Source organism: Dendrobium catenatum, unplaced genomic scaffold, assembly GCF_001605985.2.
Source record: "Dendrobium catenatum unplaced genomic scaffold, ASM160598v2 fragScaff_scaffold_671, whole genome shotgun sequence".
NCBI classification, from domain to species: Eukaryota; Viridiplantae; Streptophyta; class Magnoliopsida; order Asparagales; family Orchidaceae; genus Dendrobium; species Dendrobium catenatum.
Window position 1 is genome coordinate 249,224 of NW_021319133.1, and position 72,089 is coordinate 321,312.

General features: G+C 31.4%; 2 protein-coding genes across 2 annotated transcripts; both read left to right on the forward strand.

The window, feature by feature from the left end:
* The first annotated feature begins 8,191 nt into the window (after positions 1-8,191).
* On the forward strand, positions 8,192-10,822 carry LOC110092983. Its single transcript, XM_020817706.2, has 4 exons — positions 8,192-8,311; positions 9,113-9,290; positions 9,385-10,237; positions 10,321-10,822. The coding sequence occupies exons 1-3, from the start codon at positions 8,192-8,194 to the stop codon at positions 10,008-10,010; spliced, it is 924 nt and encodes a 307-aa protein (XP_020673365.1). The 3' UTR covers positions 10,011-10,237; positions 10,321-10,822.
* An 11,715-nt stretch (positions 10,823-22,537) lies between these two features.
* On the forward strand, positions 22,538-26,823 carry LOC110092984. Its single transcript, XM_020817707.2, has 3 exons — positions 22,538-23,132; positions 23,226-23,283; positions 26,708-26,823. Exons 1-3 carry the CDS (start codon positions 22,698-22,700, stop codon positions 26,821-26,823), a joined length of 609 nt encoding a protein of 202 aa, XP_020673366.2. The 5' UTR covers positions 22,538-22,697.
* The last annotated feature ends 45,266 nt before the right edge of the window (positions 26,824-72,089 follow it).

Sequence of the window (72,089 nt, forward strand, 5' to 3'; positions counted from 1 at the left end):
ATTCCTTGGCCCGACGTATGTCGAGACACGTAGTTGAACAAAACCATGGGCACGGATTCCACTTATCCACATTAGTATGGATTCCGTGTCGTTTGATGGAACTGTACGATCATGTAAGACCCAGATCATGCCATGTGGGCTCCCTCAAAACTTAATGATGCATGTTCAAAATACATGGCCCATAGACAATTTCGTCCTAGGTGATTTAGCCACTTTTGGGCTATCTGATCGCACATTAGTTTATTTTAAAATGAGCAAAAAATTCAAATGCTCATAACTTTTAAAAAACTCAGACAAATTTTTTAAAATTTAAAACATAGGCTCATGACAGTTTAATCCTCCAATGCCTGGAGTTTGGAAGTGCCATGCATTATGGATTTTAAATAGTTTAAAATTCAGGTTTTATTTAAAAGTAAGTATATATTACAAACCAATGGATGGATTTTTTATTTCTTACTCTCGTTTGGCTCCTAAGAAGATCCTCTCCAACTTTGTTGCAGGCTCCAAGACTTAGTTCTAGCTAGATCAGAAGTTACCTTCAAATATCTTCTTCTTTCTCTCTCTCTCTCTCTCTCTCTCTCTCTCTCTCTCTCTCTCTTCACCAATGATGGGTTTAGAAGCTATGGAATGGTGGGTAAATGATAAGGGAAGTTCAAGGAACTCCTGGAGAAGTATATATAACATGTTTGGGGGCTAGAGGGAGTTGAGAGAGTATAGATTGATGGAATTAGGGTTTTTGGGAGGGTTTAGGTGATTTAAACTACTATGATTTAAATGGATGGCTTTGATTAATTTGAGCCCTTATTTAGATTATGTCCACATATACAAGGTGGTTGGGAACCAAAGAAAAGGCTGCAAGCTTGAGAGAGACGGGTTTTGGCTCCTGTGATGGGAGGGGACCAATTTTTGCCCCATTTGGCTAAGCAAATGCATGGGCTTGGTCCAATAACTGATTTAAGATGTCTTTAGGGCTTATTTAGGTGTATTCGAATAGGTTTGTGTAGGAAAACCTTGAGGGAGAGCATTGGTTGGCTATAACTTGACTAATTGACCACATTTATTGCTTTGGAGGGGATTTGTTGACTTGTTGACCACTAAATACTAACTTGTATGAAAGTTAAGAAGGCCATATATGTTATGGATTTTGGATTGAAACACAACTACATACTTGAGTTCGACTTCTCATGATGAATTGACCAAGTCAAATTAATGGTGATTTGACTTATAATAATATTGGCATGCTTAGGACGTGCAATTTAATAATTTTGAGGATTTGATTTAGCTTGAAAATGCCTTAAACAATGAATTTGAATTTTGTTAAGTGTATGGTTAATTTTTGTCAACCATCATTGACTTAGTCAACCAGGTCAAACTAAGGGTTAGGATTAGGTCCAATATGTTTAAAATGATATTTTGGACCTAATGGTGATGGTCACATGTCCCCTTGTATGAAATGCGTGTTTGGGCCCTTAAGGGGTATTTTGGTTAACCATGGTTGACTTGACCAGGTCAAACAAAAAAAGTATTTGTTCGATACACTCCAAATGATATTTAGAATTTTTTGGAAGAGGTTTCAAATACTAGTTTGAACGAGCCATGTTGAGGTGCAAGGGAAAGATTGATATTCCCTAAAGGATTTTGGGGTTTAGTTTGTCCATGGTCAACTATGGTCAACCAGAGTTCACCAAAATAAATTTTTGTTTTTAACATATCATAAAAAGAAGTTATTGACATGTTCAAAGGTTTTTTGGAAGGTCCCAAGGTTAAATTCTACAAGGTGTATGGTCTAGTGGCATGGGTTATAAATATGTGAAGGTTTTGCAATCTTTGGAAATCAATGTAGTTTTGGGGGATAGCGGGCTCATATTGGCCTCAAATTTGGATGGTTAACTAGAGACATTCTTAATCAATATAAAACTAACAAATCATGAATCGGAGGTCATTTGGTTTGGTTTTGAGTCAATTGAAAAATCACACAAAAAAGGTTATGGGATATGGGCGTTTGGCCTTGTATTTTTATTTAAAGTTTTAGATTTGGTTTAGAATTTGGATTTGATTTTTGAATTTGATTCACCCACATTAATGAAAATCATTTAGGTGATGTTTAATAATTGGGTGGAGGAGACCAAGTGGTGGTCAATAGGTGACCATTACTTGAGGGAATTTGAATTTAGTTTGAATTTGGATTTGATTGATTTTTTTAGTTAACCTCACATGAAAATGAGGTCAACATAGAGTCAAAGATATAATTCCTACCTCATTGATTTTGCATCTCATTATATTAGGCTCGAATTCACTATGATGTAGTGACTCAAGTTATTTGAGGTAGACTTTAAATCATAAGTTATAACCTTCCAGAAATATAATCTCAATTATCTAATAAAATATCAACTCAAACATAAAATTTCTTCCTAAACTATTAAATACCAACATAGGATAAATAGGAGTACTTCTGAGTATCTCAAATTTTTGGTGCTCCCTACTTTTGATCTTTTGGCCTCTAGAAAGAACTGTCAACATAAAATTTCTTCCTAAAATATTAAATACCAACATAGTTTATTACTTTAGCTAGATATGCTCCGTAGTTGGTTAGAACTCTTGAGGAGAAGTGCTACAAGATTCTGAGGGGACTCCAAGACAATTTAAGACAACCACTTATTCCATTTCATATTTCTAATTTCTCTGAGTTGTTAGAGCATGCACAATTGATTAAAAAGATGATCTAATAGCTACTTAGTAGTGGTGGACTACTAATATAAAGAATTTTTTTTACTGAGTCTTCTAGTAGTGAATTTTTTGGGAAAAAGGATAGATTTGGACCGAGAGAGTCCATGAGAAGTAAATAGTATGTGTTTATGGAAGCTCTTAGTAAGGGAAATATTGCTAGTTCCTAGAGTTTTGTTAGTGGACCACCTAATGTCAAAGTTATCGCAGAAGTCACTTTGGTAGTATTACAAGACGATTGGGCAGTAATTTAGGTGTTGGTAGATTTGGCATAAGATGGTTAATTGTCCGAAGGCTAGATTTAACTGACGATCTAAGACTAGATGTAAGAGTTATGTTAGACCAATAGGGGGACCAAGGACAGTTACATTTCATACTATTATTGAGAGTTTATCTAATAAGATAGCATTTTTATTTTTGTAGTAGGGAGGTTATCTAGCATTAGTTAGTGAGAGTATAGAAGTTTTATTGCTCTAACTCAAGTCTAGCCATGTGTGGATAGTTTGACTCAACATAAGGCTCGTGATGCTCCAAATGTGATTATAAATATGATTTATATTTCTGAGCATCAATGACATATTTATTTGATTATGAAGTCATTCTTTCATTTATTTTCAAGCGTTTGTTCGATTTACTGCACTTACCTTCAATTTTATCACTTTTTTTTTTTACTTTTTATTACTTTACTAATTAGAGAAAGTATGATAGCTAGTAGGGTATTTATGATATGAAGTAAATGACTAGTTTAATTTTACTGTCTATTTTTTAATTTGATGTTATTTTAAGTATAAACTAGTTGAGTCTATATGAGGCTATGATTAATTGCTTAAAGAAATGAGTCACATTATTTCTAGGTAGTGAGAGTTGTTTATTCTATGATGTTATAAGTGTTTTTCATGTCTAATTTCTACTATGAAAGTAGATAAATTATGGAAGAAGGATTGTTTAGTTTTTCTGGCATCAGCTCGGGACAATAGGGTGTATTCTGGTTCAATTTTTGATGTTTTAGCAATTTGGGATTTTTTAATAATTTCCATAAGGAGTTGTCAAGTTTCCATTGAATAGAGATATTAAGTTTTGTATTGATATATTTTTGGGTACAACTCCTATATAAAAGGTTCTATATATAATGGACCTAAGGAACTTTAAGAGTTGAAGGTGCAACTTCAGGAATTAGTTTGTCGAGGTTTTGTCCACCCTAGTGTGTCTCTAAGGGAACATTTATCTTATTTTTGAAGTAGGGAGGTATAATCACTATTAAGAATAAATATCATTTGCTCTGAATTATTGATTTGTTTGATCAGCTTGTTGGATCTTTTATATTTTTCAAGATTGTTTTATGATCTAGATATTATTAGATGAAGATGAGAGAATTTGATGAGATGAAGACTATTTCCAGTACTAAATATGGATATTATGAGTTCTTAATCATGCTTTTTAGGATGACTAATTCACTTGTAGTTTTTATAGATTTAATGAACAAGATATTTAGAGATTATCTGGATCTGTTTATGATTGTATACATAGATGACATTCTAATGTATTATACTTCTATAGAAGATTATGCTAAACATTTGAGGATTATTTTTGAGACTCTAAGATAGCATTAGTTATATGTAAAATTCTCTAAATGTGAGTTCTAGTTAAAGATCATTTCATTTATGGGGCATATAGTGAGCAGAGCAAGTTTTTTCATATATCCCTAAAAATTTCATGCAATTACTAATTGACCAATGCTTATTATAGTACTTCAAGTACGTAGCTTTCTAGGCATGGCTAGTTATTAGAAGAATTTTATGAAGAAAATTTTTTAAATTTCTACACCTCTGACATGACTAACTCAGAAATTAGTAGTTTTCTGTTTGGACTTTTAATTATGAGGATAGCTTTTAAAAGCAAAAAAAATTATTTTACTTCTGAGAGTTTGTGAGGGTTGTTAAACTCTAAAGAATTTGTCCTCATGCTAATAAAAAGGGGGTGAATTGGTATTTAAAAACTCTTTTTTAATAATGAAGGAAAATCTTTTTATAACATGATTTAGAAATGAATTAAATTCACAATAAAAAAATAAATCAAAGTTTTCATCCACATAGTTAATCTTAAGAAAAATAAATGTGAAAAAAAATTAAAAGAAAGAGCACACCAGATTTATAGTGGTTCAGATCAACCTGACCTGCATCCACTCCCCAGAGATACCCACCGAGTATTACACCAAACCTTTACTGACTCTCTTTTAGCCCCCACAGCTAGGAGGAGAATTTCTTACAAAATCACTTCCACCTTGCCCGGTGCGGGGGAGTAGCCGAGTCCTTTGACACAAAAGCGATCTTCTTCTTCCCAAAACTTCCCTCAAAATGAATTAAATCTAATGGTACTAAAGTGCAAGCTTGCTAGAGCAACCGTGTGAAATACCCTCCACACTTCCTTAAAACGACCTCCAAGTATCTTCTCCCTCTCAAACTCCACCCTTTCCTCTCTCCCTTTTAAATTTTCTCCAGAAGAATGAAGATAAAATGGTTATCAAAGTCACTTATATTGTCTTTAGAGAAAGCTTAAATAAAGGGCTTCAAAAACCCTAAAAATTCAATTCTGGTGCCAAAATATCATCATGTGCAATTGTATGATCATTCAGTATGATGTGTAGAATTTGACCTAATAGTCTTGGATTATCTCCGGATAGTTCAATATGATTAGTTCAAATCAATATAGATCGTCTAGTATGATATTCAGATTATCTGGGATGATTAGTTCAATCAAAATGTAGTTCATCTAGGATGAAACATGGGATGACCATAATTCATCTCTATTGATTATTTAGTGTAATCCAGATTACACAATACAATCATAATATCAAAATTAAGCATATTCAATTGACTAATCACATGATTAATTTTAGCATGATTTTTATAGATCATCTAGTACAATGTAGATTGTCCTAGACGATTAGAACAAAATATAAAATTCAAAATCTTGCCTAAATTATGATTGGCGACTATTTTCATGATCATAACTGATCATCCTGGATATTCCAAATCATCCAGTATGATTCGTTAGATTAATTAATAGTACAATACGATTAATTCAAAAATTAAACTTATGATTTTGACTTAATCTCACTCCCCTGAGTGTTTATGTGCATGGTCACCAAGCAAGCATATGCCCTTATAGGATTTGACTCAAGAAATAAAAAATATATCAATGAATATTATAAAAATCCTTACATCATAATATATTTTATCCAATCTTGAGTCTTCAATCATTGTTGAATGGTGCAAGGTATTCTTGAAATGTTAGAACACACATAAATAAATAATACATTATAAATACAAGTAGACATAAGGATGTGAGCCATAATGTTTATTGTCATAAAAAACATAAACTTGTGAGCTCGAGTTACAATAATCTCCCCCTTTTTTATAATGGAAAATATTACTGGCTGAATTTGCAAATTTAAAAAAAAATATTTTCTTCTAATCCCCCCTCAATAAGATAATTATATTAAAAATAGGGAGAATAATTTTTTTTTGTTTTTTTATTTAAAAACATTATAAAAAATATAAAACTTTTAGAACCTAAAATAACATATAAACTAATAAAAATACAAGATGAACATATATAGCTTAAACATAAATATAACTAGTCAAACACATTTTCTTCCATTGATATTATCAAAAAAATAATGGAAACACACAAAGAATAAAATGGAACACGCATAATAGACTCTAATTTGGTGGAGGTGGTGCTGATGTTTAAGAAAAATCAATTAATTTCAACAAATTCTCTCAAAATGAGAAAGTTGCCTCTTAATTTTGTTCAAAAATATACTAAGAAATGAATTGATTGCACTAAGATTCAAAAATATTGGAAATTTGAATTTTATCAACCCTATCTCAGGCTCCTTACAGGTTAAAGCCATTTTTTAAATAAAAACTAATTCAAAAAAAGAATTAGAGAAGAAAAAAATATCTTTTTCAATCTTCTTATATGAAATAAATATATAATAGAGTATCAATACAAAAAGGGGGAGTCAGGAATCATGATTTTCAAACTCAAGTATCGAAAGTATCAATTAGTCACATGGGTTTTCTAAGATTTAAAAATACAGTAAAGGTAAATTACCTTATTGTGGGTTCCTTTTTGCCTTTTTATCAGTTTTTGGCTCACCTTATGCATCTTTTAATTTTGATATACATTTGTGCATCATTCAATTTTGGCGTACATTGCAAATATTTTTATTTTGGGCTCATTTTGTTCCTCTTTTTTTTTTTAATTAAAATTAGTGTCTTATCTCTAACTAATTTGTCTTCTAATTTATTATTAATTTTATCAGAGAATTTTATTAATTTATTATTAATTTGTCTTCTAAAAATTTATCTTGAAACTTAATCCGTTAAAATGCTCCTCGAATAACCTGAAGAGGCTGAAGCGCCAAAACTTCTGGAGCAGGCAAATTTTCTCATTTTCTAGTACCTTTACAAATTTAGACAGCAGATGATTGATAAAGTGATGGCTGTAGGTTCTAGAGTAGAATATCAAAAGAACACATGCCGAGTAGAATAGCAAAGAACATATGCCTCATCTCCGTACTTATGAGGAGCTTCTCATTGAAAATTGCTGAAATTTTTTAAGAACAGCGAAGTCTAGTGTTGTCAATTCATGCTTTGATTTGCCATTTCCGAGAGCTAAACTAGAAACTTAGCTGACAATGCTTTTGGAATATATAGATTTTTAGAAAATTGAGTAGAGAGGTCCATCTTCAGATTCTTTTACCCGGGAATCAAAATGTTAATTTCAAGGGGAAATAAATGATGAAGTCAATGAGACTGTTTGCTTGGAGGGTCACTATGACATGACACTCTCATTGGTAACTCTTCTTGTCTGAACTATCCAAAGGACTATCTGTCAAAACAGTATAGAGCGTCCGTACTGTTCTCTTTGTAAGTAGTTATTGAAGAGCAAAACTACTCCCTGATTGATTTTGTCGAGGATGATTTGAGCCTGAAGATGACCAGGTTTGAATTTTCTGTTGTGCTTAAATCTGCAAATGGCTGTCAGTTTTTTCATTGGTATGTAGTTGCCATCATCATTTAAATAATATTTCAATTAGATTGAAATACCTAAGATCACTGACCTCTTGTATGCCACCACATGTGTAGTTAAAAAAAATAGTAGTCAAGTTTTTACCTTGCCTATGAAACTTTCTTCTAATAGACTCAAAAGGATTTATAACCTGGTTGACATTGTATTGGGCAGAATGGAAATAAATAAGAATTAAGAACTGCGTTGACAGCATTCTTTATAGTTTGAGCTCGCAATCACAATTAGGATGTATTGGGGGTGTAAAACATCTGATCAGTATGTTCAATAAATTGTGCCATGGCAACACAATTAATTGAGCTGATATCAAGTAATGATTAAGATAGCCGTGAGTTATTGGGAGAAGTGGCATCTCTCAAGTTAAATGTTTATGGGTGATGCACTTGTGCATGCATACCTTCGTAACAGCCAACGCTGCCCATTCTTAAAGCTGTCCTTTAAAATTTCCGTTCTAAATGTGCTTGAGAGTATCAACTGTTTCAATACCCCGGTAATACTAACATTTGATAATGCATATATGCTTAATTTGCTTGATCTAGGCTAGATAATTCGTCCTTTTCTTTTACCCGAAGTATCCAACAATCTGTTTTGATCATTTGGCAGTGAGAGATCAAATATTGAGATTTAATGTTCATGTTCAAGCTCCGATCAATTCTGGAGCATTCTATTTTGCCTGCCCGCTTTATTGTTTATTTGCATTCTGCCTGTTAATCAAAAGAGAATAATTACTTGCTAGAATGAATGCTGCATTTTTTGCACTAAGCTAGTTGATAAGGTTCATATGACATATTATCATGTTATAATGTGATCTAATTATAAGTGTCTATCCTGTAGAATTGATGCCTAGAATCCAAACTTTGAAAGGTCATGAACGACCTAAGCAATTCTTTTGTCAGCCTGAGACTTTTTGGATTCAATTTGATTTGGAAATGTGTTATGTAGAAATGTTAAGTTGGTTGTTTAGAAATCTTTCATGATATGTGATGCTTTCTGCTCCTGATGCCTGGTAAATGACACCTGGGAAGAGCCTTAAAGATTCTCTCTTATTTTAAAAGTCAATATCAATATTTTTTTTAGTAAAGATATTTGATGTTATTTTTTTTTTTCGTTTGCATGAAGATTGATTGCTTGTCAGAATTGTTTAGTTCTGGAGCTTTTGTTAATATATGTGGCTCATTTATAAGGTTGAAGAATATCTAGAGAGGAAGTGTTGATGATGGATGTTTAACCGGCTATTCTTAACCATCCAAAATGGTTTTCTTACCCTAAAATTTATGCATTTCTGGTACAGGTAGCATCAGTTGACTTTCTCCTAGTGGAATCTCCCTTGGATGTTATCAGAGTATCGGGGCCTCACATATTACCCAAAGTTGCAGAGCGGCTAAGTCCTGTTTCTGTTCTGGAGACTCCATCAGAAGATGGGAAATCAACTCCACAATGCTTGGAAAGATTCTCTGCAGATCTTCAGGGTACATTCTAACCCTCCGATGCATGCTTTTGACTAGAGAAAAATCAGCGAACTTCAATCTAATATTACTTAAAAGCATCTATTAACTTTTGTAGATATTCAAAGAAAACTTAACTTTCTGGAGTTGGAAACTGTTCATTCTGGTGATGAGCATTCGAAACCTCTTATTTTTGATGATGAGGTTAACAAGAAAATTTTGAATTCATTAAAGAATGAGAGTGAAAGGGATTTCTTGTACTTGCTAGACATACTTACTGTCTCGGGTATATATGCTGCCAGCCAAAATAAGTTTTTTGATGCATGCTACTCACCGGATTATCCAGTATTCCCAGATGTATTTGACAAACTTGAGAGTGAGTACCATATGGCTAATTCATGGCCTAGATCAGATAGGAAACTTCTGTTTGATCATATAAACTCCATTCTAGCGGAGGTCCTTGCCCCATGCATGGATTTTCATCCGTGGGTGAAGTTGAAGAGAAGAAATTCTTGTGGTCATGGAAGATTGGTTGATGAGTCGTGGCGCCTTTTAGTTCGACAACAGAAGGAACTCAGTAGGGGTAAACCAGACGAGAAGGTTCTAGATACCAGGTGGTTTTATATAGATGATCACATGGACATGATTGGAAGAGAAATTGAGAGAATGCTGAAGGATGACCTCTTGAATGAACTTGTTTCTGAATTTGTCTTGGGATATCCAAACTCTATCCATGGCTTCTGAAAATTATAACTTAAAATGGAATTACTTGTTCCAAGATTGACTTGGGTTATTCCCATGCTAATGTGCTCTCCCGTCAAGTTGCAAGGAATTTCATGGCCTGCAGGCTCACTTCATAATTGCCAGATGATAGAGAACTAACAAAGCTGCCAATATTTTTAAGCGTCTTGTTGCTTGATACCAGAGGTTTTACTTTGAGGTCCACTGAGGATAACTCCAGCGGTGTTGTGGTGAGTATAATGAAGTGCTTGTGCCTTTGTCTGAACGTTTAAGAGGTTATTCCCGATTCTTATATCTTTTTATTTGTATTCAGAGTTTCTAATGATGAAATGCCAGATTCGGCAAAGACAGTTGAAAGCTCTAGTTATGTAGAGGTGGCAGCGCGGTGTCTAAGCTTGCCGAGGATCAGTATGATTCATCTTTGAGCAGAGTGAGCAGAGTCCATTTTGTTTAAAGATCGGCTATTGCACTAATGATCGGTTACCGTCGAACCCTAACGAAGGTGCATTTCTTTTTTGTGCTTCACTTGTATGTACATAATCTATTTTGGGCTTCGTTTGGGACGGCTTATTTACTGCTTCTTAAAATGACTTTTTAGTACAAAATTTTTAATTTTTATACTAAAAAAACTGCTTTAAGAAGCGGCAAGAAAGCTGTTCCAAACGAAGCCTTAATTTACACAGTTCCACCATGCAACTCGCAATGATTTGTTTTTTGAACCTTAAATTTTAAAAAATTGGGTAAGTTTTGCTTGGAACTTATTTTGTTTCCTTTTATACTAGTAGTATTTAATATTGGCTTGAATTTTATTTATATATTCTGGAGAAGTGAAATATAATAATCTTAAGATATTATCATCATGCTTATTTAGTGCTTCAGCCTTAGAGGTGACAAATATGTATCCAAGAAGGCGAGCCACCACCCTCTTTCAAGGCCACGTGAAGTTATGACTCCACCAAAGTGGATTACTACAGCACTTTAGGTTATTAAAACTTGGAATCTCTTGCTTTGTCAAAAAGTGGAGATTCAGTTGCATTTGCTGCAACATAAAAATCCAAAAGCTCTCTTTCTCTTCCTACCAGCCAATGGATGGGACCGCACCATGAACAATTATTACGTCCTCCGACTGGACGCAGAGGAATGTCCGATCGGAGGCCAAATCCCGCCAAAAAACAAGTTGTACCGAGCAAATACCAAGCAATACCAAACAATAACGAGGAATACCATCATTTGAAGACCCAATACCGAGTTATACCGAGCTAAATCTAGAAATACCGAGTTATACAGAAGTTGTACCGAGTTTTTCCTAGAAAAACTCGGTACAACTCAGTATTTCTCGATACAGCTCGGTATAACTCTGTATTGGTCTTCAAAAAGCGGTATTTCTCGTTAATATCAAATAATACCTAGTTGTACCAAGCAAATACCGAGTTTTTTGACGGGATTTTGACTCCAACCGGATGTTCCTCTACGTCCTTACACTGGACGTAATAAAAGTTCCCGCACCATCACTTTCCCATTGTATTCATTCGCTTTTCCGTACCACCATTTTCTCCATCATTAGTAATATAATTAGCCTCTGAGTGTCTCACTTTTCTAAAACTTTTATTGAAATGTTCATAAATTGATGATACAGATATGTGGACAAATGTCGAGTGTATAAAGTCATGATAGTCCATATAGCACAACGCCTTTCTTCACATTGTATCTGTTATACTCATATTCTAACATCTTGTAGCCTTCCAAAAATGTCATGGTATAAACTCACCATCCCAGCAGTCAGTCCTAGATGTTAATTATATTGAAGGCTTTAAAGCAAGCTAACTTGCCTTGCAAGTGCATTAGTCATGATTTCAGGGTTGCTGTGGGAGCTAAGTGCGCAATAACTATAATATAAAACTCCAACCTTGACACTATCTGCTTCCACCTATTGTACTAAACCACAAGCCTACCGAAAAGAATGTAGTAAATCACTAAATGGTGATAGCTATTTGATATTAATTAATCAAGCATATTCAACGCAATAGACTTACTGAGGGGATAGTGACTTTGGGCGATCAAATCATTAATAAGAGTACACGTTTTACATATCTTTGATCTATTGTTCAGAGTGATGATGAAATCGATGGTGATGTTATCAGCAGAATTCAAATTGAATGGTTGAAGTGGAGGAATGTACCGGGTTTGTTGTGTGATAGAAAAGTCCCCCTCAAACTTGAGGGAAAATTCTATAAGATGGTGGTGAGATCTGTAATGTTTTATGGTGCCGAATGTTGGTCATTAAAAAAGAAGCATAATACTAAGTTAAGTGTTGCAGAGATGAGGATGCTTTGGTGGATGAGTGGATTTACCCTTAGAGATAGGATACGAAATGAGCATATATGTGAAAAGGTTGGAGTAGCTCCAGTGGAAGATAAGATTAGAGAGAGTCGCCTTAGATGGGTTTGGTCACATTAAACGGAGGCCTTCCGATGACCCGGTTGAGGTATTAGATTTGACTTATGTTAAGAAAGATAGAGGTAGACCTAAAAAGATTTGGTTAGAAAATGTTAGAAATTATCTTTCTTTATTAGATTTAAATGAGAATTTGACTTTAAAAAGACAAAATGACGAAAAAGGGATTCATATAGCCGACCCCACATAGTGGGACAAAGGCTTGTTGTTGTTGTTGTTATTGTTATTATAAGTGCCCTGCATGTTCCTTTCAGGTTTAGTTACTGAGGGAAGAAGTTTTACACCATATTTTAATACAAAATTTTGTTCTGTTAATGTAGTTCATTTATTATAGGGATTTATTATGAATATTCAATCAGTATTTATTAGCTGAAGATTTAGAAGGGATTTGAATTGATTAACAACGCCATAGTGCTTGTGCTTTTTTAATGTTTTTTAGATTAATTTTATTAGTACAATCAGTCAAATGCGGTCAGCACTATTTTGGTTCCATCAAATCATGATCCTTAAAATTCGAGTCAGTTTATGTTAACCCGTTAAAATAACAAAAACGTCTTGATTGGTTGTAGATAAGTGGATTAAAGTTGATCCATAATCACCCATGAACAACAATGATTACAATATTAGAAATGGTCTTTCTTTATTAGATTTAAATGAGAATTTGACTTTAACAAGACACAATGGCGAAAAGGATTCATGTATCCGACCGCACGTTGTGGGACAAAAGATTGTTGTTGTTATAAGCATATTCAATGCCCTGCATGTTCCTTCCAAGTTTAGTTACTGAGGGAAGAAGTTTTTAGAGAATTTCTTATTTGAGAAATGGTGATTTGTTATTGATAGGTTCTTGTAATTAGTACAATTGAAGATAAACACCATACTTTGTTCGGTAAATGTAGTTCATTTATTATAGGGATTTATTATGAAATATTCGATCAATATTTATTAGCTGAAGATTTAGAAGGGATTTGAATTGATTAACAACGCCATAGTGCTTGTGCTTTTTTAATGTTTTTTAGAATAATTTTATTAGTACAATCAGTCAAATGCGGTCAGCACTATTTTGGTTCCATCAAATCATGATCCTTAAAATTCGAGTCAGTTTAAGTTAACCCGTTAAAATGACAAAAACGTCTTGATTGGTTGTAGATAAGTGGACTAAAGTTGATCCATAATCACCCATCAACAACAATGATTACACCCATAAAAGTATGGCCAACAGTTTAATAAGGGAGGTGGTTACTCAGTGGTACTTGTAATGATCACGCCAATAACATAAAGGCTGCCTATCTTATAAAGTTTTTTTTTTTTTTTTAAACAATCAATTTTTATCCATTAATGGAAGAAACTAACAAAGTACTTTGATTTTTTTGTGCGGGGGGCATTTAGACTAAGGTTTTATTTGGGACGATTTTTTTATTGCTTCTTAAAACTGCTTTTTAGTACAAAAATTTTTATCTTTATTTTAAAAAGTTGTTTCAATAAGCAATAAAAAAGCCGTCCCAAACGAAGGTTTCATTTGGGACGGCTTTCTTGTTGCTTCTTAAAGCAACTTTTTAGTATAAAAATTAAAATTTTATACTAAAAGCTGCTTTAAGAAGCAACACAAAAGCCGTCCCAAACGAAGCCTACATAAGATAAACTCACACGCACAATAAATGTATAGGATTTGAATTTAAAATTTTCTAGTTGATATTTATCAACCAATAGGTTAAAATAACTAGATAAGTTGTGCAAGTACTTTATTATAATTTATAAGAAATTTTACAAATCTTAATAAACCTTACTTTTTAAAATTTTATGTGCTTAAAATTTAACATTAATTAAACATTTAGATGTGCTTAGAAGTAATTTTTATTATGTGTTCCAATTTAAAGTTTTATAGAAAAATATCAGCATAGTTCTTTGTTGTTTTATGATAAAAAAATATTATCTTTACAATTGAGGAATTCGTGGTTTTCTGAATTAGGTTAGTTTCTTATTATACAAAATAGCAGATTTTTTCATTTTTTAAGCAAAAATTTATTTGGGATTGTGTATTTTCTTTTTTTTTTTCCTTTTGCAAATCACTGTACCATTCTATTGAGGAAGCATGCCTCCTTGACTAAATTCAATTATAATTGATACAGATAATTGAAATCAAACAAAAAGTTAAGTTAATTAATATTACATAAAAAATTTAACCTAAATCTAACATTTAAAATATAAAATCTATTAAATAATGGTAGATCAAACATAGAAAAATATAAATTTTAAGAAAAATAATGGATCTACAAAATAAATTATTAACCTAATTTTTTAACATGAAAAATCATATAGTAATAATCATATAAAACCAATCGATTTGACTTCGATGGATGTGGGTAAAATTTATAAATATATAAAATAAAACTTATATTTTTTAGCTATAACTTATCAAATATTTTTTATTAATTATTGACTTATTGGTTATTGCTTACATGAATGAATCAGGTTAAATCAAGAAGTAATTTACACATCTCAAATCATAACTCCTATCTTTGCCTTGGCCGCCCTGAAACTACTTCTCACTTGATGTTTGAATGTGACTACTCATTTTAGGTCTTGACAAAATTAATCCCACAATTCCATAACTTCTTCTTAAGACCCACTATCTCTCAAGCTTTACCTCATATCGATGGTCTTTCGATTGACCATAACCTCAAAAATGGCATTCTCCTCATCATTCATGCTACGATCTACTTCCTCTGGAATGAACGCAATAAGAGGAGATTCAATGAGAGGGTTGTTTGTGCTATCACTCTCTCTAAGAAGATTACTATAGTCATATACCTTAAACTTGATAGATGAAAATGTGGGAATTTTATAAAGGAGCTGGATTTGAACTACAGATGATCAAATTTTTGTTGGTTTGTTTTGGCATCGATGTATGAGATTACTCTGGAATTAGTTTTTGGATTTTTGTTGCCCGTCTATAATATATCATGGTTGTTTTGTTGGTTTTGAGAGCCTGGGCTCGTTGGTGACAGTTATGTGTTCCCCGACCTTTTCGTGTTATTTTGAAATCCGAGTTGCCTTTTTGTTGTCTTATAGCTGCTTTCGATACAGTTTCGATTTTGGATGGGCAGGTTTTTGGGTAGTGGATAATGATGACGCCTGTCATCTCCTTTTCGATGGTCTTCGAGCAACCAAATGAGAATTTGAGTTTCTACTTATGATTATTTCAGCTTTCACTGAGTCCTACCCAGACAGGGTTTCTATATGTTTTTATTCTTCTTATACTGGATGTACATGTTTTCTTTTATAATTTGTCATGCCTTAATTTTTGTTGATGGCTGATTTTTTATTCTTTTCTATACACCCATGTTGTCTTTATAGAATCAGCTAAGTCCTCAAATTGTCCAAAAAAAAAAAATTCGGGTTTAAACAGGTTAAAGATACGGGATCTGTTTCTGTTGTTCAGAGTCACGTGAGAGCTCAATAATAACGCCATTTTTGCGCAGGAGGCAGTAGCCGTTAATTGGGCCCACATCGTTGTTAAATCAAATAAATTATAATTAAGCACCACTATTACCAATTTAAGACGTATCCAACGGTCCATATTTCTTGATATTCCTTAATTATAGATTAAAAATTGACAACCATCTCGGGAATAACTCAAGATGGGAGTTTGGGCATTGGCCATATCCGACAGGAAAAGGACAGATTTGTCCTTAAATAAAAAGGACAAAACTCGTAAAAAATTTACTGACGCTCCGTATTTGTATATGAGATTATAAATTATATAAATTTCAATGTAAATTTAAAAATAGTTAAGTTCTTATGACCATAATTTTCTGAAGACCCTTTAAATAATTATTTATTTTTTTATCTTTTAAGAAAATTTATCTTGATGTAAGATTTTTTTTACCAATTTTAACAAATCAAAAATTTAAATTACTAGAAGAAGGATAGAAGGTTCATGTTTCAACGTTTATAAATGGATAAAATTGTCACATTAATTACAAAGGAATCATAAATTTTATGAAATATTGAACTTTATGTAATTTACTTATTAAATTGAGGCATTATGAATAATCAGTTGGGTAGCAACATTTATCTAATTTATTTGTTTTTTTTTAATTTTACACATTTGATAAATATATTTCATTTTCATTTCTTAATAATTTTTAATCAGCTTGATTGCATTGAAATCATAAAAAAAAAATTAAAGATTTCAAATTTATCTCTATCATTTGATACTGTGATCAGAAAATTGGTTCCTTTATTCACATGAATAATATACTTTTTTTTTAAATTATAAGAGGTGCAGTTAATATAATAAAACGAATAATTTAAGTGATATATTTTTTTTTCAAAACTATAAAATAATATATTTTTTTCACATTAACTTAGTTATGATAGAATGATAATAATGTACATCAATGATTCTATACTCAATAATATAATTAAAATTTAAAATAAAATGAGTTAGAAATTACTTATATTAAATTTAGACGATAAAACTGTTATAATATATATAGTCATAAAAAATAAATAAAATAAAAAAACTCACATTTGATGGAGATGGAGGAGACTTTGTGCAAAGCGTAATGATTGCTGCGACTTGGCCGAAAGCAGCTGAAGGCTGAATTAAGTTAATCCTTTTAATTAGAGATAAACACAAGAGCCTAATGATGATCTTTATAGATCTAATTGAGGTGGAGATCTGCTTTCTTGAGACAGGGCCAGGCCCTCTCCTCTTTTTAAGCACCACACGCCTAACTTCGCCATTTTTGGTGCAAGCTGATCCAAAGGAATCAATTGGCAATGAACACAACTTTAAAAAATTAAAAAAAGTACTGGCTGATTAAGTTACATGACTTAAATAGTTAATTGATGATCCAATGTTAATGAAGATGCTAATTATTCTACTAAGCGGCTTATAAAAATGGTTAGAGTAGCATTACTGACAGATAAGATTGGAGAGAGCCATTTTAGAGAACTTTTATTTGGTCCGGTCACCTGACGTAGCTCTACGTTCGAACACCAGTAAAATAGTGCCACGTGATCTCACTATTTACCGCGCGGCCCGACAACCCCGGAACGGAGACGGGATTGCTATGTTCGCGAGTTGCTAGGTATTGCTCGGTATTTGCTCGGTATTGGCCGATTTTGCTCGGCAATAACGAGAAATACCATTGTGTGAAGGCCAATACCGAACAATACCGAGTTTTTCTCGGTATTGGTCTTCACAGAGCGATATTTTTCATTATTGACAAGCAATACCAAATAATACCTAGCAATACCGAGTAATATCTAGAGCAATACCGAGCAATACGCGAACATAGCAATCTCAGGTCAAGTCGTCGGGCCGCGTGGTATTAAGTAAGACCACGTGGCGACATATTATTGGCTTCTGAACGTAGAGCTACGTTAGGTCACCTGACCTAATAATTGTTCCTAAGATGGTTTGAATTTGCCTATATTAAAAAAGATGGTTATAGACTTAAAAATATGAGTAAATTTTTAAAATAATTACCTTTAATAATTTAATTAGCTATTAAATAAGCAAAAAATAAATGGGCCAAGTCGACTAGATCAACTTATAAAAACTTAAAAAAAGATTTTAGGAGAGAGAAATAATTTAAAAAAGATAAATTAAATGTGTAGATAGAGAAAAAATAGGAGAGAAATAAAAAAATTTAAAGCTATTTTTTTTTTCAAGTTGTGTTGGAGAGGAAGTACATCAGAATGCTTTTTTATTTTTTTATTAAAATCTTAAATGCCAATATTTTTTTTTCTTATTTTTTAATAAATAATTTAGAATAAAAAATTTTAATGTGTTTTTATTGATAGTGTATTATTATTATTATTTAAATTTATATTGTTTAAAGAAAATAATATTTTAAATAACTATTTATCTTATTTAAAAAATTACAAAAAATTACGTTATACCATTAAAGCCTATATTTAGTATTTCATTATAGTATTAATTCTGAAATCATTTTACTTAGTAATGAAAAAATAAAGTAAATTTTAAAATAATAATAATAATACATTATGAATAAAAACACATAAAAATATGTATATTAATTTAAATTGATTATGAATAAATTAAATTGTGAAATTTATTGACACATAATAACTAATAAAAAAATTTCAATGTAAGTTATTTATTAAAAAATTAGAAAAAATATTTGCATTTAACATTTTAATAAAAAAATAAAAGAATTCTGATGTACTCTAACATACATGAAAAGAAACAAAAATGGTTTTGATTTTTATTTATATCTTCTCTATTTATTTCTTATCTAACTTCTTTAGTTAATTTCATCGCCTGTTGAAATCTTTTTTTTTAATGCTTTTAGAAAACTGTGCCTAGTTCTAAATTTTTTTGTTGGTTTGTAGCTAATTAAATTTTAATGTAATTATTTAATTTTATCCTAAAAATATTGATTACAAATAATTAGAAATGATTTTTTTTATTGAATTTATTAAAGGATTTGACTCTAATAGAAATACAAAGACAATAACAATATTTTTTGTAGCCGACGCCACTCAGGGGATAAAGAACTTTACCGTCCTTGGTGCTTTTATTTAAAATATATTATAATTTACGGAGTTCAAAGCCATAAATTTTTTAAAAATATTTAAAAATTACACATCACTTTCTTATAAAAGTTTATTTCTTCATTAATTATCTTCTAATTTTTCATTCTCTTTTATAGTTTTATTATTATTTATTATTTTTTAAACTTATAATCATTTTCTCTTTTTTATATAGTAAACAAGCTTGGCTTGTGTTTTTGAATTTTAAGTTCACACTCAAATTATGATTACTCAAGCTCGACTCAACTCGCTCACAATCCTATATAAAATTATTGATTAAAATTTAAAAATGATCTAAATAAAAAATAAACTGAATTTGAACCTAACTTCAAAGCTCTAACCCTAATGATGAATGAGCGTTAAATTTTTAAATGAATCAGCAGAAGGAACATAATAAAAAAAAAGCATTTATTGTTCCAATCATGCAATGAAATTTAAGTCCTAACTATTATGAGAACATCATCGATGTTATGAGAACATCAATGCACAATTAATGCTTTTCTGGTTCTCCAAAGTTCAAAAACACCTAAAGCCTGACACCTTATTATTATTATTTATTTTAATTATTACAACTATTTTTAATAAAGCAATAAGAAATAATTTGTATAAATTTAATGCGATCAAATGTATGTTAAATTTATAAAAATACTGATAATAGCTACTTAAAATATATTCTCTCTAATTTAATTTAGAGTAAATGGCATAGCCTCTAATGATTGATATCATTATTCTCTACTTTTTGATAATTAAACGCAATATTATTAAACTCTTGGTTCTCTCCACTAATTTATATTTAATGAAAAATATTATATCAATATATTGATATAAATTATATTAGGATACATACAAAAGTTATTGTATTTACTATGAGATTAGTGTTGTATAGTGTTACACTAATTTTAGAATACAATCAATAAATTTTAAACCCATCTTAATATAATCTATATCAGAATGCCAGTATTGTACGGGAGCACACGTTCAACATTCAATAAATTTTAAACCCATCTTATTATATCAGAATGCCAGTATTGTACGGGACTAAAAAAAGGGAGCACATGTTCATCATAAATGAAGGTTACGGGCACCTCATAATTAAAGAATCAATTACTATCGAGCTTAGCAAGCTCCTCAGGCAGGTACAATGTTAAAAGTGTAATGACTTTCACTGATAAAATGTGTCACACGCTCAAATGTTTACTCATGTAACATCTCAGAATTAAATTTGAAAGAATTATATATTCATCATTTTAAGAATGTATCAGAGATTCTATAAAATCATCAATATAAATAATAACCAACAAAAACAACTAAAATCATATGCATCAAAATATTTTATTATTTAATCACCAAAAATATAATTTACACTAGCCATAAAATCAGTACAACCACTAATTTATCACAAGCCTTTGACTATAAAAAAATTAAAGAAAAAATACATATTAAAATCTAAAGAAAATCTGAGGATCTCTATCAACCTCCAGCTAGTCATGACCTGAAATCATTAAAATTTACAAAATATAATAAGCTCAAAAGTCCAGTAGTAATCCAAAACTCACTAAAGTTTTCAATGTAAGGACTAACGAATTAATATAATATGCTATGTCTAACATAATCAATAATATTCAATGTAGTTAATGATAAAATATTATTAATAAAACTCAAAATGATCAATAATAAAAACAATGAATCTAAAAATTAATAATCTATATAAAATTTAATAAATCGATAAAATAACAATGTAGAAATCATTCATAAATAACTAAAAAATATATCTTATATATTCATATACATCTTCTATTTATGTATTATCAATGCATCAAATATTGTTAATGATAATATTATACCTGTCAATGTCATCATTGCTATCAATATATGCATGCATCAACGTATGATTTAATAAGACATAACATTCAGCTTTAACATGATGTTTTCAACATCTTTTACCCAAACCGATTTTCAGTTAGTCAACAATCATATCAATTATCGCTTATCCAATTAATTAATTATCATTGTAAGTAACTATAAGTAAATAAAGAGTCATCACTTTCTGCTCGTCGGAGAATCGATCATTTGTTACATGCTACAATCAAATAACACTAAAAATCATCTTTAAAGAAAAGCCCGTTGGCCCACTCTCATGTACAAGTTATTATATTTAACTGCCAACCCATTTTATAATGTTAACAACCAATCTTTCTTTTTTATGCAAAAGCTACAATCAAAATGCAGTATGAAATAATCAATTCTATTCAATATAAGAAAATCTATATAATAATCAAAACCATTGAAAATTAAAATGATATTTGAGTTACTTATAACAATTAGATGAAATCTCTGAACAAAATTGATGAATGAAAAAGTTCCAATGATCTTCTCTCTCTTTACTTACAACCTTTAACCCAAAAGTGACTCGAAATTGGCCCATTTTTTACCCGAAAATCCATTTTGACCTGAAAATCGGAGATTGATCGTTTTTGCCCATTTTGACACGAAAAGTGGTGTTTGACCCATTTTGACCCGAAAACTACCAATTTTTTTACTATTCAAGGTCATTTTGGTCATGTCGGGTAAGCCGAACCCAAAGCAGGTCGGGTTTGGGTTTGAAAAATTGACCCATTTGCAAAAATAGGTCGGGTTCGGGTTGACGTACCTAAATAGTGCCGAGCCAATTTTGGATTCGACTCTAACCTGAATGTTTCCCGAAATTGACACCCATACTGAAATTTAATTATATATTGCATTTTAAAAAATCTTATTATTACAAATCACTTCCAAAATGTCAAAATCCTTCACCTCATGAACAATGTTCATGTAGGTCATAACATAAAGGCTAAAACTTGAAACTAAGTTGAATAGGAATTTGAGAATAAGAGGAAACATATATGCATAAAGTATTAAGGCAAATCTGATCAATAACTCAATACATATTTACTTACAATGCCTCCTAAGGGTGTAATTTTGTATATATCTGACATAATTTTCGGAGGGACATTTGATTCGTAATATATTCTCATATAATTTTTTCCTACTAGAATCCCAAATTCTTGAATTTAACTAAATTTTTAGTAGAATAATACAAATTCTACTAAAATTTGTGTAATTTGATTGTTTGAACTAATCCATGTCAATTGGTTTCTTAGATAAATTCATTTAAATATTTAATAGAGTTTCATTATCCTTAACCGCTCTAATAAATATCACTTCAGCTCTTTATCGGATTCTCATCATAAATAGTATAAATATGTCACATATTTATTATATTGATTAATTTATAAAATTTTCATTCTAAATAATGAGACATTCGAACGTAAGCATAAGATAATCAAATATGCAAGAAATTCTTAATAACTAACCTACTAAAGGTTATTAAAAATAATTAACACACATTAAAGCCGCTCCTCCCTTAATTCATACTAAGAGCCCTCAACACAATTTTTTTTTTATTCTTCATATCTTCACAAGCAATATACACACTTATTACAAGAGGTTAAAGCCTTCTTGTACCAGCTGTTATCTTACTTCACTCTCTTGACCATTTCCCATTCCTTCTTCCTCTCTTGGATTCTTCAGCCATAAAAGCCAACTAAAGCTACTTCCATCTCTCTCTCTCTCTCTCTCTCTCTCTCTCTCTCTCTCTCTGTTGGATATTACCTTCAACAAAAAACCATGGCTTCCCTACTTTTCAAGGATAAGAAAGGAGTAAATCTCTCCTGTGCTTCGCCAGCATCTGCCGCAGTATGCACAAGCCTTGAGCGCCGGTCGATGGTTCGTCCGAGTATCGGCCGAGCTGTTGACATCTACAGCAGAAATCCAAGAAGACCAAGAGCTTCAAAACACCAAAACGCCGTAAAGAACAAGTCAGATAGTCATAATAATCATGGCAGAAAGAGCAATGAAAAGCAAAAAAGTGCTGAGTTCGCTAGCCCTGCTGGCTCTTCTCGCTATCTTTTAAATGATAACTCCTCCTTTCATATAGTACCAGAGAGCGATAACTCCAAGGCTATAGTTCTTGCAGCTGAGAAGAAAAATACTGAGTCGGAAATCAGTAACCAGGAAGAAATAGAAGTTCTCAAAACTTGTTCTTCTGCAAGACAAGACCAGGTTTGTGGTTTAGTTGGTTTTGGAGTTATATATTTTCTTTTCTTTTTGAGAAATGTGTTGAGTTTTGTTATCTTTAATTGATTTTATATAAAGGTTGTGGTCTTGAGGGTTTCTCTTCATTGCAAAGGATGTGAAGGAAAAGTCATGGATCGTCCTGGACGATTTTACTTAAACGATCTGAAACGACCCTATTTGAATATGTGTACGAAATGTCTTCGTACAGCTGATCGTCCTGTACGAACTAGGTTCGTCCAGTACGAACGGTTATTACAAGGTCGGTTCTAGAAACTACTAAAAACTGTCCTAAGTCGGTTAATCGTTTGGACGAAAATTTATTCGTCTGGACAAAATTTTTACAGAGGACCGATCATCCTGGACGATTCTTTTACTTCGTCTGGACGAAAATTTTCCAGAGGACCAATCGCCACGGACGATAATTTAATTTCGTATGGACGAAAATTTTCCAGAGACCCGATCGTCCTGTACGATTTTTAATTTCGTCTGGATGAAATTCCAGAGAACCAGTCACCATGGACGATAATTTAAATTTCGTCTGGACAAAAATTTTACATAGAACCAATCATCCTGGACAATAATTTATTTCGTCCTGGATGAATAGGATTTAGAAAAAAAAATTTCGAGCAAGTTCCTATTCGTTTCATATTCTCTATAGGAGATAACTGTCTGATCGTCCTGTACGAACGTATATCATCATGTACGATCAATATAAATTTTATATGATCTCCTCATGTGTGTGTGTATGTTTTTATTCACTCAAGTTACAATCACTCCCTTTCAATTTTTATTTCAAAGAAAAGTGCAAGCTTCAAATATTACAGAGTATCTCATACTGAATTCAATTTGAAAAGAAAAGTGCAAGCTTCAAATTTTACAAAATATCGCATGCTGAATTTAATTTGAAGTCTTCGTAGTATGGAATTCATTTTTCCTGAAATGTCAGTACACACAAGAGCAAATATAATTCTTTTCCAAAATTGTCAGGAGATAACTACACATTTGAATAATAATGTTTGGAATCATCAAAACTTCTTAAGTTGCAAAAATGTAAAGCATGCAAATAGCAACTATCTTAACATCTTAATCTTTAAAGACGCAAAGCAAACTCGATCCAATTATAGAAACGAACACCTTGATTAAAAATTTTATGAAGTGGATTCATCAGCTTGCAAAATATTCCTATGAGATAGAAGAAATGAATGATGATAAAAAAATTTAACTTCAAAAGTCTAATTCTTAAATTGATATAGTTTTTTATTCAAAAAAGTGCAATATTCTGATTAAGGAAATGAGAAGTAGAGACATAATCATGAATTTTCTTCCTTCGATATTTTAGAAAAGTTAATCAAAATTTACTTAAAATTTTTAGGTAAAAAAAGAGATGTAAAATTTTCATTAAAAAAATTGAGCGAAGTGAATCTATGCTCTTATGCAAACATAATGTGAAAAGTTATTTGTGTGTTGATCAGAGATAAAACATAAAAAAATATTAATGAAAAATAAGATAAAATGATTGCAAATAAAAAAAAATAACACATAAAATATTTATAATTAACAAAATAAAACAAATAATATATACACTTGCATTAACTACAACACATAAATACAAAAAAAAAAAACTTTATACCTTATTATGTTGCTCCTGATCTGATGATTTAGAAATTAGATATACCTAGGAGTTATTTTGCTCTTAATCATTTACCCTTATTACATTTTACTTATTTTTATCATTTTTCTTTGTTGGAAGAGTTTTTAAATTAGGGCATTCATTTTTCATATGTCCGAGTTTCTTACATCAAAAGCAAATAATGTCAGAAAAAATTTTAACATTCTTACCAATTTTACCTTTGTTCCACTTTTGTTGATACTGATTTATGCTTCAGTAGTTTTTTAAATTTGCTTGTTATTGAGGATATCTTGTTTCTCTCATTATCTACTAAGTCATTCCTATTAATCTTTTTAGCTTTTAGCACTATTGTTTCACCAACATCCAAACATCTTTAACCCAAACTTTGATCGTAGGCAATGAGTGAGCCAATCAAATTATCAATAGGATATTCATTGAAATTTTTAATTCATAAATAGTAGTGATTTTAGTATCAAATTTATCATTAAGAGAATATAGAATTTTGTTAACCTTTTCAAAGTTTAAAAGTTTTCTACTAAAGCATGCAATGATGTCACAATCTGGGTAAACCTAGTATACGTATCTAAGATATTCTCATAAGGCTTAATGTGAAAAGGTTCATAGTCATGCAATAAAATATTTAACTCGGATTGCTTGACTTCACTAGTACCTTCGTATGTAGTACATAATTTATCCCAAATTTTCTTGCCAGTAGTGCATGTGTATACTAACATAAAATTTTTAAAATTTAAAGCACAAAAAAAATAGTTTAAAGATTTAGCATTCAAGTGAGCATTTATTTTTTCTACTATGCTCCATTCAATAAAAGGAATATCAGTTTTGACTCCATCTATAATACGTGATGGTACAAAATAATTAGTTTGAATCTTATGCCACATTCAAAAATCAATTAATTGCAAGAGAGCATACATGCAAATTTTCCAAAAATTAAAAAAATATTTTTAAATAAAGGTAGTCACATGATTAAATATCCTTTTGCAATGTTATGATTAAAAGAATCAACCATTAATTAAAATTCAAATGTTTTTTAAGACTTAATTTATGAATCTTGCTCTGGTACCACTTGAAAGTTTATGAGGTTTATTAAATCCAAAGGAATTAGTCTTGAGACTAACTAAGAAGGGGGTGAATTAGTATTTAAAAAACTTCTTTAATGATGAAAAAATATATTTTTATGACATGATACATAAATTAATTAAATTCATAATAAAAATATAAATTAATATTTTCACTCACACAGTTAATCGCAAGAAAAAAATAAATTAAAAAATAATAAAGACCAGATTTATAGTAGTTTGGTCCAACCTAACCTATGTCCACTCCTCGGAGGCACTCTCCAAGTATTGCACTAAACTATTAGTGACTCTCCTTTATCCCCCATAGCTAGGTGAAGAAGCCCTTACAAAATCACTTCTACCTTCCCCAGTGCGGCGGAGTATCCAGAACCTTTGAAACCAAAGAGATCTTTTTCTTCCCAAAGCTTCTCTTAAGACAAACCTTAAATCTGATGGTACTAAGGTACTAAAAGTACAAGATGCGCCAAGAGGGGGGTGATTTTTTTGCATTGTCAAGTCATCAATGCGATGTCGTCCTTATCCTTAGGTTGTGATAGATAACTCTCCGACTCCTCCACTTTCAATCCTATATTTAAAAATTTCTTTAATTAAAAGAAAAAAAAAACTTTTATAACTTGATGCGAAAGAAAATTAAATTCACAATAAAAAAAGATAAATTATTGATTTCACCCACATAGTTAATCGCAACCAAAATAAATGCAAAAATAAAGTATAAAAATAATAATGGAAATAAAAAATTAGATATATAGTGGTTCAATCAAACCTTGACCTTCATACACTCCCTGGAGGCACCCTATGAGTATTACACTGAACCTTCAGTGACTCTCTTTTAGCCCCAACAGCTAGTCGGAGAAGCCCTTACAAAATCACTTCCTTCTTCCTTGGTGCGACGGAGGAGCTGGGTCCTTTGATACCAAAGAGATCTTTTTCCTTTCAAAACATCCTTTAAGACAAATGTTGAATCTGATGGTACTAATATTCAAGCTTTCATGAGCAACCATGTGAAATCTCCTCTACGCTCCCTTGAAACCCTCTCCAAGGATCTTTTCCCTCTCAAACTCCTCCATTTCCTCTCTCCCTTTCAAGTTCTCTCTTTAAGTTTCTGCAGAAGAATGAAACCAAAATGACTGCCAAAGACTCTTACAAAGTCTTATGAGAAAGCTTAAATAGAGGGCTTAAAAAACCTAAAAAAATAATTCAGCCATCAATGATTGTACAGTACGATCTCAGGATCCTCCAGTATGATGTGCAAAATTTGACCTGTTAATATTATACGATCACAAGTTAGTGATGCAGGAATAGTTCAATTTTCCTGTTCGTACTATACAATTACCAGTTAGTACAGTATGATCAGTTCAATCAAAATATAGCTTGTCAAGGATAAAACATGTGATGACCAAATTTGTCTTTATTGATTGTGCAGTACGATCATTTCATACAATATGATCAGAATATTAAAATTTAACAGATTCAATTAACTAATCACATGATTAAATTAAGCAAAATTTTAAACATTGTATAATACGATCGGAATCATACAATACAATCAGAACAACTTTTTAAATTCAAAGTTTTGCTTAATTTAATGCATGTAAGGCCTTTTATTATAACAGATCATCCATTATAATGTAGTATTCATGCTGTACAATTAGTTATGTTTCAAAATATTTTTTTAGAAAAAATATAATATTTTAATTAATTTATGTAACTCCAGATTGTGCACTACAATCTATATCATACAATACGATGTACAAAAAATTAAAATATTTAAATTCATTTTTGCTCCTCCTACATGTGTGTGCACGGCCACTAAGCTAACATACATCACTAAAGAACTTGACTCAAGAAATGAAAATTATAGACTCATTTAACATAACTTATTCTACCTAATCTTGAGCTATGAATCTTCAAAAAATGATGCATAGTGTACCTGAAATATTAGTCAGCACACAAATCAATATACACTATAAGTATTAGGAGAAATAAAAATGCAATTAGTATTATTTGTTATCATTAAAATCATAAACTTAGAATCTTGAGTTGCAACAATCTCCCAATTTTTTATGATGATAAATAATATTGGTTGAATTCATAAACTAATAATTTTTCCTCCTAAACTCTCCCTCACTAAAAGAATTACATTAAAAACTAGGGGATTTTTTATTTTATTTTATTTTTAAAACATAAATTTTAAAGCTAAATAATAAAAAATTAAAAAAAAAACATAAATACAACAAATCATAATACATTCTCCCCCTTTGATATTATCAAAAAGAAGAGATAAAATAACACCTAAAATTAAAATACATATAGAAGAAAATAATAACATAATAATGAAACAAAAATATGAAATTATGCTTAAAATATAATAAAATTATAAAATATAAAATATATAAATAAACATATAATACACATAAACAAAACACACAAACAAACCTTTACATACTTATACCTCATAGTCCTTCTCTTATTCTGATGATTCAGAAGCTAGGTCTGCCCAAGAGATTTTTTATTTTTTATCTTTTTCTTATATTACAATCAGCTTATTTTTACTCTTTTCCCTTGCATAAAGTGTATTTTAGTTGGGGCATTCAAATTTCAGATGTTTGTGTTTTCTATACCCAAAGCAAATAATTTTAGAAGAAAGATTAACATTTTTATCATTTTTACCTTGGGATTACTTTTTTATGCTTATGCTTCTTCTTCAATAAACTTTTGAAATTATTTTTTATCCATGTTATCTCCTTACTCTCATCATCTACTAAGCCACATTCATCTGTATCTTTGGCTTTTAACACTATAGTCTTCTCATCACCTGCATCTAAAAATCTTTGACTCACACTTTGCTCGTAGGCAATGAGTGAGCCTAATGTATTGCTATAGAATAAACATTCAAGTCTTTTGATTCACATATAGCCGTAACTTTGAAATCAAATTTAGCAACTAGAGAACGTAGAATTTTGTTAATTTTTTTAAAGTTTAAAAGTTTTTTACCTAGAGTATGTATTGATGTCATAATTTGAGTAAACCAAATATACATATTTAAGATCGACTCATAAAATTTCATGCAAAAAAGTTAATAATTATGCATTAGAATATTCAACTTAGATTGCCTAACTTCATTAGTACATATGTATATAGTGCATAATCTATCTCAAATTTCTTTGTTGGTACTACATATAGAGATTTTTATGCAATCTTCAGAATTTAAAGCATAGAAAAAATAATTCAGGCATTTAACATTCAATTGAGCATTGATTTGTTCTATTCTACTTAATTCAAAAAAAGGAATATCATTTTTTACTCCATCTATAATATGTGATAGTATAGAATAGCCAGTTTAAATTATATACCACATTTGATAATCAATTGATTATAAGAAAGTAGACATGCAAAATTTTCAAAAATCAAATGAAAAAATTTTAAATAAAGGTGGCCATGTGATTGAATACCCTTCCATAATGTTACGATTTCCAAAATATATCATGGTCATTTTTCTCAAAGATTTCTAAAACACTATATTTGAGATCCTGCTCTAATACCAATTGAAAGTACAAGATGTGCCAAGAGGGGGGGGGGGGGGAATTGGATATTTAAAAACTTCTTTAACAAAAAGAAAAAAATAATTTTATAACTTGATGTGGAAGAGAATTAAATTCATAATAAAAAGATAAATTATTGATTTCACCCACGTAGTTAATCGCAACCAAAATAAATATGGAAATAAATAATAGAAATAATAAAGGAAAGAGCACGTCAGATTTATAGTGGTTCGATAAAACCTTGACCTATACCCACTCCTCGGAGGCACCCTCCGAATATTGCACTAAACCCTTAGTGACTCTCCTTTAGCACCCATAGCTAATCGGAGAAGCCCTTACAAATTTACTTCCACCTTCCCCGGTGTGGTGGAGGAGCTGGATCCTTTAACACCATAGAGATCTTCTTATTTCCAAAACTTCTCTCAAGATGAACCTTGAATCTGATCGTATTATGGTGTATGTTTTTTGGAGCAACCTTGTGAAATCTCCTCCACACTCCCTTGAAACACTATCCAAGAATCTTCTTCCGCTCAAACTCCACCCTTTACTCTCTCCCTTTCAAGTTCTCTCTTCAAGTTTCTATAGAAGAACATAACCATAATGGTTTCCAAAGACACTTACAAAGTCTTTTGAGAAAGCTTAAATAGAGGGCTAAAAAACCATAAAATTAATTCATCCTTCAACGATCATATAGTACGATATTAGGATCATCTAGTATGATGTGAAGAATTTGACCTATTAGTATTATGAGATCACTAGTTAGTAATGTATGAACAGTTTAATTTGAATGTTCATATTGTACGATCACTAGTTAGTACAATACAATCAATTCAATCAAAATGCAATTCATTCAGGATGAAATATGGGATGACCAAAATCGTCTCTATTGATCGTACAATACAATCCAATTCATACAGTACAATTAGAATATCAAAAATTAAGTATATTTAATTGACTAATAGTAAGATTCAATTATGTAAAGTTTTAAACATCGTATAGTACGATCATAATCGTAGTATAAACAACTTTTAAAATTCAAATTTTTGCATAATTCAATGGGTGGCGGGTTTTCTAATTATAATAGATCATCTAGTATGATGCGGTATTTATACTGTATGATTAATTATATTTCAAAATATTTTTTTAGAATAAATAAAATGTTTTAATTAATTTTTGTAACACCAGATTATATAATATAATCCATATTGTATAACAATATACAAAAAAAAATTAAAATATTTAAATTCTTTTTTGCTGCTCCTGTATGTCTGTGTATGGTCACCATGCTAACATGCATCATTAAAGGACTTGACTCAATAAATAAAAATTACAAAATTATTTAACATAATATATTCTACCCATTCTTGAGCCCTTAATCTCAAAGAATGGTGCATGGTGTACCTAAAATATTAGTCAATACACAAATAAATATGCACTATAAATACTAGGAGAAATAAAAAGGTAATCAATATTATTTTTTATCATCAAAATCATAAACTCAGAAGCCCGTGTTCCAATAGGTACAAGCTTGTTAAAGCAACTGTGTGAAATCCCCTCCACATTTTCTTGAAACCCCCTCCAAGGATCTTCTCCCTCTCAAACTCCACCATTTCCTCTCTCCCTTTCAAGTTCCCTCTTCATGTTTTATCTAGAAGAACAAAGATACAATGACTACCAAAGACACTTATAATGCCTTTGGAGAAAGCTTAAATAGAGGGCTTCAAAAACTCTAAAAATTCAATTCTAGCATCAAATATTATCATGTACAATCACATGATTGTCAAGTACAATGTGCAATATTTGACCTGATTGTCTTAGACGATCTTTGGATAGTCCAATACTATCAGTTAAACTTTGTACAGATCATCTAGTAAAAAATTGAGATAGTGTGGGATTATTAGTTATATCAAAATGCAGTTTGTCCAAGATGAAACATGGGACGACCAAAATTTGTCTTTCTTGATCGAACAATACGATCCAAATCATATAGTACAATCAAAATATCAAAATTAAGTAAATTCAATTAATTAATAACATGATTTTTATAGATCATCCAGTACGATGTAGATCATCCTAGACTATTAAAACAAAATATGAAATTCAAAATCTTCCTTAAATTATGATTGGCGGCTTTTTTTCATGATCATAACTGATTGTCCTAGATGATCCAAACTGTCCAGTATGATTCATTAGATGAAATGATCGTACAGTATTACTAAATTGTATAGTAAATTATTTCAAAAATTAAACTTCTGGTTTTGACTCAATCTCACTCCCCTAAGTGTGTGTGTGTGTATGGTCACCAAGTAAGCATACGCCCTTATAGGACTTAACTCAAGAAATAAATATATATTAATGAATATTACAAGTCATAACCTATTCTACCCAATCTTAAGCCTTAAATCTTTGTTGGATGGTACATGGTGTTCCTAAAATGTTAGTATACATACAAATAAAAAATATATTACAAATACAAGTAGGCATAAGGATATGAGCCATAATATTTGTTATCAACAAAAATATAAACTTGTGAGTTCAAGTTTCAACAACTTCTACTTCAGTTCTGACACTTTCATCTTATACAAATAGATTTTAAGTATTCAATGATGCTTCACATAAAAGACTAGGATGTGTTCTAATGCACCATGAAAAGGTGATAGCCTGTGCTTCCAAATAGTTGAAACCACATGAGAGGAATTATCTGACATATGATCTAGAACTTGCTATTGTAGTCTTTACTCTAAAGATCTAAAGACATCATATGTATGGCATCAGGTGTGAGATATTTACTGATCATCAAAGTTTTAAGTACATATTCACTCAAAAATATTTAATTCTAAGGCAAAGGAGATAGTTTGAGTTGATTACAGATTATGATTTGACTATTCAATATCAGCCCAATATCACACCATATGGTAGTAGATGCTCTGAGTAGGAAGCCTTCTGGATTATCTCATATTCAGCTTACTTATGATGAATCTTTGATATGAGATATGGAAAAGCTTTAGGTAGAGGTAATTTCTCCTATTGAACTTGATTCTAATATTTTATCCTTCTTTGCAAGAAAATATTTAGAAAACCTAAAAGTAAAATGCAAGGTATCCAAAATTAATTGATCAGATTATTTCTAATAAGAAATTTGAACTCTGAGTGTTTGATTCTAGTATTATTTTCTACAAAAGTAGATTATGGATTCTCATTTCTATAGATTTGAGATAGGAGATTCTACATGAGGACCATTATTCAAGCTATATTATTCACACGAAAAGTAACAAAATTTATAGTAATTTGAAAGCTATGTCCTAGTAACCTAGATTGAACAAGGATGTAGAAGATTTTGTTTCTAAATGTGAAGTATATTAGTTAGTAAAGGCAGAACATCAGCAACCGGAAGATTTTTGTAGCTATTATCCATTTCTAAGTGGAAAATAGAAGAGGTGACAATGAATTTTGCTATCTATTTTTTCAGTTGATATAAGGATATGATGATGCTTGGATTGTAGCATATTGTTTGAAAAATTCAACTCCCTTTATTATGATCTCAATTTGATTTTATAGATAAATTCAAACAAATATATGTGTGTTAGATTATTAGATTACATGGGATATATAAGATTATAGTTTCTAACATAGATGACATGTTTACCTATATATTATGGAGTGGTGTTCGACATGATTTGATATAAAATTGCATTTTAGTATGATATTTTATCCTCAAACTGATAGACCATCTGAGATGACTATATATGTACTTGAAGATCTTTCTAGATTTTTGTCGTAGATGGGAGGATCACATTCATCTAATCGACTTTACTTATAATAATAGTTTTCAGTTAAGCATAAATATGGCTCCATATGAAACTTTGTATTGTAGAAAGTGTAGGGCCTCTCTATCTTGAATAGAGGTGGGTGAAAGACATATGATTGTGCTATATTGATGATGCTACTAAAAAATTCATTTAATCAATGATAGATTGAAGCTTATAAAGAATAAACAATGATAGTATTTTGATGCTAAAAATATGATGTGGAGTTTAACGTGGGAAATTTTGTATATGTGAAGATTAGACCGATAATACACATTAACATGTTTGGCAGGGAAGGAAAGTTAAGTCCTAGGTATGCTGGACCCTTGGAAATTATTGGAATGATTGAAAATTCTACCTACAAATTACAGTTACAAGATCATATGCTTGATGTTTATAATGTATTCCACGTGTCACTTTTAAGAAAATAGGTATCTAATTCTGAAAATATCTTATTCTAAATGAAGATAATGAAGTACGTCCAAATCTGAGTTACAAAGAAGAATTAGAGCATATCATAACTTATGATATAATAAAGTTAAGAAATAAATAGATTACAATGGTTAAAGTCTAGTTACAAAATAGAACTGAACAGGAAGTTACTTTGGAAAAGGAGTCTAAACAGAGATAATTCTATCCTGATCTATTTATATTATCATATATCTGAGTGTTGAAATGTCGAGGATGGCATTTTTTTGGAGGGGAGATTTGTAACACCTCCCAATTTAGTATTCAGTTCAACCTATTCTGATCTTATTCAAAAAATATAATTAATTGAATCTTTAAATTTTGAACTCTTTTGTATGTGTTTTGGAATGATATGTGTTTATGAAAAAGGTATGCATGTGTTCTGAAGTAGGGTCTAGAGGTTTGAATGTGTATTGATAAAATCTACATAGATTTCTTCTGTATTGCCTAGGTGTTGTGTCTCCTAGAGCCTTGATGTTGGGTCTGGCGCCCGATGCTTGAATAGTGGTACCCCGACATTATAAGCTCTTTAAAATGAAAAATGAAATAGTTCTCCAACGCTTAAATAGTGGCACCTAGGCTCTAGGCCATTTTCTGCACTTAAAAATATAAATTTTCCATTATTCTACCATACTTTTCACGTAAACCACAAAATAAGGTAGAGAGATATAGAGGGATTTTGAGAGCGAGACATGAGAATTTGAGCCACGTCAAGCATTTTTTAGTTATCAGCCTAGTTCTGAAAGTTTTTTTTTTATGAAGTAAAAGATTGCATTAATAACTAGGAAAACAAAGAAGAGAACCTACAAATTTAATTCCTCCTTTAACAAATTAAAAAAAGGAGGAACCTTATTCAGACTAAATTCTTCCCAAATAAAGTTGCTAAAAATAACATAGTTAGCACACAAATTCGCTAACTTATTGATATTCCTTCCTATACAATTAAAAATGACAAAGGTGAACTATCTTAAAAAATCTAAATCTTCCACCTTGTGTATGCCATTGTTCCAAACACCTTGAAGAAATGAAATAATGTTAGAGTTGTCACCTTCAATGATTATAGCTTTGTATTTCAACATATAGTTTTTAATTACATCCTTTAAAGATTGAATTGCTGAAAGTTCCATCTGTGAAATGTCCCAATGAACACAAGATTTTCTAAATGCCAACAAAAATCTTCCCTTGCAATCACGGAATACCCCTCATATTCCATCTCTATACGAAGGAAGTAGCAAGGAATCAACGTTGATCTTTAACAAATTGGGTGGAGGAGGATGCTAAGGATTGGAAAGTCTAAACAACCGATTAGCATCCCAGTGGCCCGAGTTAGTTGACAAAAATTATATGAGACCGAAGAAAAGCAAACAACATTTGAAGAAATTAATGCTGATCTCTCTTCCAATCCTTCATGAATGAAACTATTTCTGGCTTTCCAAGAGAGGAAGAAAGCATTACAATAGAGATTAACAAGCATATAATTCTTCTGAACAATGAGTTCCATCCAATTAATAAACTCTACAAATCTAACAAACAAAGGAATTCCAAATCCCCATTTATTTAAATGTTGCAATACTTCCTTCAACTTTGTGCAATTACTAGCAACGTGATGTATATCTTCAAAGTCATCACATCCTCTAGGACATTTTTCATAGCCAGTTAATCTTTTATATGATAAAAATTGAAATGTAGGAATAGCATTTCTACATATTCACCACCAGAACACTTCTACCTGGAGCTTAATTTTGCTTTTTTGATCCACTTCCACATCTGCGAGTCATCACTACCTTGCATCGAAGCTCCAAAAGCCAATAAAAAAATTGATCTTCCAGATTTTTGGTGTATAAGCTCCAAACTGTCTTTAGCCAATTATGTATTTATTTTTACCAGCATAATCAGATTCACCAGGTCTTTGCCAAAGTATTTCAATAACTCATCTTCATTTGAACAGCCATTTGCAATAAAGTCCTTTACAAAATTTGCATCATCATCTTGAGGAACCACAAATGTAGGCCATTTATTGATGCTTTTGTCCAAAATCCAAATTGTCTTTGTATGCATCCACCGATCCTCCATTTGCAATTAAGCTCCTGACAATATTATTCAGCATTCTTCCTCTGTCTTTTAATAATTTCCATGAAGACGAACATCCTCTCCTTGTGTTTCCAACGTTCATCCAATCACCATACTTAGGAGCTAACTAGTGCAGTGGGGAATCCTTATTTTGAACAAATCTCCAAGCCAACCTTTCTCTTGATGCAGGAACTTTAGAAGCACTTGAATACAATCCATGACCTCCAATACTTAAAGGCTTGCATAAATTATTCCAACTTACATAATATAAACCAAATCTTCCATTAGATTTATTCCAAATGAAATTCCTACACAACTTATCAAGTTCATCAAGCACATATTTTGGAACTAGAGAATGTGTACCATAAAAAGTGGGATAAAATAACATTAATGATTTAACCAAGGTGAATTTTCTCGCCAATGAAATAAACTTGCTCCACCATATATTAAGCATCCTCATGGCTTTGTCAATGATAAATTGAAAATCAGCACCTACTAGCTTCCTTAAAGCAATTTTTACCCCAAGATAATTAAAATCCTTCACAATTTTGAAGCCCATAATGTGAGTAATGAATTTATTTTTCCTTTTACTTACAAATTTACCAAAGAGAATGGTTGATTTACCCATATTTACCCATTGACCAGTCCAAGCACAAAAATCATTAAGGATGCCCTTAACTTCCTTTACAGCCTTCTTGTTGGCTTCCGAAAACATAATAACATCGTCTGCATATAGTAAATGAGACACTTTTGGGCCTACTAAACTAATGCTAATCCCACATGAACTTTGAGCAAAAGCATTAGAAAGTAGTTGAGAATAAAGAATAAAAAGGAGAGGAGACAAGGGATAACCTTGACAAAAACTGCTCTTTACTTTAATTCAGTCTGACAAGTTGTCATTAATAGTAAAAAAAAACCTGGGATCTTCAACACATTTCAAAATTAGCTTGGAGAACTTGGAAGGAAAGCCAAAATAGTCCAAGAGTTAACCAAGAAATAGAATCATATGCTTGTTCCATGTTGACTTTAAAGGAGACAAGACCTTTAGTAGATCTAGAATATCTTAATTTATGGAATAATTCTTGAGCAATCAACACATGATCTCACAAATATCTCCCTATAATAAATTCCACTTGCTCATCTGAGATCAACTTCAAAATAACACTATTTAATCTGTTCAAGATCCCCTTAGCAGCCACCTTGTAAATGGAATTACATAAACTGATTGGTCTATAGTTGGACGGGTAAACTGGGTTTCTCACCTTAGGAATAAAAACAATCAAAGTTTCTTTCCATACATCACCCAACTCCCTATTGCAAAGAAAGTTTTTGATAGCATTCAAAAAATCTGATTTAATAATATCCCAATAAGCTTTGATAAATAAATAAGAAACGCCATCTTTACCAGGAGCAATATTCCCACCAGTTTGCTTCAACACCAACTCCACCTCCTTAATAGAAAATTCCCTTTCCAATAAACAATTTTCAACATTATTTATACAATTCAAAGTCAAAGGCCATCCTTCCCATTTTCATTTTCTATAATTCCATTTTTGCTTTTTTTTTTTTTTTTTTTTTTGAGAATTGCAAATTGCATTAAATCAAATAAAAACTAAGTACAAGTACTAAAGGGATCACATTCCTCCTTTAACAATCTAAGCAATGAAGGAGGAATGTTGCAAAAGAAAAAACTATCAAAAATAAAATTGTTTTGTAAAGCAAGAGTAGCACATAGATCTGCTACTTTATTACATCTTCTATTAAAATGATGAAAATTTACCTTATCGAAGTCATTTAGAAAAAAATAGCTCCTTTTCCACCCAATTATTCAATTTCCATTTGGACTTTTTAATTGATTCTTAAATGAATTTGATGATGATAAGATTATCACTTTCAATAATAACCCCTTTACTCTCGATCATTCAATTTTATACGTACTTTCTTATTGCTATTATCACCTCCATCTCGAACTGTGCCACATCCAATGACCTGTACTCTTTCCAAATGCAATAATCAGCCTTTATGATCTCTAAATATGCCTGCAATTCCAGCTTGGTTTGAACTTAATATTGAAGCATCAACATTGATTTTTATCCAATCTAGAGGTGGAGGGTGCCAAGTTTAATTGGACTCCCTTAGGAGATTAGCACCCCAGTTATCTAGAATTGGATTAGATTGTATTACAACAATTGACAATACATTTGCTACAATCATTGAAGAAGAAATTGCATATTTTCCATGTTTTACCTCATTCCTATTCTTCCAAGATAAAAAAAAGGTGGGTAATCGGCATATAAAAGTAACACGTCATCGGCATATAAAAGAAGGGTAATCTTCTCATTTCTAGAAGACACTTGAACACCAAAATCATTTCCTCTTTGTTTAATTGCACTTAATAGGAGCTGAGAACACATGATAAATAAGTAGGTGATAATGGACACCCCTGACAAAATCCACACTCAGCATTTATCCATCTTGTGTTCTGCCCATTCAAAATAATAGAGAACCTTGCATTAGTTACACATTCCATAATCAGATCCTAGAACCTAGATGGAAACTCATACCATATAAGATTGTGTTGAAGTGTTATCCATCCCATGCTATCATATTCCTGCTCCATATCTAATTTGATTTCCATCAAGCCATTCTTGTTTTTAGATATTCTAAATTTATTGAATATCTCTTGAGCTAGTAAGCAATGTTCCGACATACTCCTACTAGGAAGGAATGCTATTTGTTCTTCTGAAATGATGTTTGAAATGATGAATTTGATTCTATTAACCATCATAGTTGCAACCATCTTATATGTGGTTTGACATAGACTTATTGGTCTATAACTGGATGGCAATATAGGGTTCTTTACCTTTGGAATTATCACAATTAAAGTGTCTTTCCATTCCTTATGCATCACTCTGGTCTTAAAGAACTCCTTAACAGCTACCAAAGTACATTTCTTAACAATATTCCAATTGAACTTGAAGAATGAAGAAGTCACACCATCATTGCCCGGTGACTTATTATTTCCTTGTTGGAAAACTGCACTTTTAAACTCCTCTTCTGTGAAATCAGCCCTGATCATTTCCAGATCTCTGAACTTTAATTTTTGATTTTCTGACAACAAAGTCCACTCAACAATAATACAATTTCTAGTTTTCCACTTGTTATTGAAGAATTTTAACAAAATTTCTTCAATTTGTTCAAATTCTTCTAGCACATTATTGTTCTCATCTTTGATTTGTCTAACAATATTCCCATTCCTTCTAGATGAGGAATAATTGTGGAAGAACCTAGAATTTGTATCTCCTTCTTCAACCTATATCACGTTAGCCCTTTGGTTCCACCAAATTTATAATCTTCTTAGAGTGATGTTTAACTCATGAACTTTACTTCAAAGAAGCAACATATTATCTGAATTGATTCCTGCATCCATTGCCTCCTTCATTTGTAGATCCAGTATTTCCTTTTTTAATTGGTCTTTAAGCAAGCATAAGTCTTTACATTTATTCTTGTTCCAAAAGAAGAGTGCTTTTAAAGTTCTTATCATCTTTCTATTTAAAATGTCAACTTCATTGCCAAAATTAGTTTTTCCCCAAGACTTCACCACTATATTCCAAGCAACTCGGTAAGATCTCCAAGTATCTTCAAATTTTATATTCTTTGATTTGTTGTGTTACCTTTCTTCCAATCTGAAAACAATCGGGCTATGATCAGATGCAATCCTCTCAAGGTGACTGATTTTTGCTAATGAAACCAATTGTAAGGCAACAGAATTCAGCAAACACCTATCAAGCCTCTCCAATATTCTAGCAACCCCATCCTTGTTATTACACCAAGTAAATCTGGGTCCAACCATTCCAACATCATGTAGATCATTATTGATCATGAATGTCTTCAAATCTCTAGGTCCTTTAGATAAAGTGAACCTTTTACTTCCTTTGATCTTCCTTATTTAAAATACAATTGAAATCCCCCCTATAATGGAAGGAATGCTACTCACCATGGACTTCTCAAGCTTATCCCATAATAAACTTCTTTCATGACAATGTTTGTTCCCATATATTGTTGATTTTTTCCATCTTCCAAAAGAATTAGTAGTAAGTGAACCAAAAACCATTTGAGAAGAATTCTCAATCACATTGAATGAGACCAAATTCTTCTGCCACAAAACCAAAATTCCTCCAGCTATTCCTTGAGCTGGGTGATGGAAAAAATCCCAATCAATCCCAATAATACTATTAACTTCTCTTCTATATATACTTGATAGTTCAATCTCAGTCAAGCCAATTAAAAAAACATCATGGTCTATAACAATTTCTTTAAGATACAAGGAGGCATCCTTCTTCCTAGCCCCCCTACAGTTCCAAAACACAATGGAAGCCATTTATGTAACTAAAGGGGATACATCCCCGCCTTTTTTACTTCCTCTTCCTTCTCCTCTTTTCTTTCAATTTTCAGTTTCAATCGGTCCCAGAGACCTTATTTCTTTTGCCAATTTATTTTTGACCTAAACATTTAAAGTATCACTTTTTTCTTTCATTAGAATTGGCATACCTTCTTAGCTATCCAGTTGTTCAGGAACTAAAAGGCATGCTATATCTTTATTATTTTCCATGATCTCCTTAAGCATTTACACATTAACTTCACCATCTTCAGCTTCCTCAGCTAAAACATTTATTTTCTTTTTTGTAATTTTATCATTGATCCCAACAACATTTGTACACCGTTCTTCATCTATGGTCACCTCAGGATCTGTTGTTTAAGACAATATTTCCACATTAGAATTGTTGATTATTTCTGCTTCTTCATCTTCTATGTCTCTAGTTTTATTTTCTTTATGAAGATTTCCTTGATTATTTCTCACATATTTGCTTCCCCCATTGAAACTTCCAATTTTGAATTTATTGTTCTTGAATTTTACATGAATCCATGGGCCATATTCAGTTTTTCTCACATCAGAATCCTTTACTTCTTTTGAAACTTGGACATCACTTCCTGTTTAAATCATTTGCTTCAAAGTTTGAATTTTCTTTGGAATTACATTATCTTCCGGACAAAGTGCTCTATCATGACCCAATTTGCCACAATGATAGCAAAGTAAATCAATCTTCTCATACTCCACCTTTTGAAAAAATATAACTGAGGTTCCATCAACCCAAACACCATTTGGTAGCTTATTTTCCAAGTTTATCCTCACACAAATCCGAGCATACTCTCTTTTCCCCCATTTTAAAGAGTTTCCATCCAAATATAATGGTTTGCAATAAAAGAAGCTATTCTTGCAATATTCTCCTCATCCCAACAAAACAGAGGTAAACATGGAAACTAAATCCAAACAGGTGTCGTAATCCTTTGAATGAGCTAGGATCAAATGAAGGAGACCACTTATCCAATTCAACTATGTGCCCTACAACATACCATGGTCCACCATTTATAACTTCCTCCATTGCCTCAAAACTTTTAAAAGAGCATAAAATCCATCCCATAACAAGTACCGTCAAGTGGACACTACCAAATTTATTCCATTGTCTTCTCAACTCCATGCTGCAAATTGGAAATGCTGGACTCTTTCCCAAAATTTTAACCACAAGTGAATTCTGCAGGATTTGAGAATTCTTATTACACAACTCAAAGTTCAATTTAACTGCTACTCCATCCTCTGACATTTCCAGTTGTCCATTCTTGTAAGAGCATTTAATATTCTACGGTTTAGACCAAGCAAAAATAATCTCATCTTTCATTCCACTAACTTAATCACTTTTTTCCAATATTAAGCATGTTCTTCATAATTCTTCCTTTCTCAACATCTGTACCTATTGCTTCAATAATTTCCAGCTCGACAACATCATTATTATTAACCTCATACAAACTCTCGTCTTTGCCATAAGAATATTTGTTAACTAGCTTCGGTGAATTTGCATTTATCGCAATGTTGCAAAAAAAATAATAATAAAAAATTAAAAATAAATTGCTTGAAAAAAATTCTACAGGATTTGAGAATTCCATTTTTTGCTTTAAAACTGAAAAAAAAAAAAAATAACTTCTTCAACATGCTTTTGCTCTTCCACCAAAATACCATTCTCATATTTTGTTTTTGCAATGCACTTGGAGTTCCTCATTGCACTAGCATAAGAATGGAAAAACTTTGAGTTGCAATCTCCCTCTACTATCCACTTCACCTTTCTCTTTATATCCACCATGAATTTAGCTGAGCCATAACTGAATTTAATTCACTTACTTTAGCTTTAAGATTCCAACAATCCTCTTCCGAGAGAGAACCAAAGGTTGATTCTTTTGTTTGGAGATCCAGTATCTCTTTCAAAATACATTCTTTTAATTAATTAAGATTCTTTGATTTAGCTTTACTCCAAAAAACATTATTTCAAAGTTCTTCTAAATTTGGTGTTGAGAATTTGAGAACAACTCCCATGATAAGACTTGTTCCATTCTTTCCATACCACAACACTTGAAGTTAGATATGAAGCCCAAATATCCTCAAACTTTATATTACTTTTTGTAATCATATTGAATTTGAGTATATTTAAAAGAATTGGACAATGGTCCAATGCCACTCTAGACAAATGTCTAACCACCATCCGATGTGAAGAGCACAAAGCAGTTGAATTGATAAGGCATATATCCAATCTTTCAAGAATCCTTGCTCCACCTATTTTATTTTTGCACCATGTAAACTTAGGCCCAATAGAAAAAAATACCTTCATTTCCTTCATCCCTTAAGAAAACAAAAACCTTTTCCCCCCTCTCTTATCCTCCTAGGAAATCAGGCAATTGAAATCAACTCCTACTACCATAGGTATTTCAACAGTAGAATGCTTGTTTAACATCTCCCATAATTCCCTTCTTTTATACACATCATTGCTTCCATACACCGACGCTATTCTCCATGTTCCTTTATTATAAATTTTAAGGTCACCAAGCATAATTTGAGAAGAAGAGTCCTAAACAAAAATCAGCCATTTTAGAGTTCCATAAAATAAGAATATCTCCAGACAACCCAACTGATGGAACATGATAAAAATCCCATCTGAAAGTACAAGATACACGAAGAGGAGGGGTTGAATTATATGTTTAAAAACTTCTTTAATGAAAAGAAATATCTTTTTATAACTTTACACATAAGCTAATTTCATTCGCAATAAAAAGATAGAAATTTCACCCAAGCAGTTAATCGCAATGAAAAATAAATGCAAAAATAATAGCGGAAAGAACACACCAGATTTATAGTGGTTTGGTCAAAACTTGACCTACGTACACTCCCCGGAGGCACCCTCTAAGTATTGCACTAAACCTTTAGTGACTCTCCTTTAGCCCCCGCAGCTAGGCTGAGAAGCCCTTACAAAATCAATTCCACCTTCCCCGGTGCGGCGGACGAGCCGGGTCCTTTGACAAAAAAGAGATCTTCTTCTTCCCAAAACTTCTCTCAAGATGAACCTTGAATATGATGGTACGTACTGAGGTGCAAGCTAGCTAGAGTAACCATGTGAAATCTCCTTCACACTCCCTTAAAACACCTTCCAAGGATCTTCTCCCTCTCTCAAACTCCACCCTTTCCTCTCTCACTTTCAAGTTCTCACTTCAATTTTTCTCCAGAAAAATGAAGCTTCAATGGATGCAAAGACTCTTACAAAGTCTTCTGAGAAAGCATAAATAGTGGGCCTAAAAAAACCCTAAAAAATTATTTTAGCCGTCAAAGATCGTACAGTCTGATCTCAGGATCGTTCAATATGATGTGTAGAATTTGACCTGTTAGTACTGTACGATCACTAGTTAGTACTGTTCAAACAGTTCAATTTGCCTGTTCGTACTATATGATGTCCAGTTAGTACTGTATGAACAGTTCAATAAAAATGCAGTTCGTTCAAGATAAAGAATGGGACGGCCAAAATCATCTTTGTTAATCGTACAGTAAGATCCAGTTCATATAGTACGATCAAAAAATCAAAATTAAGATATTTTGATTGATTAATCACAGGATTAAATTAGATAATATTTTAAACATCGTACAATATGATCATGTTTGTATAGTATAATTAGAACAACTTTTCAATTTTAAATTTTTGCATAATTTAATGGACAGTGTTTAAAATATTATACTGTACGATTAGATATATTTTAAAAATATTTTTTTTATAAAAAGAAAATATTTTAATTAATTTCTAATACACCATATCATATATTATGATCCAGATTGTACAGTATGATTTACAGAAAAATTAAAATATTTAAAATTATTTTTTCCTTCCCTTGTATGTGTGCATCATCACCAATCTATCATCCATCATTATAAGACTTAACTCAAAAAATAAAAATTATAGACTCATTTAATATAACCAATTCTACACAATCTTGAGTCTTGAATCTTCAAATAACGGTTCATGGTGTACCTGAAATATTAATCAACACACAAATAAAAATGCACTACAAATATTATGAGAAATAAAAGATTAATAAATATTATTTATTATCATTAAAATCATAAACTCAAAAGTTCGAGTTGTAACACCATCCATCCCCAATCATTGAATTGACTTCATTTCTATCAATAGAAGTTAACTTAGTTTCCACCAAACCCAAAAAAAAAAACACCATGAAGTTTAATAAACTCCATAAGATATTGAGAAGCACTTTTCTTCCTTGATCCTCTATAATTCCAAAAAGTAATAGATTACATTATAGAATAATAGGGGAAGATATCCCCATTGTACTTTTCATCTCCAAATCTGGTCTTCTGCTCTTAGTAGAAGAATTAATCGGACTTAAGCCTTTAAGCTATTTAGATCTTTTCTTTTTTGCTGGTTGAGAGCCACATTCTTTTTCTTCCACTTCCAAAACTCCTTCATCCAGAGAAACAACTCATGACTCCCCAGTTTCTTCAAATGCTTCAACGGACACTACATCATCCACTTTTGATAGCATAATTTCACTTCTTCCACCTTATCCATTTGATCTTTGAAGCAGTTATCATCTTTCGGAATAACAGGCATAATAATTTCAGGTTCCACAACTTGTAGAGGATTGTCGTTAGTAAACATTTTTTGAGAAGTTGTGTATTTAGAAACAACCTGAGCAGAATTTAGCATTCCTACAGCATTTGAAACATTTCTTACCTCTGCTACTTTTTCCTAAAATTTCATTGCTTCAGAAATATTCCTTCCTTCAGTTACCACAGGATGTGAAGTGAATTTCTTGTTAACTGTATTTTTAAACTTTTTCTTCCCATAATTTACTAACATCTATGGGCATATCCAACTTTGTCATTACAATCTTCTTCCATCAAATTTTCCTGGATGCTTTTAGAATAACCTGACACAGATGGAATCTTAGAATTGTCGAAATTCACATGATTTTTAAAACAAACCTTGGTCTCCATAATATTCTTAACACAATCATTTTTTATGTGACCAATTTTTCTACAATTAAAGCAAAAGTTGGGGAATTCGTTCATATTCGATTTTTTGAAAGAATTTTCCACTGCTTCCCTCCACCCAAACACCCAAAGGAAACTTTGTATCCAGCTTAATACGAACACAAACCCTTCCAAATTCTATTCTTACCCACTAAAACATATTTCCATTGATGAAATATGGTTTCCCAACCATAGATGCTATTATGCAAATGTTAATATCATCCCAATAATGTAGAGGGAGATTAGGCAACCTGATCCAAATTGGTGTAGTTAATCCTTTAAGCGAAGTAGGAGAAAAGCTTTGAGACCATCTATCAATCCCGATGATGTGGCTATTTACAAACCGAGGGCCATTGGTCAAGACAGCTTCCAAATGCTCCGTCTCACATAAGGAGCAATGAACCCATCCCATACCAAGCATAGTAAGATGGAACTTGCCAAATTGAGACCATTGTTTCCTTAATTCAGAGCTAATTGGATATAAAGGAGCATCTTCACCAAATATATTGATGACTAATGAGTTTTGTAGCTTTTTTGAATTTTCCAATTCTATTTATTCATGTAGTAAAACTATAGTGCCATCCTCAGATAAGTAGTTTGCAAAATCCAAATCTAAAACTTTTATGTTTTCTTTTCTGCTCCAAGCATTTTGTTGATTCCCAATTATAGGATGAGTTGGGACTACAAAAATACCATCTTCGCATCCATCAAGATCACCAGACTTGCATTTGCGCACCTCGACCATATCAGAGTGCAATATATCAACCTTTGAAGGAACATTTACCTTTTCAACAACCTTAGAAAATTCTGTAACCTGGACCTCCCTTTGGTTATTACCTTCCTAAACAATACAATTGGAAGCCATCACTTTCTTGAAAAAAGGAATCTAATCTGAGCCTATAGATACTTATTTTGATTTTTTCATGGTCATGACTAGCTTTATCTTTCTATTTTGTAACTTTTATTTATAGATATGCCTTCTGATTGTATAGACATTTTGATAATGAAATGAAAGAGATTTTATGGATCAATTTATTTTCAATACTATGAATAATTTTAGTAGCTCTATATTATGTTGTTTGTTTTGAAATGTATATTGGAAGATAAGTCTAAAAATTTCCCAAAAATAAAATCTATGGATTCTCCTGTCATAGCTTAACCCGATAGGATATATCCTATAAGTGGTATCTTATCGGGTTGGGTTGTGGCATTCAGATTAGATGTCCTGCCTTTTTTGCATTCATAGTAAACAACATCAATAGAAAACTTATTTAAATTTATATTCTTGCCTCGTTGTTTGCCATTATGATGCATATGCTTATGTTTGAATAATCTTTTAAATTGTCTGATCATTAAGGCAATATCTTCATTTTCATCTATACCAGATTCGTTGTTATTTGTATTTGTCATCTCTGAGTGTTATTGTCTTATCTTTTTTCATTCACATGTATCTACAATTTTTTACTAATTGTTTTCTCATAGGCAATTAAAAACCCAAGTAAATTATCAATGGAGTAAAACTTTCAATCCTTATGTTAAAATATTGCATTAATCTTGTCATAGCAAAATTTAGGCAAATAGTGTAAGATTTTGTTAACTTTTTTGAAGTTATTAATATCTCTAACCAAAGTATGTAATGATTTTTGTAAACCTTTTATAAATGTTAGAAATTGATTAACTAGGTTGCATGCAAAACAGTTTATATTTGCTTAAAAGTGTATTCATGCGAGATTGTTATACTTCACTTGTGCCTTCAAAATTATGCATAATATATCATGAATTATCTTCCCAATAATACAGGTAAAAACTCATATATAATCTTCCAATTTCAAACTACATAAAAAATAGTTAAGACATTTGGCATTAAGTTGCAAAAGATCATGATCATCTATGCTCCATTCAGAAAAAGATATTTCTACCTTAACACCATTAGCAATTCTAAAAGGTACATAGTAATCAGTTTGTTTCATGTGTCACATATGAAAATTGATAGATTGTAGAAATGCGAGCATACAAATCTTCCCAAAATTAAAATATATATTATAAAAAAGTGGTAGTTGGGTAATAGAATAACCTTTCGAGGTGTTTTGATTTTGAAAGTATGAAATGTAGATCTACTCAAGGTGTGGAAACCAAGCAAAGTGAGAATCACACTCTCATACCACTTAAAAGTGCTTACAATACACTAAGCTTAGTGGGGGTTGAATTAGTCAAAAAAAACTTTTGTTTAAAATCAAAATGAGATATATAGAAGAGTTTAAGAGCATAAAATATTCAAACTAAAAGAAAAAATAAATAAGTTTTTTTTTTAAGCTTTTAGAAAACACACACACACAGATATATATATAACCAAAAGTAAACCAAAGTGCAAAAAAATAAATTGAAATATGCAAACCATATTTATAGTGGTTTGTTCAAAATCAACTTACATCCACTCCCCAAACGTTCTCCTCTTTGAGTATGCCCTAAGCGATTCTCCTTTAGCAGACAACTAGATGGAGATGCTCTTCTCCCTTACCAAGTGAAGAATGACATTTATAGACTTCGATGAATCTCGCTCCCTCCACCGCTCGGTCCGATGGAGATGTCATTCCTCATTTAGCTTCTTGATTAGATGGAGATAAGGATCCCTCCTTTGGCTCCTCGCTACGGCAGAGATGTCGCCCCTCATTTTAACTTTAGGCTTGACACAGATGTCACTCCCTAACCTCCTCGGCTAGTAACTCTTTCACCTAAAGACTTATTTCCTAGAGCATACTTCAAGAGCTCTGCCAAACATAATAGGATGACCCAATGTACAAGCTAATTAGAACAACTATGTGAATCCCCTCACACCTCTTGACTCCCTCAAGGAGAACACTCCCTCAACCTCATCTCCTCTCTCTTCATTCTAATGTGGATGATCTCCAAGGCTCACTCTAAAAAAAAAACTCTCAAACTACTAACCTCTAACATCTTGTCTCTTATGTTAAGTTTATAAAGTGGGCTTTTACAAAATCCTAATTTTTAAATTAATTACTTTGATCATATAATATGATCCTCAGATCATACTTTCCTATTATTCTAATTCCCATCTCTAATCGTCATGTACGATGTACAATCTTATTGTACTATTAGTTATATTGAATCACAAATCGTCTAGAATGAACTAGTGTTTATCTAGCAAGCTCTCTGATGATCATCCTATATGATGATAATTGTATAATATTATAATTAATAAAGATTTGATCATGATTTAATTCATTAATCCTCAAAATTACATTAGGCAATTTTGGTTAATGTTCATATTGTACGAACTACTTCGTACAATATAATCCCTTCAAATTTGCCAAATTTTAGTGACAAAGATTCAACGGTGAAGTTTTTGCAAAATAGTTGATCACCCTATATAATTTGGTCATCATATAGTAGAAATAGTTATATATTAATTTTAACTAATTTTATTAAATTAAATATTTGAATTGATTTTTGTTTGAACGGATTGTATAGTACGATTAAATAAAAAATGTAAATATTTAATAATTATCTTCTCTTGCGAGTGTATGCAAGGTTAATTAGCAAACAAACATCTAATACATAAAAAAAGTTAGAAAAAATTAGAGTAGTACAAACACCATCAAACACACTCACTTAGACCATGATGCTATACTATCTTAATTCTTGATTCTTGAATTATACTCGATGTATGTTGGATCTAAAACGGTTAGTATATATATATATATATATATATATATATATATAAACAAGTAAATAATCATCCAATAATATTTATAATTATCAAAACATAAGATCGAACGCTCGAATTGAAACAAACTTGTTAGCAATGAACCCAATTTAAACCTAATGAATGATGAAAGGCATAATATGTTTGATTTTTAGGGAAGGAATCTTGGCAATTATTTTCTAAAATGTGTTGCACAAGGATATGGGTCTATAATCAGTCATTCTCTCAACATGTAGACCAGTAGGAATAAGTGCAAAGGTAGTGGGGACTTTCTTGGGAAGATAGCTTCTAGCAAAAAAAATGTTTGATAGCCTTGCAAATTTGGGTGCCAATAACATCCCAAGTGGCGGTATAAAGTTTTTTCAAAAGGGAGAAGCAAAACAGTGGTGAAAAAAATTATGATTTTGATTAAAGAGGCTTTTAAAATGGGCCATCGCAACCCCAACAATCTCCTCCTGAGAATAAAAAGTACCAATGTCATTAGCAATTTCCTTTAAAGAGCTATAATTTTTTCTTTCTTTGATTTTGCCATATATAAATTTTAAATCATCTCCTTTAGAAAGCAATGATTTTTTACACGTTGAACAATCCAATCAGCCCAAGCAGAATAAGGAGCTGAGAGAGCTTCCCAAACTAATTTAACCTCCTTGGAAATGTCAACATTGAAGGGGTTTGAGAGCACAGAATCATAACAATGGGCTTGGTGAGCCTCAGAGGTCTTAATATGCTTGTGCAAAAAACTAGAGTTCCAATTTTTTTCTTTAATAATTCCTTTGAGGACTTTCAAGCTTGGGTAAAAAGAGCTAATGGTGTCAGAATCTTTACAGGATGAGAAAGTATTAAGTAAAGTTGCCCATATCAATAAATATGCACCAATAATTTTTAAACATGAATCTATGTCTAAAGGTGTGGAGTTGCTGAGTATACAAAATTAATGGGGAATGATATAGGTATTTAGAATTATCCGAGCATCTAGGATGACCACCCCACTCCTTACTCAAATGTCGTATTGAAATTTTGACATGACTTGGAGGTGGACTCATCTATAGACTTTTAGTTAGCGCCTTTTAGTAAATTTATACATGTGAGGTATCTCCTCATCCTTCTAAAGCAATGGTAGACTACACACCGGGCTTAGCTTGGTTGGTGGGCGAGCATAGGTGGGAATCCCCCAACCTATATTCGATTTTGGTGCCAAATATCATCATGTGCAATCGTAGGATCAATCAGTACGATTTGTAGAATTTGACCTGATAGTCTTAGAAGATCTCTGGATAGTTCAATATGATTAGTTCAAATCCATACATATCATCCAGTATGATATTGAGATTATCTGGGATGATTAGTTCAATCAGAATGTAGTTCATCAAGGATGAAACATGGGATGACCATAATTCATCTCTATTGATTATTTAGTGCAATCCAGATCATACACTACGATCAGAATATCAAAATTAAGCATATTCAATTGACTAATCACATGATTAATTTTGGAATGATTTTTATAGATCGTCCAGTACAATATAGATTGTCCTAGATGATTAGAACAAAATATAAAATTCAAAATCTTGCCTAAATTATAATTGGCGACTATTTTCATGATCATAACTAATCATCCTGGATATTCCAAATCATACAGTATGATTTGTTAGATGAACTGATCGTACAATATGATTAATTTAAAATTAAATTCTGGTTTTGACTCAATTTCAGTCCCCTGAGTGTTTGTGTGCATGGTCACCAAGCAAGCATATGCCCTTACAGGACTTGACTCAAGAAATAAAAAATATATCAATGAATATTATAAAAATCCTTACATCATTATCTATTTTATCCCATCTTTAGTCTTGAATCTTTGTTGAATGGTGCAAGATATTCTTGAAATGTTAATACACATATAAATAAATAATACATTATAAATACAAGTAGACAAAAGGATGTGAGCCATAATGTTTGTTGCCATAAAAAACATAAACTCGTGAGATCGAGTTACAACAATCTCCCCCTTTTTTATGATGGAAAATACTACTGTTTGAATTTGCAAATTTAAAAAATTTTTTCTTCTAATCCCACCTCACTAAGATAATTATATTAAAAATAGGTGAAATAAATTTTTTTTTGTTTTTCTTTATAAAAACATTATAAAAAAAACATTTAGAACCTAAAACAACATATAAACTTATAAAAATACAAGATGAACATATACAGCTTAAACATAAATACACCAGTCAAACACATTCTCCCCCTTTGATATTATCAAAAAAATAAGGGAAACACATAAAAAATAAAATGGAACACACATAATATACTCTAATTTGGTGGATGTGGTGTTGTTGTTTAAGAAGAATCAATTAATTTCAACAAATTTTCTCAAAATAAGAAAGTTACCTCTTAATTTTGTTCAAAAATATACTAAGAAATGAATTGACTGCACTAAGATTCAAAAATATTAGAAATTTGAATTTTATCAACCCTATCTCAGGCTCCTTACAGGTTAAAGACATTTTTCTAAATAAAAACTAATTCAAAAAAAAAAAGAATTAGAGAAGAAAAAATATCTTTTTCAATCTTCTTATATGAAATATATATAATAAAGTATCAATACAAAAAGGGGGAGTCAGGAATCATGATTTTCAAACTCAAGTATCAAAAATATCAATTAGTCACATGGGTTTTCTAAGATTTAAAAATACAATAAATGTAAATTAACTTATTGTGGGCACCTTTTTGCCTTTTTATCAGTTTTTAGCTCAGTGCTTCTTTTAATTTTGATATACATTTGCGCATCATTCAATTTTGGCGTACATTACAAATTTTTTTTTATTTTGGACTCATTTTGTGCCTCTTTTTATTTTTATAATTTTATTTCCTTTCTTAATCTTTAAAGACTCAAAGCAAACCAGATCAATTTATAAAAACGAACACCTTGATTAAAAATTTTATGAAGTGGATTCATCAGTTTACAAAAGATTCCTATGAGATTGAAAAAATATATGATGATAAAAAAATTTAATTTCAAAAGTCTAATTCTTATATTGATATAGTTTTTTATTCAAAAAAGTGCAATAGCCTGATTAAGGAAATGAGAAAGAGAGACATAATCATGAATTTTCTTCCTTCAATAATTTAGAAAAGTTAATCAAAACTTACTTAAATTTTTTAGGTAAAAAAAGAGATGTAAAATTTTCATTAAAAAAATTGAGAGAAGTGAACTGCTTATGCAAATAGAATGTGAAAAGTTATTTGTGTATGTTGATCAGAAATAAATCATAAAGAAAATATAAATGAAAAATAAAATAAAATGATTACAAATAAAAAAAAATATCAAAAATAACACATTAAATATTTATAATGAACAAAATAAAACAAAGAACATATACGCTTGCATTAACTACAACATATAAATGCACAAATAAAACTTTATACCTCATTATGGTTCTCCTGGTCTCATGATTTAGAAATTAGATCTGCCCATGAGTAATTTTGCTCTTAATCATTTACCCTTATTACATTTTACTTTTTTTTACCATTTTTCTTTGTTGGAAGAGTTTTTAAATTAGGGCATTCATTTTTCATATGTCCTAGTTTCCTACACCCAAAGCAAATAATGTCAAAAAAAAAATTTAACATTCTTACCATTTTTACCTTTGTTCCACTTTTGTTGATACTGATGTTTACGCTTCAGTAGTTTTTTTAAATTTGCTTGTTAGTGAGGATATCTCCTTTCTCTCATTATCTACTAAGTCATTCTTATCAATCTCTTTAGCTTTTATGAGTATTGTTTGACCTACGTCCAAACATCTTTAACCTAAACTTTGCTCATAGGCAAAGAGTGAGACAATCAAATTATCAATAGGATATTCATTCAAATATTTTAATTCACAAATAGCAGTGATTTTAGCATCAAATTAATCATGTAAAGAATATAGAATTTTGTTAACCTTTTCAAAGTTTAAAAGTTCTCTACTAAAACATGCAATGATGTCATAATCTGGGTAAATCAAGTATACATATGTAAGATATTCTCAAAAGATTTCATGTGAAAAATTTCATAGTCATGTAATAAAATATTTATGTGGATTGTTTGGCTTCATAAGTACCCTCGTATGTACTATATAATTTATCCCAAATTTCCTTGCCAGTAGTGCATGTGAATACTAACATACAATTTTTAGAATTTAAAGCACAAAAAAAATAGTTTAAAGATTTAGCATTCAAGTGAGCATTAATTTTTTCTACTCTACTCCATTACGTAAAAGGAATATCAGTTTTGACTCCATCTATAATACTTGATGGTATAAAATAATCAGTTTGAATCTTATGCTACATTCAAAAATCAATTAATTAGAAGAAAAGCAGACATGCAAATTTTCCAAAAAATTAAAAAAATATTTTTAAATAAAGGCTATCATATGATTAAATATCCTTCTGTAATGTTACGATTAAAAAAATCAACCATTAATTAAAATTCAAAAGCTTTCTAAGACTTAATTTATGAATCCCGCTCTAGTACTACTTCAAAGTTTATGAGGGTTATAAAATCCTAAGGATTTAGTCCTAAGACTAACCAAGAAGGGGGGTGAATTAGTATTTAAAAACTTCTTTAATGATGAAGAAAAATATTTTTATGACATGATGCATAAATGAATTAAATTCATAATAAAAATATAAATTATGTTTTCACTTGCACAGTTAATCGCAATAAAAAATAAATTCAAAAATAATAAAGGAAAGAATAGACCAGATTTATAGTAGTTAGATCCAACCTGACCTATGTCCACTCCTCGGAGGTACTATCCAAGTATTGCACTAAACTATTAATGACTCTCCTTTATCCCCCACAGCCAGGTGAAGAAGCCCTTACAAAATCACTTCCACCTTCCCCAGTGCGGCGGAGTATCCAGGACCTTTGAAACCAAAGAGATCTTCTTCTTCCCAAAGCTTCTCTCAAGATAAACCTTAAATCCAATGGTATTAAGGTATTGAAAGTACAAGATGCTCTAAGAGGAGGGTGAATTGGATATTTAAAATTTTCATTAATAAAAAGAAAAAAAAATATTTTTATAACTTGATGCGGAAGAAAATTAAATTCACAATAAAAAAGATAAAATATTGATTTCACCCACGTAGTTAATCACAACCAAAATAGATGCAAAAATAAAGTGCGAAAATAATAATGGAAATAACAAATTAGATTTATAGTGGTTTGATCAAACCTTGACCTTCATCCACTCCCTGGAGGCACCCTATGAGTATTACACTAAACCTTTAGTGACTCTCCTTTAGTCCACACAGCTAGGCGGAGAAGCCCTTACAAAATCACTTCCTTCTTCCCTGGTGCGACGGAGGAGCCGGGTCCTTTGAAACCGAATAGATCTTCTTCTTTTCAAAACTTCCTTTAAGGAAAATCTTGAATATGATGGTACTAATGTGCAAGCTTTCCAGAGAAACCATGTGAAATCTTCTCTACACTCCCTTGAAACCCCTTCCAAGGATCTTTTCCCTCTCAAACTCCTCCATTTCATCTCTCCCTTTCAAGTTCTCTCTTTAAGTTTCTACAGAAGAATGAAACCACAATGATATCCAAAGACTCTTATAAAGTTATGAGGAAGCTTAAATAGAGGGCTTAAAAAAACCCTAAAAATTAATTCAGCCATCAAAGATTGTACAGTACGATCTCAGGATCATCCAATATGATGTGCAAAAGTTGACCTGTTAGTATTATACAATCACCAGTTAGCGATGTAGGAATAGTTCAATTTGCCTGTTTGTACTATAAAATTACCAGTTAGTACGTTATGATCAGTTCAATCAAAATATAGTTTGTCAGGATAAAACATGCGATGACCAAATTTGTCTCTATTGATCGTACAATAAGATCAGTTCATACAGTTTGATCAGATTATCAAAATTAAGCAAATTCAATTGACTAATCACATGATTAAATTAAGCAAAATTTTAAACATTGTACAATACGATCAGAATCATACAATATGATCAGAACAACTTTTCAAATTCAAAGTTTTGCTTAATTTAATGGATGTCGGGCTTTTTAATTACAACAGATCATCCATTATACTGTAGTATTCATACTGTACGATTAGTTTTGTTTCATTTTTTTTTTAGAAAAATTAATATTTTAATTAATTTCTATAACACTAGATCGTATATTATGATCTATATAAAACAGTATGATGTACAAAAAATTAAAATATTTAAATTCATTTTTACTCCTCCTACATGTGTGTGCATGGTCACTAAGCTAACAAACATCACTAAAGGACTTGACTCATTAAATGAAAATTACAGACTCATTTAAAATAACTTATTCTACCAAATCTTGAGCTATGAATCTTCGAAAAATGGTGCATAGGGTACCTGAAATATTAGTCAACACACAAACCAATGTGCACTACAAATATTAAGAGAAATAAAAAAGTAATTAGTATTATTTGTTATCATTAAAATCATAAACGCGCAATCTTGAGTTGCAACAATCTCCCATTTTTTTTTATGATAAATAATATTGGTTGAATTTATAAACTAATAATTTTTCCTCCTAAACTCTCCCTCACTAAAAGAATTACATTAAAAACTAGGGGAAAACTTTTTTTATTTTTAATTTTTAAAACATAAATTTTAAAGCTAAATAATAAAAAAATAAAAACAAAAACATAAATACAACCAATCACGATACATTCTCCCTCTTTGATATTATCAAATGGAAGAGATAAAATAACACCTAAAATAAAAATACATGTAGAAGTAAATAATAACATAAAAAAGAAAAAAATATGAAATTATGTTTAAAATATAATAAAAATTAAAAATATAAAATAAATAAATAAACATGCAATACACATAAATAAAACACACAAATAAACCTTAACATACTTATACCTCATCGTCCTGCTCTTATTCTGATGATTCAGAAGCTAGGTCTACCCAAGAGATTTTTTATTTTTATCTTTTTCTTATATTACAATCAGCTTATTCTTACTTTTTTCCCTTGCAGAAAGAGTTTTTTAGTTGGGGCATTTATATTTCAGATGTTTGGATTTTCTACACCCAAAACAAATAACGTTAGAAGAAAGCTTAACATTTTTATCATTGTTACCTTGGCTTCACTTTTTTTCTTCTTATGCTTCTGCTTCAATAAACTTTTGAAATTATTTATTATCAATGTTATCTCCTTACTCTCATCATCTACTAAGCCACATTCATCCGTGTCTTTGGCTTTTAACACTATAGTCTTCTCATCACCTGCATCTAAAAATCTTTGACTCACACACTTTGCTCATCTCATAAAATTTCATGTAAAAAAGTTAATAATCATGCATTATAATATTCAACTTAGATTGCCTGACTTCATTAGTACATACATATATAGTACATAATCTATCCCAAATTTCTTTGTTGGTAGTACTACATATAGAAATTCTTACGCAATCTTCAGAATTTAAAGCACAAAAAAAATAATTCAGGCATTTAGCATTCAATTGAGCATTGATTTTTTCTATTCTATTCCATTCAAAAAAAGGAATATCATTTTTGACTCCATCTATAATATGTGATAGTATAGAATAGCCAGATTGAATTATATACCACATTTGATAATCAATTGATTACAAAAAAGTAGACATGCAAATTTTTCAAAAATCAAAAGAAAAATTTTTAAATAAAGGTGGGCACGTGATTGAATACCCTTCTGAAATGTTACAATTTCCAAAATATATCATGATCATTTTTCTCAAAGATTTCTAAAACACTATATTTGAGTCCTTGCTCTGATACCAACTCAAAGTACAAGATGTGCCAAGGGGGGCGAATTGGATATTTAAAAAATTCTTTAACAAAAAGAAAAAATATTTTTATAACTTGATGTGGAAGAGAATTAAATTCATAATAAAAAGATAAATTATTGATTTCACCCACATAGTTAATCACAACCAAAATAAATATGGAAATAAATAGTAGAAATAATAAAGGAAAGAGCACATCAAATTTATAGTGGTTTGGTAAAACCTTGACCTACACCCACTCCTCGGAGGCACCCTCCGAATATTGCACTAAACCCTTAGTGACTCTCCTTTAGGACCCATAGCTAATCGGAGAATCCCTTACAAATTTACTTCCACCTTCCCCTGTGTGGTGGAGGAGATGGATCATTTAACACCATAGAGATCTTCTTCTTTCCAAAACTTCTCTCAAGATGAACCTTGAATCTGATCGTACAATATAATCCATATTGTATAGTACAATATACAAAAAAATTAAAATATTTAAATTCACTTTTGCTCCTCCTCTATATGTGTGCATGGTCACCATGCTAACATGCTTCATTAAAGGAATTGACTCAATAAATAAAAATTATAGACTTATTTAACATAATCTAGTCTACCCAATCTTGAGCCCTAAATCTTCAAAGAATGGTGCATGGTGTACCTGAAATATTAGTCAACACACACACAAATATGAACTATAAATACTAGGAGAAATAGAAAGGTAATTAGTATTATTTGTTATCATCAAAATCATAAACTCAGAAGCCCGAGTTCTAATAAGTACAAGCTTGTTAGAGCAATCGTGTGAAATCCCCTCCGCACTTTTTTGAAACCCCCTCCATGGATCTTCTTCCTCTCAAACTCCACCCTTTCCTCTCTCCCTTTCAAGTTCTCTCTTCCCGAACGCAATAATCAGCCTTCCTTTATGATCTCTAAATATGCCTCCAATTCCAGCTTGGTTTGAACTTAATATTGAAGCATCAACATTGATTTTTATCCAATCTAGAGGTGGAGGGTGTCAAGTTTCCTTGGACTCCCTTAGGAGATTAGCACCCTAATTATCTAGAATTGAATTAGATTGGATTATAGCAATTGACAATACATTTTCTACAATCTTTTAAGAAGAAATTGCATATTTTCTATGTTTTACCTCAATCACGTTCTTCCAAGATAAAAAGACCGCTGTACAATACATCTTAGTAATGCTGATATGCTTACAAGACAAGCTTCTTAATTCAATAAAATAATTCTCCAATGATATAAACATCAGAATAGGAAATCCCCAATCTAAGCTTGAGAATAACTTCTTTTAGATATTTGCAATGAACAACAATCTATGAATAGCTTTCAATCTCCTCACATCCTCTATCACATAACTCATTATTACTTAGTTTTCTGTACTTGAGAAATTGATTTGTAGGAATTGCATTTTTGCTCAATCTCCACCAAAATAGCTCTACTCTTGGATTAAGTATAAGTTTCCTAATCCATTCGTAAAAGCTAAAATCATAAACCTTTGATATTAGATTCCATCAATTTCTCATATGCCAAAGTAGTAATTGATTTGCCCGAGTGTAGAAACATAGCTTCAAATTTATCCTCCTCATAACTAGAGTCAACATGAATTTGCATTATTAGACTGATAATTTCCTGATGAAAAAATCATTTCAATTCCTCCTTATTCTAGCTCCCATCCATATTTATAAAATGATTGAGCATTATTCCATCCAATTCCCCACAATTAGCAAATGTTGGCCACATATTTAAACACTTGTCAAGCAGCCATATGTAATTCATAGTATTGATCTTCCTTCCATTACACACTTTCCATTTGATAATTGGCTTAATATGTTTACCTCTATCTATAAGAATATGCCAAGTACTAGAAGCATTCTTCTTACATTCCCCATTCAAAATTCTGTTACCATATGTCAAGAACAAATTTCTATGTAATAAAGAATTAGGATTATTTATAGCATTTCATGCCAACTTTGCTCTAAGAGGACCTGTTCTTTGGATTGCATAATCAATTCTGAAACCCCCTATATTCTTTGGTTTACAGATTTACTCCCAAGCTACATAATGTAGACCTCTTCTTCTATTTGTTTTGTGCTAGATGAAATTTCTACTAAACTTGTCCAACTCATGTAATAACTTTTTTGGAACTAAAGAATGAGTCATCAAATAATTTGGCAATGATAACAAGGATGACTTTACCAATATAATTCTACCTTCCATGGATAAGGATTTGCTTCCCCAAGCTTTTAATTAATCCAAGACATGATTCAACAAATCTTTAAAATCATCCATATCCAACCTTCTCATAATGATTTTGATTCCCAAGTATTTTATTTCCTTCACTACTTTATATCCAAGTTTTCTAGGAATTTTATGCTTAACAGTATGTTTGACAAACTTACCAAATATAATTTGGGATTTGTTGATGTTAACCTGAAGCCCTGTCAATCCACAAAAATTATGTAATGATGATCTTCATTATTCCAGCAAAATGGAGTTTTGCATGAGAGAAAAGTAGCACGTCATTGACATATAGAAGATGGGTAATCTTCTCGCTTCTAAAAGACACTTGAACACCCAAAACATTTCCCCTTTGTTTAATTGCACTTGATAGGAGCTGAGAACACATGATAAATAAGGTGATAGTGGACACCCCTGACAAAATCCACATTCAGTATTTATCCATCTTGTGTTCCTCCCATTCATTATAATAGAGAATCTTGCATTAGTTACACATTCCATAATCAGATCCAAGAACCTGGATGGAAACCCATACCATATAAGAATGTGTTGAAGTGTTAGCCATCCCATGCTATCATATGCCTGCTCCATATCTAATTTGATTTCCATCAAGCCATTCTTATTTTTAGATATTCTAAATTTATTGAATATCTCTTGAGCTAGTAAGCAATGTTCCAACATACTCCTACTAGGAATGAATGTCATTTGTTCTTCCAAAAAGATGTTTAAAACGCATAATTTGATATTAACCATCATAGTTGCAACTATCTTATATGTGGTTTGACATAAACTTATTGGTCTATAATTGGATGGAAAGATAGGGTTCTTTACCTTTAGAATTAACACAATTAAAGTGTCTTTCCATTCCTTATGCATCACTCCGGTCTTAAAGAACTCCATAACAGTTGTCCAAGTAACTTCCTTAACAATATTCCAATAGAACTTGAATAATGAAGAAGTCACACCATCATTTCCCGGTGACTTATTATTTCCTTGTTGGAAAACTAAACTTTTAAACTCCTCTTCAATGAAATCAGCCCTGATCATTTCTAGATCTCTGAACTTTAATTTTTGATTTTATAACAACAAAGGCCACTCATCAATAATGCAATTTCTAGCTTTCCACTTGTTATTGAAGAATCTTAACAAAACTTTTTCAATTTGTTCAAACTCTTCTAACACATTGTTGTTCTCAACTTTGATTTGTCTCACAATATTCCCATTCCTTTTAGATGAGGAATAATTGTGGAAGAACCTAGAATTTGTATCTCCTTCTTCAACCCATATCACCTTAGCCCTTTGGTTCCACCAAATTGATAATATTCTTAGAGTAATGTTTAACTGATGAACTTTATTTCGGAGAAGCAACACATTATCTGAATTGATTCCTGCATCCATGGCCCCCTTCATTTGTTGATCCAATATTTCATTTTTTAATTGATCTTTAAGCAAGCATAAGTCTTTACATTTATTCTTGTTCCGAAAGAAGAGTGCTTTTGAAGTTCTTCTCAGCCTTTTATGTAAAATGTCAACTTCATTGCCAAAATTAGTTTTTCCCCAAGACTTTACCACTATATTCCAAGCAGCTGGGTAAGATCTCCAAGTATCTTCAAATTTTATATTCTTTGCTTTGTTGTGCTGCCTTTCTTCCAATCTGAAAACAATCGGACTATGATCATACGCAATCCTCTCAAGGTGTCTGATTTTTGCTAATGGAACCAATTGCAAGGCAGCAGAATTCAGCAAAAACCTATCAAGCCTCACCAATATTCTAGCAGTCCCATCCTTGTTATTACACCAAGTAAATCTTGGTCCAACCATTCCAACATCATGTAGATCATTATTTATCATGAATGTCTTCAAATCTCTAGGTCTTTTAGAGAAAGTGAACCTTTTACCTCCTTTTTTATCTTCCTTATTTAAAATACAATTGAAATCCCCCCTACAATGGAAGGAATGCTACTCACCATGGACTTCTCAAGCTTATCCCATAATAAACTTCTTTCATGACAATGTTTGTTCCCATATATTGTTGCAATATTCCATCTTCCAAAAGAAGTAGTAGTAAGTGAACCAAAAACCATTTGAGAAGAATGCTCAATTACATTGAATGAGACCAAATTCTTCTTCCAGAAAACCAAAATTTCTCTAGTTATTCCTTGAGCTGGGTGATGGAAAAAATCCCAATCAATCCCAATAATAATATTAACTTCTCTTCTATCTATACTTGATAGTTTAGTCTCAGTCAAGCCAATAAAAAAAAAACATCATGGTCTCTAACAATTTCTTTAAGATACAAGGAGGCATCCTTCTTCCTAGCCCCCCCTACAATTCCAAAACATAATGGAGGCCATTTATATAACCAAAGGGGATACATCCCCACCTTTTTACTTCCTCTTCCTTCTCCTCTTTTCTTTCTATTTTAAGTTTCAACCGGTCCTAGAGACCATATTTCTTTTGCCAATTTATTTTTGACCGAAACATTTAAAGTATCACATTTTTCTTTCATTAGAATTTGCATACCTTCTAAGCTATCTCATTGTTCAGGAACTGAAAGGCATGCTGTAACTTTATTGTTTTACATTATCTCCTTAAGCATCTGCACATAAACTTCACCATCTTCATCTTCCTCAGCTAAAACATTGAACTTGTTTGTTGTAATATTATCATTGATCCCAACAACATTTGCACACCATTCTGTATCTATGATCACCTCAGGAGCTATTGTTTCAGACAATATTTCCACATTAGAATTGCTGATTATTTCTGCTGCTTCATCTTCTTTGTCTCTGGTTTAATTTTCTTTATGAAAATTTCCTTGATTATTTCACACATATTTGCTTCCCCCATTGAACCTTCCATTTCTGAATTTATTGTTCTTGAATTTTACATGAATCCATGGGCCATATTCAATTTTTCTCACATCAGAATCCTTTACTTCTTTTGAAACTTGGACATCGTTTCCTGTTTTAATCATTTACTTCAAAGGTTGAATTTTCTTTGGAATTACATTATCTTCAGGACAAATTGCTCTATCATGACCCACTTTTCCACAATGATAGCAAAGTAAATCAATCTTCTTATACTCCACCTTTTGAAAAAATCTACCTGAGGTTCCATCAACCCAAACACCATTTGGTAGCTTATTTTCCAAGTTTATCCTCACACAAATCCGAGCATACTCTCTTTTCCCCCATTTGAAAGATTTTCCATCCAAATATAATGGTTTGACAATAAAAGAAGCTATTCTTGCAATATTCTCCTCATCCCAACAAAACAGGGGTAAACATGGAAACCGAATCCATACAGGTGTCGTAATTCCTTTGAATGATAGCTAGGATCAAATGAAGGAGACCACTTATCCATTCCAACAATGTGCCCTCCAAGATACCATGGTCCACCATTTAGAACTTCCTCCATTGCCTCAGAATTTTTAAAAGAGCATAAAATTCATACCAAGTGTCGTCAAGTGGACACTACCAAATTTATTCCATTGTCTTCTCAACTCCATGCTGCAAATTGGAAATGCTGGACTCTTTCCCATAATTTTAACCACAAGCAAATTCTGCAGGATTTGAGAATTCTTATGACATAGCTCAAAGTTCAATTTAACTACTACTCCATCCTCTAACATTTCCAGTTGTTCATTATTGTAAGAGAATTTAATATTCTGTGATTTAGTCCAAGCAAAAATAATCTCATCTTTCACTCCACTAACTTCATTACTTTTTCCAATATTAAGCATATTCTTTAAAATTCTTCCTTTCTCAACATCTGTACCTATTGCTTCATTAATTTCTAGCTCGACAATAGCATTATTATCAACCTCACACGAACTCCCGTCTTTTCCATATGAATTTTTGTTAACCAGCTTCGGAGAATTCGCATTTATCGCACTATTGCAATAATAATAATAATAATTTTTTTTTCTTGAAAAAAAATTCTACAGGATTTGAGAATTCCATTTTTGCTTAAAAAACTGGAAAAAAATTTTTCAACATGCTTTTGCTCTTCCACCAAAATACCATTCTCATATTTTATTTTTGCAATGCACTTGGAGTTCCTCATTGCACTAGCATAAGAATGGAAAAACTTTGAGTTGCAATCTCCCTCTACTATCCACTTCACATTTTCTCTTTGTTTCGATCATAAATTTAGCTGAGCCATAATTGAATTTAATTCACATACTTTAGCTTTGAGATTCCAACAATCCTCTTCCGAGAGTGAACCAAAGGTTGATTCTTTTGTTTAGAGATCCAGTATCTCTTTCAAAATACATTCTTTTAATTGATTAAGATTCTTCTATTTAGCTTTACTCCAAAAAACAATGATTTCAAAGTTCTTCTAAATTTGGTGTTGAGAATTTGAGAACAACTCCCATGATAAGACTTGTTCCATTCTTTCCATACCATAGAACTTTAAGTTGGATATGAAGCCCAAATGTCCTCAAACTTTATATTCCTTTTTGTAATCGTATTGAATTTGAGTATATTTAAAAGAATTGAACAATGGTCCGATGCCACTCTAGCCAAATGTCTAACCACCATCCGATGTGAAGAGCACAAAGCAGTTGAATTGATAAAGCATTTATCCAATCTTTCAAGAATCCTTGCTCCATCTATTTTATTGTTGCACCATGTAAACTTAGGCCCAATAGCCAAAAATGTCTTCATTTCCTTCGGCCCTTAACAAAGCAAAAACCTTTCCCCCCCCTCTATTATCCTCCTTGGAAATCAAGAAATTGAAATCAACTCCTACTACCATAGGTATTTCAACAGTAGAATGCTTGTTTAACATCTCCCACAATTCCCTTCTTTTATACACATCTTTGCTTCCATACGTCGTCGCTACTCTCCATATTCCTTTATTATAAATTTTAAAATCACCAATCATAATTTGAGAAGAAGAGTCATAAATAGAAAAATCAGCCATTTTAGAGTTCCATAAAATAAGAATATCTCTAGACAACCCAACTGATGGAACATGATAAAAATCCCATATAAAAGTACGAGATGCGCCAAGAGCGGGGGTGAATTAGATGTTTAAAAAAACTTAATTAATAAAAAGAAATATCTTTTTATAACTTTATACATAAGCTAATTTTATTCACAATAAAAAGATAGATTTTTATTTTCACCCAAGCAGTTAATCGCAATGAAAAATAAATGCGGAAATAATAAAGGAAAGAATACACCAGATTTATAGTGGTTCGGTCAAAACATGACCTACGTCCACTCCCCAGAGGCGCCCTCCGAGTATTGCACTAAACCTTTAGTGAGTATCCTTTAGCCCCCACAGCTAGGCAGAAAAGCCCTTACAAAATCACTTTGTCCTTCCCCGGTGCGGCAGACGAGCCGGGTCCTTTGACAACAAAAAGATCTTCTTCTTCCCAAAACTTCCCTCAAGATGAACCTTGAATATGATGGTACTGAGGTGCAAGCTCGCTAGAGCAACCATGTGAAATCTCCTTCACACTCCCGTGAAACCCCTTTCAAGGATCATCTCCCTCTCTCAAACTCTACCCTTTCCTCTCTCCCTTTAATGTTCTCTCTTCAAGTTTTCTCTAGAAAAATGAAGCTTCAATGGATGCAAAGACTCTTACAAAGTCTTATGAGCAAGCATAAATAGTGGGCCTAAAAAAATCCTAAAAAATCATTTTAGCCATCAAATATTGTACAATCTGATCTCAGGATCGTCCAATACGATGTGCAAAATTTGACCTGTTAGTACTGTACGATCACCAGTTAGTACTATGCGAACAGTTCAATTTGCCTGTTCGTACTATATGATGTCCAGTTAGTATTGTATGAACAATTCAATAAAAATGCAGTTCATTCAAGACAAAGAATGGGATGGCTAAAATCATCTTTGTTCATCGTACAATATGATCCAGTTCATATAGTACGATCAAAATATCAAAATTAAGCCATTTTGATTGATTAATCACAATATTAAATTAGAAAATATTTTAAACATCGTACAATATGAACATGTTCGTATAGTACAATTAGAATAACTTTTAAATTTTAAATTTTTTCTAATTTAGGGCTTCCTAATTATAATAGATCATCCAGTATGATGTGGTGATCATACTGTAAGATTAGATATATTTTTAAAATATTTGTTTATGAAAATAAAACATTTTAATTAATTGTATAGTATGGTCCAGATCATATGGTATGATTTACAGAAAAATTAAAATATTTAAAATCATTTTTTGCTCCCCCTATATGTGTACATGATCACCAATCTATCATACATCATTACAAAACTTAACTCAAAAAATGAAAATTACAGACTCATTTAATATAACCAATTCAACATAATCTTGAGTCTTGAATCTTTAAAAAAGGTGCATGGTGTACCTGAAATATTAATCAACACACAAACAAATATGCACTACAAACACTATGAGAAATAAAATATTAATAAATATTATTTATTATCATTAAAATCATAAACTCAGAAGCCCGAGTTGTAACACCATCCATCCCCAATCATTGAATTGACTTCATTTCTATCAATAAAAGTTAACTTAGTTTCCACCAAACCCAAAAAAAACACCATGAAGTTTAATAAACTCCGTAAGATATTGAGAGTTTTCTTCCTTGCTCCTCTATAATTCTAAAAAGTAATAGATGACATTATAGAATAATAGGGGAAGAGATCCCCATTGTACTTTTCATCTCCAAATCTGGTCTTTTGCTTCTAATAGATGAATTAATCGGACCCAAGCCTTTAAGCTGTTTAGATATTTTCTTTTTTGCTGGTTGAGAGCCACATTCTTTTTCTTCCACTTCCACAACTCCTTCATCCAGAGAAACAACTCCTGACCCCCCCCAATTTCTTCAAATGCTTCAATGGACACTGCATCATCCACTTTTGATAGCATAATTTCACCTTCTTCTACCTGATCCATTAGATCTTTGAAGAAGTTATCATCTTTCGGAATAACAGGCATGATAATTTCAAGTTCCACAACTTGTACAGGATTGTTGTTAGTAAACATTTTTTGAGAAGTTGTGTATTCAGAAACAACCTGAGCAGAATTTAGCATAGCTACAGCATTCGAAACATTTCTTACCTCTGCTACTTTTTCCTTATATTTCATTGCTTCAGAAATCCTCCTACCTTTAGTTACCACAGGACGTGGAGTGAATTTCTTATTAACTGGATTTTTAAACTTTTTCTTCCAATAATTTACTAACATCTATGGACATATCCAACTTTGTCATAAAAATCTTCTTCCATCAGATTTCCTGAATGCTTTTTAGAAGAACCTGACACAGATCGAATCTTAGAATTGTCTAAATTCTCATGATTTTTATAACAAACCTTGGTCTCCATAATATTCTTAACACAATCATTTTTGACGTGACCAATTTTTCTACAATTAAAGCAAAAGTTGGGGAATTCGTTCATATTTGATTTTCTGAAAGAATTTTCCACTGCTTCCCTCCACCCAAACACCCAAAGGCAACTTTGTATCCACCTTAATATGAACACAAACCCTTCTAAATTCTCTTCCTACCCACTAAAACATATTGCCATCAATGAAATATGGTTTCCCAACCATAGCTAATGTTGATCCAGAAATGTATAAATTAGGAAGGTTTATGTATTTATATGAGAAAAGATCATATCTGTAATGTTTTTTCCATTTGTCTTTTTGACTCATAAATGAATTTGCTGCATAGTCATCTTTTTTCATGGAATAAATAAATTGGTATTTTTTATATAAATCCAATTGGTTTGATTCCTTGTTTTGAATCATACGATGTTTATTGATTCTATTTATTTCAATTTCTATTGATTGATATTGAATTCGTGAAATGGTTTTTTCTTTCCTATGAATTGTGCTTTTCAAAATAGAAAAGCACAATTACGATAGACAAGGAAGAATCTGAATATTTCATTCTACTTTATACTAAGGTGTTGGATCTCAAAATCGTTAGAAAAGAATTATGAATTTTATACCCCGACTGAGAACGAAACTATTGAGTTATGACTCTTCTGGATAAACAAGAGTCCCATACCAAGCATAGTAAGATGGAACTTGCCAAATTTGAGACAATTGTTTCCTTAATTCATAGCTAATTAGCTATAAAGGAGCATCTGAACGAAAAATATTGATGACTAATGAGTTTTGTAGCTTTTTTGAATTTTCCAATTCTATTTGTTCTTGCAGTAAAACTATAGTGCCATCCTCAGATAAGCAGTTTGCAAAATCCAAATCTTAAACTTTTATGTTTTCTTTTCTGCTCCAAGCAGTTTGTTGATTCCCAATTATAGGATTAGTTGGGACTGCAACAATACCATCTTCGCATCCACCAAGATCACCAGACTTGCATTTACGCACCTCGACCAGATCAGAGTGCAACATATCAACCTTAGAAGGAACATTTACCTTTTCAACAATCTTAGAAAATTATGTAACCTGAATCTCCCTTGGGTTATTACCTTCCTGAACAATACAACTGGAAGCCATCACTTCAGAACTCAAACTATTATTACCATCATTAATCAATTCCCTCATAGACTTTAAAGAAGGAGAGGCCACTGAATCTTCCCTTGCTACCGGAGGCAGCCTCGATTTGAAAAAATCTTTGCATTGTCTTCCTCAAGACCTTCTTCCTTTTACCAACAATTTACATTTCCTTCTTACTCGTCAATAAACCGCCTTCATTTATGACTAATGGCATACCTGATTTCACCTTAGATTTAACAACTTGATTAAAAGAGGTTTTATCGTCTCTGAAAGCTGGAGGAGATGATGAAAACGACCGAGCAGTAGCGTTCAGCACACGTGAAGATGGATGATGATCATCAAACGGAACACCGGCCATAGGTGGTTGGTGACCGTCCGCCGCCATGGAGTAGCAGAAATCCCGCTATTACAAAATTTGAAATCCCGCAAAACCTAAAAAATTCTCATACTTTCTCTCACTAACTTTCTCTCACTTTATTTGGATCAAGGTACACACTATATCTATCTTAATTTTCAAAAATGCTGAAATTTTTTTAATTTTATAATTAAATATTTATTTTTGTTATAAAAATATTAAGATAATTTTGCACTTGTAAAACTTTCATCACGTTAGTTTTTATATACTATAGAGATTGAGATTTTGAACATTTTAAATATTTTCTGAAAATTTTATACTTGGGATTTTAAATATTATATTATTTTTATTGAATATAAAATAATTTGAACCCTAAAAATAGTGTTTTAATATGATTAATATATTAAAATAATATCATACATAATCTTTGATAATTTTGTTATATTTAAACACTGTGAATTTTTTCTTAGTAAAATTTTCTATTGCCTACCATTATAAAAAAATGTGAAATTCAGAAATGAACTTAATTATACTTTAGTTGTTATGATGTGCTGTTTATATGATTAAATTATGTGCTTTATTATTTGAATTGAGAAGTTCTAGAAAAATTTAGTGTGAAAGAAGCAAGATGTTGTTATGCCTATAGGCAAGTTCTCATACTATAGGCACATTGGGAGCATAAAGGGCTAGAATTACTTGAGATTTTGTCTGAGACCAGAAAACTTTGTTATCTTCTATTATATTTTATATTTTATTTTGTGAAATAAAGTTCATATGAATTTTAGTTTATTTAACTACTTAATATTATTAATTGAATCTATAGATAATTATTATGCTATTATGATTTGCTCAGCATAATGAATTATTATATTGTATTTAAATATTCTTAAAAATATTTATAAATTTAAATTTGTGTTGGTGGCCTACTTAGGTGTTTTAGCTCATTAAGACTTTACATTATGCTTTTAGGGTTTGAAAAAAGGAATGATACTATTGAATAGTGATTTTTGGAATCTAATCTGACTCCATAGATACTTATTTTGATTTTTGCATTGTCATGACTAGCTTTATCTTTCTATTTTGTAACTTTTATTTATAGATATGCCTTGTGATTGTATAGACGTTTTGATAATGAAATGAAAGAGATTTTATGGTCAATTTATTTTCAATACTCTGAGTAATTTTAGTAGCTCTATAATATGTTGTTTGTTTTGAAATGTATATTGGAAGACAAGTCTAAAAAATTTCCCAAAAACTAAATCTATGGATTCGCCTGTCATAACTTAACTCGATAGGACATATCCTATAAGTGGTATTTTATCGAGTTGGATTGTGGCATTCAGATAAGATGTCCTGCCTTTTTGCATTCATAGCAAACAACATCAATAGAAAACTTATTTAACTTTATATTCTTGACTTGTTGTTTGCCATTATGATCATATGCTTATGTTTGAGGAATCTTTTGAATTGTCAGATCATTAAGGCAATATCTTCATTTTCATCTATACTAGTTTCATTGTTATTTGTATTGTCATCTCTTAGTGTTATTGTCTAATCCTTTTTTCATTCAAATGTATCTACATTCTTTTACTAATTTTTTCCTCATAGGCAGTTAAAGACCCAAGTAAAGTATCAATGGAGTAAAACTTTAAATCCTTCTATTAAAAAATTGCATTAATCTTGGCATCGCAAAATTTAGGTAAATAGTGTAAGATTTCGTTAACTTTTTTGGATTTAGAAATATCTCTAACCAAATCATGTAATGATTTTTGTGAACCTATTATAAATATTAGAAATTGATTCACTAGGTTGCATGCGAAATAGTTTATATTTGTGTAAAAGTACATTCATGCGAGATTGTTTTACTTCACTTGTGCCTTCAAAAATTGTGTAAAATCTATCATGAGTTATCTTCCCACTAATACAAGTAAAAACTCACATATAATCTTCTGATTTAAAACTACATAAAAAATAGTTAAGACATTTGGCATTAAGTTGCAAAAGATCACGATCATCTATACTCCATTCAGAAAAAATAAATAAGTTTTTTTTTTTTAAGCTTTTAGAAAACACACACACACAGATATATATATAACCAAATGTAAACCAAAGTGCAAAAAAATAAATTGAAATATGCAAACCATATTTATAGTGGTTTGTTCAAAATCAACTTACATCCACTCCCCAAACGTTCTCCTCTTTGAGTATGCCCTAAGCGATTCTCCTTTAGCAGACAACTAGATGGAGATGCTCTTCTCCCTTACCAAGTGAAGAATGACATTTATAGACTTCGATGAATCTGGCTCCCTCCACCGCTCGGTCCGACGGAGATGTCATTCCTCATTTAGCTTCTCGATTAGATGGAGATAAGGATCCCTCCTTTGGCTCCTCGCTACGGCAGAGATGTCGCCCCTCATTTTAACTTTAGGCTTGACACAGATGTCACTCCCTAACCTCCTCGGCTAGTAAATCTTTCACCTAAAGACTTATTTCCTAGAGCATACTTCAAGAGCTCTGCCAAACATAATAGGATGACCCAATGTACAAGCTAATTAGAACAACTATGTGAATCCCCTCACACCCCTTGACTCCCTCAAGGCAAACACTCCCTCAACCTCATCTCCTCTCTCTTCATTGTGATGTGTACGCTCTCCAAGGCTCACTCTAAAATAATAATAATAATAATAATAATAATAATAAATAAATAAAAACTCTCAAACTACTAACCTCATAACATCTTGTCTCTTATGTTACTTTATAAGGTGGGCTTTTATAAAATCCTAATTTTTAAATTAATTATCTGATCATATAATACGATCTTCGGATCGTACTTCCTATTATTCTAATTCCCTCTCTAATTGTCATGTCACGTATACAGTCTTATTGTACTATTAGTTATATTGAATCACATCATCTAAATCAACCAGTGTTTATCTAGCAAGCTCTCTGATGATCATCCTATATCATCGAAATAATTGTACAGTATGATAGTAATGAAGATTTGATCATGATTTATTCATTAATCCTCAAAATTAATTAGGCAATTTTGGTTACTTTTTCATATTGTACGAACTACTTCGTACAATATAATTCCACTTCAAATTGCCAAATTTTGTGACAAAGATTCAACGGCGAAGTTTTAGCAAAATAGTTTATCTGCCCTATATGATTGGTCATCGTATAGTAAATTAGTTATACATTATTTAACTTATTTTGTTTAAATTAAATTTTGAATTATTTTTTGTTTGAACGGATCGTATAGACGATTAAATAAAAATTTAAAATTTAATAATTATCTTCTCTTACGAGTGTATGCTAGGTTAATTAGCCAACATTACATCTAATACATAAAAATAACTCAGTAAAAATTAGAATAGTACAAACACATTAAAACACTCTCACTTAGACCATGATGCTATACTATCTTAATTCTTGATTTTCAATTATACTCGAGTTGGATCTAAAATGGTAGCTAATGCAATATTATATATATATATTATATATATTATAATATATATTACAATGTATAACACATAAATAAGTAAACAATCATCCTATAATATTTGTAATTAATCAAAACAATAAGATCGAACGCTCGAATTGAATGAAGCATGTTAGCAATGAACCCATTTTAAGCCTAATGAATGATGAAAGGCATAATAGGTCTTGTCTTAGGGAAGGAATCTTGGCAATTATTTTCTAAAATATGTTGGGCACAAAGATGTGGGTCTATAATCAGCCATTCTCTCAACATGTAGACCATTAGAGAAATAAGTGCAATGCGTGTGTGACTTTCTTGGAAATAGCTCTAGCAAAAAAAAATGTTTGATAGCCTTGCAATTTGGGTACCAATAACGTCCCAGTGGCAGTATAAAGTGTTTTCAAAAGAGAGGCAAAACAATGGTGGAAAATAGTGATTTTTGAGTTAGGCTTTTAAATGGGCTATCGCAACCCAGACAATCTCCTCCTGGAAATAAAAAGTACAATGTCATTAGAATTTCCTTAAAAGAGCTATATTTTTTTTTCTTTGATTTGCCATAATAGAAATTTTAGATCATCTCCTTAGAAGGAGTGATTTTTACACGTTGAAACAATCCAATCAGCCCAAGCAGAATAAGAGCGAGAGAGCTTCCCAAACTAATTTAACCTCTTGAAAATGTCAACATTTAAGGGTTTGAGAGCACAGAATCGACATAACAGTGGCTGGTGAGCTCCAAGTCTTAATATGCTTGTGCAAAAAACTAGAGTTCTAATTTTTTTTCTTTAATAATACCTTTGAGGACTTTCAAGCTTGG

What these genes read in the sequence shown, in the direction of transcription:
- LOC110092983 (XM_020817706.2), top strand. Translation starts at nt 8,192, where the DNA reads ATGGGTGATGCACTTGTGCATGCATACCTTCGTAACAGCCAACGCTGC. An exon ending in TCAACTGTTTCAATACCCCG is followed by an intron (nt 8,312 to 9,112) that starts GTAATACTAACA and finishes TTTCTGGTACAG; the next exon opens with GTAGCATCAGTTGACTTTCT. An exon ending in ATTCTCTGCAGATCTTCAGG is followed by an intron (nt 9,291 to 9,384) that starts GTACATTCTAAC and finishes TAACTTTTGTAG; the next exon opens with ATATTCAAAGAAAACTTAAC.
- LOC110092984 (XM_020817707.2), top strand. Translation starts at nt 22,698, where the DNA reads ATGGCTTCCCTACTTTTCAAGGATAAGAAAGGAGTAAATCTCTCCTGT. An exon ending in CTTCTGCAAGACAAGACCAG is followed by an intron (nt 23,133 to 23,225) that starts GTTTGTGGTTTA and finishes TTTTATATAAAG; the next exon opens with GTTGTGGTCTTGAGGGTTTC. An exon ending in TGAAGGAAAAGTCATGGATC is followed by an intron (nt 23,284 to 26,707) that starts GTCCTGGACGAT and finishes ACTCTCTTTTAG; the next exon opens with CCCCAACAGCTAGTCGGAGA.